A 72,089-nucleotide genomic window follows, 5' to 3' on the forward strand; every position below is an offset into this window, starting at 1 on the left:
GGCAAAGCCAGTTGTTACAATGGGGGGCAACTATGATGAACTTCTATGTCAACCATGCACAGCTCACACCTGTTCAACAAGTCTAGATGTAGAGCTGGCACAGAGCTTGGTTGTGCTCATGCAGATGATCACCCACACACATTTCACATTGAGTGCCCATACAGACACACACACACACACACACACACACACACACACACACACACACACACACATACACATACACATACACACACACACATATAACTGGTACATGAGACATTCATGAGGCTTGCAGATCATTCTGTTCTAGTGGCCATTTGATATTTAGCTACATTTCTGCCTGCCTGTTTTCTTACTCTCACACACTCACTACTTTGGAGTCAGCCTTGGCCTCCTGATGCCCCAAAACCCACCCTGTACAAATGATGATAACTGTGCCATCACCTTGTTTCTATTTTTTTGATTCAGGGATACATATGTATTTTTTTGATGCACAGGGTGCATACTTAACTGAGAGATAAGTATATGTAATGGTAATGTTATTTTGAAACTTTTTCCTATTTCTTGCAGCCTTTTTGCTGTTGTGATTACTACCTTGAAATTGCTGATATGTCAGTGAGGCTTACTGCTCCACTTGTGAGAATGAAGGGATAATTAGACTTGGACTGCCTTTTTCAATTGTGTATATTTTCTATGCATGAGGCATGTTAGCTGATAAATGTCAAAATTCTATCTACACAAGCCAGTCCAGTCACATATTGATGTCCTTTCTGGACAATTCGCACACATTCTACATAGGTACATTTTCAGGTAACAGTATGCAAATATCTGCCAGTAACAATATGCAAATATCTGGCATTCATTTGCATTTTTATCCATTTATTTTCCTGTTCCAGATTCACATTTACCTTCAAAGTCCTGCAGTTGCAACTGCTGTAATTCAGGGCTGACCCTGTCTGATGCTAGCAGTACACAGTCATTACATGGGTAAGTAAAGATTGTGAGCATTGCCTGGCATCAGTTTTACTGTATGTATATGCATAGGATGAAAGTTGTACTTAGGTGGTCAGTATGTGTGTTGTCCATTGCATCTTGGCCAGGGTGAGGCCAAAGTGTGCACGCCTACATCTACCTTGACCCACAGTAGCTGGTGGGTCCCCCTCTAAGTCCTCACCTGTGTCTGGCTATGGTGACCTTGTGGGTGGTAGTAGAATGTGTGCTCCTTCCCTTTGGTGTTCCTTTTGCAGCTGTTGTCTCAAGATACTATTGTGTAGGACAGCACAGACTGTGATAATTTTGTACAAGTACTAGGATCATAATGCAGGTCCCCCCTCAATTTATCTAGGCTCTGAAACCATGAATTCAGCAGACCAGACACATACTTTATATTTCTTGTTTGAGCATGCACCTCACTATAGTCTTCCTAAGTGGGTTTGTGTGCATTTCTTATGGCAGTCATCAGACAAGGTTCGAGTGCATACCCTGCAACTTCCAGTAAATGGCCTTGTGGGTTATCCCCTCTGAAAAACCTCTGGTACAGCTGTGAATTGTTCCAGATATGGAAGTCATGCTAATTGCCAGAGTTGCCAGCACACATATTCAGGATGAGTCCCTTAGCATTACACACAACCTGGCAGTTAATGGAGTGGCAGCCCTTCCTGCTTATTTAGACTGTTCCCTCTTTCCTGGGGGGTACTTTGATCTCAATGTGCAGGTAGTCTATAGCACCCATGATTTCAAGGAATTGTTCTAAGGGGTAAAAATTCTGCATAGTTGTAGCTCTGCCCTCAGGGGTACAGTGAATATATATATATAGCCATTGGCATGTTGTAGCATAGCATGCAGAAATTGATGTAGGATACTGAATGCTGATGGCTGTGAAGCCCCCAGCGTGTCCCCTGTTGATCTCAGGAAGGTTGTTGTAGCTAAAGTTCTCAGTGTTACACATATCTTGGTCTCCACAAATATTGGTTCCCCTTAGTTTGCTCTTGATAACAGCTGAGGAAGAAGGAAGTGGCAGAGTTCCTGGAATGTGTCTCTATGTACCCTGTAGCACTGTACTATTTCCACCTCATTCAGACCATAATGAGTTAAATGTGGTCTAAACACTCTTTTCTTCTTGCTTGAGGTCTTTCAGCAGCAGTAGCTGCATAGACTTGAGCCTGTCACCCATACGCATGCAGAAGAGCAACAGCAGCCACTAATATTCTTTCCCACTTGTGAAGTTTCCGTGGTTGTATTCAAATAGTTTTTGTAATTTTTAGTGAAAATCTACACTAAGTGTACACAATTGCTTTATAGTTTGCTGAAGAGCTCTGCCATTTTGGATTGGTTGATTGGAATAAAAATCAGCTGCTTATCCTGTAATTAGCATGCCACAATTTTTACCTTTTTTGTACAGTTCAACACATCATGTAGATCCACTAACTAAATACACATTGGTGCATTATCATGTCTACATCATGGTATGACATGCACATGCTTTTACTAAGCCATGTAGGGTTTATTGCATCCAGCCCATTATCTTTCGCCAACCACAAGGGGAACAAAAAGCTATATATGTGTTTTGTATGAATACCCCTGCAGGACACAGGCCTTCCTGCTGTGCCTCGAACAACTGTGTGCTGCCCTATTTCATGTATTACTTTCCTTTACTTCCCTCAGTGTTTGTTTTGCATGGTGCATAACTCAATACACTGCATGTGGTACCAATATTTGATGGTGCTTGCTTTGATATGTGGTTTATTTCTGGTAGCCTGGTATTTGCAGTTAACTTTGTTTCTGTATGGACTAATTGTTCAGGTGTGCAGTGCGTTCACTGTTCAATTAACTGACAATTAGTATGACTTCCCCACTCTGGGACAGTAATCAAGGAGCTTCAATCCTCACCACTGGCACTGGACAGGGACATTCACTTGGAACAAAAATGGATACACCCAATATTCCCTGATGCAGCTCTCTACATCAAGCGCAATTTCCCTTAAGAGCAAACTGGGAACACAATCAGTCTTGGGGTAGTTTCTCTTTCATTCTCCAGATCCAGAATAAGACTCCTCACTGGCACAGCTGTAGGGTTGAGTCCTCAGCAGAATGTCCAAGCCAAGTCATCCAGCACTCTCTCTGTGCAACCAGAGCAGCACACACACTCTTTGCGATTTGGTTTGCACACACGCACACACACACACACACACACACACACACACACACACACACACACACACACACACACACCTGGGAAAGGTGGCACAGATTGACTAGCTACCTATGCCACCTTCTGGCCAGAGTATAAGGTAGTTACACCACCATCAGACACTCCAAAGCCAGCTACTTCAAGGCTCTTACAAGGGAACTCAATTATACTGAATGAAATTAATATTAATACCAAGAACATGAAAATACTAAATATTTATTTATTATAGCCACCAGAGTTTCAATCACAGAAAATATTAAAATAACACAGATGAATAGATTCACACAGATAAAGAAAAATAATATTTAACTAATCTCACTATATTTTTAAGACTGATTTAAAGGATTACTATTCCCTGGTTGACTTACTAGAGCAAGGCAAGATGAAGCAGTTGAGGAGTCCTTCCTTATCAGGTTACACAAATAAGCTGCTCTGAGACTTCAGTCTCACCTAGTATTAAACATTATTTTAGTGATGGATTACAGTCGAACATTGCATAAATCTGGTCATCTGACTTCTAGTTTCCATGCAACTCCTCCCTCATTTCTAGAAACTGCCAAGATTAAACACATATGTGTCAATAATACACACACATACAATACGGCTTGCTAAGATCTGATGCAGCTTCTGGAAGTTGGAAAACAATTTCCAACTTCTACTCTTCCAGATTAGCAATTATTCACTGCTAAAGACAATGCAGAAGTCTTCCTAGTACTTGTTTTTCCAGACATTTTTTTCTCTGGCTGCAATCAGAAAGAATAGTTGCATAAAATCTTACCATAACCATAGATGTCATTCTCTTCTATATCCTGCAGTATCCCTAACATGAGGGAGTGTGCCACAGGCTGACTCATATGTCTAGCCAGTGTACAAAAGTCTAAATGTACTGTGAGGTACAGGTGATGCCACACCTCAGCAAACGTATGTCAGCCATAAAGAGATATTGGTTATAAAGTGCACATCAGCACAAACCAACCTCAGAACTGAATGCTGCAAACAGCACCAGCTTAAACTTAGGTGAGAAAAACATGCCACCAGAGATCAGGCTAGCATCAGGGCAAAGCAGGGTGGATGGAGTAATACTACTGCATATAGAAGAGAAGGACATCTATGGTTATGGTAAGACTTTACACAACTGTTCTAAGTCTTTCTGTTCATACGCTGCAGTATCCATAACATGAGGGAGAGTACCAAAGCTCATTCAGAGGAAGAATTGGGCAGAAGCATTCTCCACAAAGCCATGCAAAGTACGTCTGTCAAAACCAACCCTGGAACTCTTAATGACATCTAGTTTATAGTGTTTAGCGAAGGTATGAACAGAAGACCAGGTAGCTGCCTCCAGGATAGAGCAAGTGTCCAACCCTTTAAAGAAAGCTCCAGAGGAAGGCCCTCCCCTAGTGAAATGTACCCTAACCAGAGAGGAAAGATTATTTCCACTGGCACTATAACAGAAGGAGATAGCTTTTGAAATCCAAGAGGAGATAGTCTGCTTGGAAAAAGGCTGGCACAGAAAGTTCAACTGCTGAATCCTACACTAAGGCACTGTACGAGCACATCCACTCATGCATGAATCGTTCCATCCCAAATAGAACCAAAATGCTCTCATCCAAAAAAAGGAAGCCAATCTGGTGGTCCCCTGCCATAAACAAACTTTACAACAAAAGGAAGAAACTTTTGCAGAAAAGAGGAAAATCCCAGGATGCAAAAAACTCCCTTACTAGCCTCAGTAAGAAACTGAGATGCCTCATAAAATCCTCCAAAGCTAGTTATGAAAATAAAATTGCCAAAGATTCCAAAGACAACCACAAAGCATTCTATAACTATGTCAAGAATCTAAATGGCAATGCTCAGATCTGCTCTGAGCTAAAACAGAATGGCATTAAATATACTGATCCAAAGGATATTGCCAATATCCTGGCAGATCGATTCAGTGCCAACGTCACCCCCCTCTCACCCCCTAAATGGCCCATCTCAATACCGGAAGATTGCCAAATTCCAGTAATTACGGCCACACAGGTAAAATGCACTCTCTAAAGCCAAGAATACAGCATCCATGGGACCAGATGACATCCCGGGCTGTGTACTACATGAACTACAATATGAACTGGTACCTCACCTAAGTGTCATGTTTAATCATAGCCTCACCTCAGGTTTCGTGCCCACTGAGTGGCGCAGAGCTACAGTTATCCCAATCCACAAGGGGGGAATCCACCTTGGATCCCGGAAACTACCGTCCCATCAGTCTGACAAGCCTTATCTGCAAGGCCATGGAGCGTATTATCATGGAACTTATAAACAAAGACATTGGCAACCTTCAAACACTGGACCCCACCCAGTTTGGGTTTGTGAAGGGCCAATCTTGTCTCCTGAACCTGGTTGACTTCTTTGAATCAGTCTCCAGAGCCATGGACAAGGGTAAGGTGGTCCACACAGCCTATCTAGACCTTGCCAAGGCCTTTGACACCATCCCCCACTCTGGAATCATAGATAAACTTACTAAGTTGGGCATTAATCCCTATGTCACCCAGTGGATTGCTAAATGGCTTACTGATAGAACCCACACTGTAAAAGTAGCCGATTCCAAATCCAGCTCCAGACAAGTGACAAGTGGAGTACCTCAGGGTTCAGTCCTGGGGCCGCTCTTGTTTGGCATCTACTTCTCTGAAGTACAGGTCAACACTAAGGGACTCTGGCTAACAAAGTTTGCAGATGACTGCAAACTGGGAGCCATTATTGAATCCCCAAATGATGTGGATACTCTACAAAAGGGCCTTACAGAAACAGATGCTTGGTGCCAGAGCCATGGGCTCAAGCTCAATGCCAAGAAATGTATTGTTATCCCCTTTGGGAAAAAACATGTATCCATGAATTACCATATAGGTGGCAGTACACTAAACACAGAAAGTTTGATAAGAGACTTAGGGACACAGGGGGACAGTGGTCTCACCTTCGATAACCACATCGCCACAACAGTCAGGAAATCCTTCTATGTGGCACACCTCATCACGAAGGGCTTTTCATCCAGAAAAAAGGAGGTCATTGTCCCACTGTACTCATCCCTCATTAGACCCATTATAGAATACAACGCCCCATTTGGTATGTACCTCTCAAGACATCTGCAACAACTGGAAAGGCCTCAGAAATACCTCATTAAAAGAATCACAGCTCTAAAGCAGATGCCCTACGCTGACCACCTTAAAAAACTCCAGCTATACTCTGTCGCATATCGTCTACTCAGAGGCGATCTCTGCTTAACATACAAGGCCATGTCAAACCCAGAGCTGTTGGACATGCTACACTTAAAGAAATCCCAATCCCTCAGAGCTACATGCTCCAGGGATCTAAACCTTGTCATCACAATAAACAAAACATGCTGGAGGGATAGGTTCCTGACCCAGAGACTCCCCAGACTCTGGAATAGATTGCCCATACATGTCAAGCAGAGTGCCTCTTTGGACCTCTTCAAGAGGAACCTTGACGATTGGATGGGAGAAAGGAAATTCACCCCAGGGATCACGTCAGTTGCCCTGCTAGACAGGGGTCCAGGAAAGTAAATAATGTGGGAAGAAATAGCCAGGGAATTGTTATGGCTAGGCTTGTATAGGCCATAGGGCTGATAGCCTAGTACCAACCTATGAACCTATGAACCCTTGGGTGATAAGAAACAAATGGGTTTTCAGACTTACAAATAGGTTTGGTTTTGTTCAAATAGTATCTGAGTTGCCTACGCATGTCTAAAATGTGCAGAATCCTCTCACTGGAGAATTTAGGAGAAGGGAAAAAGGTCGGAAGGTTGATAGATTGATTGCGAGATGACTCATTTTCTCCTGTAGGCATAAAAGAGGGAATAGTACTCAAGGAGACCCTATCCCAATGGAAGACTGAAGGGGAAAGAAGACATCAGAGCTTGTAACTTGGATACCCTTCTGGCAGAAGTAATGGCCATGAGAAGAAAGGTTTTTCAGGAGCAGTGTTGCAGGGGAGAGGTACCTGCTTGCTCAGAGGGGCCATGGTAAGTTTCTCTAGCAGAAAATTGAGATACAAAGGAGGAGGAAATGATTTCCTTGGTGGTCTGATATGAAGGATGCATTTTAAGAAGAGCTTTACTTCCAACTTGGAAGCTAAATGGGGAGACATAGGCAGACATGCAGAGATAGCAGAAAGATGGGCTTTAACTGAGGAGTAAGACAGCCCATTCTTCAATAATTCACTCAGATAGGACAAGACCACTGGGGCATCCACTAACAGTGGTTGTAAGTCCTTTTTGAGACACACGATGGAAAACCTCTTTCATTTGGAAATGTAGGATTTCCTCATTGTGGATTTTCTAGCCTCCTGCAGAACTTGAAGCATGTCCGCAGGAAAAAAGTGTCTAAAGGGAATCAAAACCTTATCACCCACAGATCCAGATTTAGAGTTGACATCTTTGGTGTACTAGAGTTCCCTTGTCCTATGTGAGTAGGTCGAATCTGTGGGGTAACGTGATTGCCCTTGACTAAATGCAGGATGAGGGGGAACCAATGCTGTCTTTGCCAAAAGGGAGCCACCAGCAAGATTTTTGGTTGCTCTCACTGACTTTCAGCAGAACCTTTTGGAGAAGTGGGAAGGGGGAATGCATACAGAAACATCTCCTTCCAAGAGAAAGTATCCACCTTCCATGTAATGGGATGTGGGACCCTTGCACAAAATTTGGGAAGTTGTCTTTTCATGGGGGGAAGCAAAGAGATCTATCTGAGGTATACCCCATCAAAGGACCATGTCCAGAAACACATCCCTGTGTAACATCTATTCATGGGATTGAGTCATGGCCCTACTGAGTGTGTCCCCCACAACATTATGAGTTGAGGGAATGTAGACAGCCTGAATGGAGATCTGACTCTGCAAAGCAAACTCACAGCCCTGCAACTCCAGTCTGCATAGGAGGTATGACTATGTCCCTTCCTGTTTGTTGACATATCAGAGGACCATGGTATTTCTGTGAACCACCTTAGGACCTCTAGCAAAAGCATAGACTTGAAGATTTAGAGGGCAAAAATCATGACCCTCATCTCTTTTATATTGATGTGCATCCTTGTATGGCCTGGAGACCAGACATGTCTAACCTTCTAGGATTTGAGTGCTGCTCCCCATCCTAACTCAGAAGCACCCATGTACAGCTCCTTATTGGGGAGAGGTGGTTGCAAGGGTAGACCTGGGTTCCTTGCAACCTGAAGTATCCACCAGTTTAACTCTTTTTTCAAGCAAGGTAGGAATTGGATAATAAAGTCCAGAGAACATGAGTGTTGCATCCAAACTGTCTACAGGAAGCACTGGAATTTTCTCATGTGTAACTTGGCTAAAGGGAGTATGGGGATTATGGAGCCCATGAGCCCCAGGAGAAATAGAAACTCCCTGGCAGTCAATGATTGGAGGAGTAAGAGGTCCTGGAAGAAGGAAGTTAGGGACAGGACCTTTTCTGGATGTAAGGAGGCTAGTATGCTATCTGTTTGAATCCTGCACCCCAGGAAAATGTGGTCTCAGGAAGGGATCTGGGCAGAGTTTTGACAGTTGATTATGAACCCTAAATTCTCCAGGAGACTGTGAAGGGGAAATTCTTCTGAATGGTCTCTGAAGAGGGGGCCTGAAGGAGTAGATCATCTAGGTAAGGGAAGATCTGTATGCCTTGTAGTCTGCAGTAGGCTATGACAGGAGCTAAGCATTTTTTGAAGACTCTTGGAGCCATAGACAGTCCAAAGGGCAAAGCACAGAACTGCAAATGTGAGGAAGCAATAGAAAAGCAAGGAAAATTCTTGAAGCAAAGGTGAGTGGGGATATAAAGGTAGGCATCTTTGATGTCTAATGATACCATAAAGAGCTGGGAAAGAATGAGAGGAAGAAGGGTGAATAATGTTAGCATCCGAAAGGTGGGTACCTTCAGAAAGGTATTTAGGTGGAAAAGATCTAGAAAGGGCCTCCGAAGGCCATCCTTCCTGGGAACCTGGAACATCCTGGAGTAAAATCCTTTTCTAGCTTGGCATGGTGGGACTTCCTGAATTGTGCCTTGAGAAAGCAGGCTGGAAATTACCTGGAGGAAATATTCCAATTGTTCTTTTTGGAGGTTGTGGGATGCACTTGAAGGAGTGACGAGTTTTTCACACCATGAACTATCATTCTTTGATGACAGACAGGACCCAAGAGTCCTGGGTTTTCTGATTCCAAGCAGGGAGAGAAAAAGAGAGGTGAATAGCAAAGGAGTTAATGGGCCTGGAGGTGGGTAGTCACAGACTACCTGGCTTTGCACAAAAGGGTTGTTTTTGAGTGGTGTTAGTAGAGGCAGATTTCAATGGTAGTTATTTCCCAGGATATCTCTTACCTTTGGAAGGCTGTGGCCTGGTGGGTTTCCTGACAAAGGTGGTGTTGGTAGGATAATTTCTCTGACACCTGAGGGCAGGGGAAACAAAGATATGTTTTAGATCTTGCAGCTTCTTGCCCTAAAAAGTTCTGTAGCTGAGGTACAAAACAAGGCCTTGTTGTCCAGATGGGCATCCGTGACTTTTCTTTAATATCATCAGCAAAGATTGGAGCCTGAGCCATGAATACCTCCTTAGGACAGATCCAGATGCAGCTGCCCTTGCTGAGGCCTCCACAGCATCATAACTGCACTTAATGTAGCGCCTGGTAACCTGGGCTGAGAAATTAAGAATAGAGGAGAGCTAAGCCTTGATGGGAGAATTAGGGAGCTCAGACAGAAGCTTTCCAGTGTCTGATAAAAGGGCTAATGAATATTTGGCCATATGAGTTTGATAATTAATTTCCCTAAATGTCAGAGTAGAAGAGTTATGTACCTTTTTACATAACCTTTCCATGACTTTGCTATCCTTATTTGAGGGAGGCAATGAGGTAGAAGGCAGCAATTTGGATGTCTTGTCTGCAGACACTGAAATGGTAGCATGGTCTGCAGAAGGGCATTTGAAGAGGAATTTGGAGTCCTCAGGCACCTTATAAAATCTATGTGAGTACATGGTTGTTGGAGGTTGGGAATCAGGCACTTTGAAGCAGCTGCAAAGCATCTAAGAAGGCCAGCAGAACAGAGGGTATGGCAGATGGAGAGGGGAATTCATCTGTAAGAGTTCTTAGTACCTTTTTTGGATATCAGATACCTGGCAAAGTCCCACATGAAGAGACCTCCCATTTTCATGATAGTTTCCCCAAAGGAAATATCCTCCCCAGGGGAATCCATGCCATTGGATTCCTCTTCTGGTGAGGCATAACCCCAAAGCGAAGAGAGTTGGTGCTTAATACGGCAAGGATTCATCTGATGATTTCTCCTCATCTGAGGAAGTCTCCTCAGAGGTCCTCTTTAAAGGATTAAAGGGAGGAAAAGCATGAGAAGGGAGAAAGGGAGCCAAGATCTGTTGTAGAGCCATAAAAGCATTGAATAGACCTCAGGAGAAGGCCTGCCAACCCAGTGTTTCTTCCTAGGGAGTAGGAGAATCATGTTTAATCTTAAGATTTTTCTTTTTTGGAACCTCCATGTAGTGGAAAGTGGATGGGCCAGACACTGACCTGCATCCACAGTGTCGGTAGGAACATCCTCCCACATGGTGATCTGGGTGACACCAAGCAGGCCTTCTGTAATAAAAAAACATGATTCCCCCTGCACCCAAATTGGATGCCTGGGTTTCCCTCACAGATGTACTGGTAGGGTCCTTCATGGCCTCCACTATGATACCTGTCAAAGGAATGTCTACCAATACAGGGATGGCATCCAGGTCCACATTGGCCTCAGGAAAGTTGTCTGGATCCAAGGGAGCAGCAGGTACATCTGGCCATGGCTTCTTGGCCTTTTTTGGTTCCGGCTCATCTGAAGAGCCCAATGCTACCTCTATATCATGCATGAGATGCATAAGGTATTGATTCTCAAGATATAATTTCAGGGAATCTAAATGGCTGAGAAGGGTTTTGGATATAAAGGCCTTACAGATAGCATAGGTGGTATGGTCATGGTCTGGGCCTAGGTAAAACAAGCAAAGGCCATGAGCATCCTTATGTGTAATCTGCCTTCCACACTGACACTTGCCCTTCCCAGAAGACATATAATCACAGCCAAATACAGTAACCAAAAAATTAAAGAAAAAAACAATTGGGTACTTATCTGAAACAAAGTCCGCAACTTCACTGATAAGCGATGGACAGAGCAGGCGATTAAACAGGAGGCACAAAAGTTCTGAGGTTAGTATGTGCTGATGTCTGCTTTATACTTAACATCTCTTTTTGGCCATCATATGTTTGCTGATGTGTGGCATTGCACATACCTCAGAGTAGCTTTAGACTTTTGTATAAAGGCTGGACATATGAGTCAGCTGGTGGCACTCTTTCATGTTATGGATACTGCAGCATACAAATAGAAAGATATCTGTAAGATACAATCTTTATGGCCTAGGCCCAGTAATTTAATTTCAGAACATTTTTCAAAGTTAGCACAGCTGGACTGTGATTATCCTTTTCTCTTCCAGTATCCTCTGTTAACACATATACATTTATTTCAGTTTCAATACAGTCAGGATCCACTGTTGGTACACTTTTAACACAAGCAACTTTACAAATACATTTTCAACACAAACATCTGCACAAATCAGTTTGATATACAAGTGACATAATTATTTACAAAATTCCAGCTAGCTGTGCTGGTATCTGTTACACATCCACTGCCCTAATTCTCCTGGCATAGTTGGCAATGCCTCACATCATCACAACTAGCAGATACTTGTATCACTGCATGCATATTCTCAGTTGATCCACCATCTATGTGTAATACCCACATGTTATAAGACATGCCGTTACTGCTACATTTTTCATATATACTATTAGACTAAATAATGCTTTCTTCAGCCTGTAGACCCTATCTAATTTGTTCAGTTGCTGAATTGTGCAATCCTGTTGTGTCTGATCTTCAGTTTTTTTTTACTTTTGTCTGATTGATAATCACATGCAGCTGTTAGCTACTAGATGGTATATTTGTGTTGTTTATTGTCTGTCATTTCTGGCATGATGGGTTTTACATTATTGATCTGCAGTTAATCCAAACATAGTGTTTGATAATATTGTCATATTATCTGATAAGGATAGACATTATGATATGCAATAAACATGGTGACATTAGAGATGAGCTGTACTTACTGATTCTTTGGTTTTTATCATGGCTTCTGTCATTTTCCTCAGCTACATTAATCCTTTTTCACCTGATGATTACTTTTCTATACGTTGGGCTTCAGCTGTGTAGTGAATTCTTGTAACCCTGTAGAAATCCATCTTTATAGATGCTGCCTTAAACACTGCCCTATTGTCTAGAAATGTGGCCAAAGATATGTGGCAGGATGATTGGCAAATCTAAATTTTCCATGTCTGTGTGCAATCTGTGTGTATGCCTGTGATATGAAAGAAGATGTGGTAACATATTTCTAGTCTCTGCTTGTGAGGTAAACTCTACAGAAGGTGTCACCAGTTTATGGGTCTGTTACAGAAGTCAAATTTAACTAGACAGCTATGTCACAAACAAATCATGTGCACTAAATTTACCTGTTCAGGAAACAGTGACATGATAAGTAACAACATAATGGGTGATGACATCAGGAAAACAGTACTTGTTTTCCGTCGTCAAAATGCATGCAGAGATATACTGCAACAGATCTCATAGTTTCAGCTTATTCTCTAAGACAGTGCTTCTCAACGTGAGCTCCACAACCAACTGGTGAGCCATGGGGATTTCCTGGTGGGCCCTCTTCACTGTCTGTTTTTTTTTTTTTGTTTTGTTTTTTTGTTACTAATTAAATGGCTTTATCTGGTGTCTGGATGTTTTGCTGCCATGAGTCCCTACTTTCATGAAGCTGATTAGTTAATCTTCTGCAACTGCAAACTGAGAAAACCAATCAGCACAGATTCAGCAGTACACTAGAAACCGAAGGGGGAACCCTAAAAATAATAATTCCATCTGTGCTGTGCCGCGCACAGGAAGTCTGTTATTTGAAGCCAGCATTTCACTGAGAGTGCATGCTTGTTAGGTATGTGTCGCTTGGGCAAACATTTCATTTTGGCACTTGTGCATACATTGACATTATACCGAAGGGGTCGCTTGGATGAATGTTTCATTTTGGTGCTTGTACTTTCATTATTGAAGGGGTCGCTTGGGCAAACATTTATTTTGGTGCTTGGGCATCCTTCAACATTTTAATGAAGGGGTTGCTTGGGTGAATGTTTCATTTTGGTGCTTGAAATTATGTTACTGAAGGGGTCATTTGTGTGAATGTTTCATTTTAATGCTTGTAGTTATGTTTTTGAAGGGGTCACTTGGGCAAATGTTTCATTTTGGTACTTGGGCATACCTCACCATTTTACTCAAAGAGTCACTTGAGTGAATGTTCATTTTGGTGCTTGTACTTATGTCATTGAAGGGGGTCACTTGGGTGAATGTTTCATTTCATGCTTGCAGTTATGTTATTGAAGGGGTCGCTTGGGTAAATGTTTCATTTTGGTGCTTGTACACACCTCAGCATTTTACTGAAGGGGTTGCTTGGTTGAATGTTTCATTTTGGTGTGTGTACATATGTTATTGAAGGAGTCATGTGAGCAAATGGTTCATTTTGGTGCTTCTACATAATGTATCTGGACATTTTACTTAAGCAGCCTTTTTGGGAAATGTTTCATTTTGGTGCTTGTGTATACCTGGACATAGTAATGAAGATGTTGCATGGGGAAATACTTCCCTGATGCACAAATGAATTGCTTGTGCCTACATGGTCAGACTGCTGAAGACCATAGGTTCATAGGTTCAAAGGGTGGTACTAGGCAATCGGCCCTAGGGCCTATACAAGCTTAAACATAGAATTGCCTGGCTATTTCGTCCCACACTATTTACTTCCCTGGACCCCTGTCTAGCAGGGTTGTGCAGTAACTCAAAGCAAATCTGGGTATTGCCATGGAGATTCTTTACATAACTATGGAAGGCCTTGTTGTTGTCTTCACCGTCTGCTGCAATTCTGTTTTCAGTCCACTGGGCTAAATAATTTATTGTGTCATTTCAGTGCTTGTGAATACACAATACAAACTACTGAAGGGGTTACTGGGGAAAATGATACATTACTGTGTCAGTTTTTGGGAAATGTTTCATTTTGGTTCATGTGTATACCTTGACATAGTAATGAAGATTTTGCTTGGGGAAATAATTCATTTGTGTATCAGAGAACTGATTGTGCATAAGTGTCAGATTGCCGAAGTGACGACTAGGCAAAATAATTTATTGTGTCATTTCAGTGCTTGTGCATTCACAATACAAACTACTGAAGGGGTTACTGGGGAAAAGTATTCATTACTGTGCTAGTCTTTGGGAAATGTTTCATTTTGGTGCTTGTGTATGCCTGGATATAGTAATGAAGATTTTGCTTGAGGAAATAATTAATTCGAGCATCAAAGAACTGCTTGTGCATATGTGGTCAGACTGCTAAAGTGACCGCTAGGCAAAATAATTTATTGTGTCATTTCAGTGCTTGGGCATACACAATACAAACTAATGAAGGGGTTACTGGGAAAAATGATTCACTGAGTCAGTCTTTGTTTAATGTTTCATTATTATTATTATTATTATTATAATTATTCACAGTATATCCCAGCTTCCAATTTTCATTCAAAATATGACCTATCTTTAAATCATGTGATTTATGGAAGGGGTTAGTGGGACACTGAGTTATGTGTTTTGTCCAAGTGGGCAATGATCAGTGTAAAGAGAAAGCATTCATGTTTATTGCATCAAGGTATGGTATCCAAATTATTTCAGATTAATGCAATTAAATATGTGACGCGCATCTGGAGCATTTCTACCCGGGCCTCCACCTAAAATTCACTCATTCCAAGTTGGACTTTCCCAGTAAACAAATGTTAAATAAATAAATAAATATTGCTGTACTAATGTAAAATATTAGTGTATGTGCTCAGGCAATATGAATCAGTGTATCGTGTAATTTCATTTACTAAAGAACATTGTGTTGCCATCTTGAAATACCACAAGGCTTTCTTGAAAAAAGTAAACCACAGAACATAAACCGAGACACGGGAAGTCACAAAAATCAGTTAAACATTGTTCTAATGACACAAACATCAAAATATATTTCTACATCATTCACATTTGTCACACATGACCAAAACGAATGCACAAAAGTCCTGTGGTTTTCTTCATGTGGTAAACATTGCCATATGTTGTGTGTGTTAAAAAGATTTTGTTATGATCATCCTTATGGTATTATTAAATAATGATGATGTGCTGGGAAATTAATACAGCAGCTACAGAAAGAAAGAAGAAAGAAAAAATGCATTTCTTAGCTTATGCAAGTGTGTGTGTGTGTGTGTGTGTGTGTGTGTGTGTGTGTGTGTGTGTGTGTGTGTGTGTGTGTGTGTGTGTGTGTGTGCGCGCACACGCACATGTGGGTGTGTCTGTCTGACTCTCTGTACACATCAGGCATATATTCTTACTATAGATCTCAAAGGAGGTATTATCAATGAAATTGCTATAAACTAGCAGACTGAAAGTGTAGCACCCTTTAAAAGTAACAAATTAACCCTGTGGGATCATTTTAAATAAAGTAATGCATCTAATGTGAGACTCAGGAATAGTCTGTCTCTCACTCTTCTGGGGCCCACTGCAGATCTAAGGAGGAACAAAAACAAAAAAATCAGGTCCAATACTCTAACCTCCTCTCCTCATCTCTTAAAACACATCTGAAGTAAATAGTTTTCCACAAGTTACACTAACACAAAATTCTGAAGCAAGCTCTTTCCTTCACTCCTAACTACAAAAGAATAATTTTAGTATTTCTGTACAAGAAATCCTGGTATGGAAATTAATGTCGGACCGTACTGACCAATGGTCATCTGCAGATCAACATGAAACATTCACTAATACCTTGCACCAGAGTGGCTGTTCGCTTCGCACACCTGGTTTCTAGATCTAAAACATATTTTAAAACCATATAAAGCAAAATGATAAACAAATTGATTCTTAAAATATATAGATAGATTGATACAGATATATAGTTATAGCTATAGACAAAGAATGTGATACAATTCTTCAGATAGCTTGTTCATTCATTTTCTAATTAATCCAATTCAGTGTCATAGTGATGTTAAGGGTTTTCCTAGCACTTTTGGGATACTAAGCACTGTAGCTAACTTTCAATAGGTCTATATTATATATTCGAAGTTTCAAAACTTCAAACCTCATATGTTCGACAACAAATGAGCGAAGTTTGCAACATTGAAAATATAATAAAAAATTACAAAAAACCTTACCTCAACGCTCTGCCCTGCACCCCCCCCCGCACTCCCCCTACCTAAATATACCAACTCCGAGATTGTACTTCAGTGCAGAAAAGGGAAATATTCCCATTCTGCGCTGTACAGAGCCATTGCTTTTCAGCTTCGAACTTTTAAAAGTTCGATCATATGGTGTTGACAATATGACATTCGAACTTTAAAAAGTTTGAATATTTAATAGGGACCCCTCTCAACAGGACACCATCGCATCACAGGATACGAACACTCAACTTTGCATAGCACAGCACACTGACCTACAGATAGTTAGAAATTACTTACATACAGTGTGGACATACAGACTACACAGGAAGCAACCTAGCCAAGAAGAGACTTGGAGAAGCGATCGTAGTACAGCAACAATGCATTATAACTGTGGCATCAGCAAGCAGGCTTTAATATGTGAAAATGCAATTGTTTCACTTCACTTCACTTTTGGTAGTCCTTATAAATGTTTTCAGTGCTCTGTGCCTAGTTTCTTGCTATTTACAATATTTGTAACTAAAATACTTGCTAAGAAAGCCAAATCATCACTGATGTACAAAAAATCTTTAATAAAAATAAAATATATTTATATATATATATATATATATATATATATATATATATATATATATATATATATGGGTCTTCTTTTAAATCCCATATTACCAGTAGACTGAACGGCAGAAGACCGAACCATAAACTGAAAAAATCAGTTTCCTGAAAGTTTACAAGATCAACTCCCATAATATCGAATACTGTAAAGCAAACTGTTAACTCCTACCCTCCATCGATGCTAAACTTCAACTATTTTTTAAGTACAACACTTTTGCAGAGGGGCTGTGCCCCATACTCCCCCCATGTTGGGGGCTGCGACCCTAAACCCCCACACAAATTAAATATGCCAACTTCGAGATTGCACTACATTGAAGAAAAGGGTAAACTATGAATGTGCTGTTAATCCAATGTTATTATGAGCAGGGAACTTTTTTAACTGCTCACCACTTGTCAAACATACATTGACAGCTTTACCTCTGTGTCTGCCACCACATATGTACTCACAACAACAACATGTTATCACTTAAATGGTCCAGTCTAAATTAAATACATACCTTTCAATTATTAGCACGTTTTACTTTCTTATTTGTATTTTTTTGTTTGTTTTTTTTGGGGGGGTGGGGGTCTTTTCAGCTGTGACCCAGAATGACAATAATGGTGTGGATATGGCATAAACAGGAACATTAATGTAGTCTTAATTGATTTTTATAAAGCAATCAAGTTAACTCAAAACAAGTAAAATTATTTTGCTGGTGCTAACAACTGGGAATATCATGTGAAGATTCTGATCAATGTACAAGTTTAACATGGATCAGTCTAGGGCAGCTCAAACCTGGATTGCATTGTAGTTTCCTTACAGAACATTTCTTCAGCTAACTGTATTCAACTTAAATATGTGAATGATTTGGGGCCTTTTACTTACCTTGTAATTAATTCTATAGACAAAACAGCTTACATATAGCTTAGACTCCATTGCCCTGGGATTGTCAGGTGAACCCGGAATTAGCTTATCAAGGAAGGCACCAGCAAGACCTTGCAGGAAAAAATGACAAGGTCCTGAGTGCATATTACCACTCAGGCCTCTTTCTCAAAAGATATAGTGAAGGGAATAGGCATGTGTCTCAGCAATAATCACTTCACCTGCGGTAGAAAAAGAATTTAATTAAAAGGCTTGAATTAGTTCAAAGTCTGTTTTAGTGCAGTAGAAGGTAAAGGCATACAAAGCATGTAGGTAAAGTACTCAAGTTTCTTGTGAATATTGAAGATTTCAGCATGTTTAATGGGTATTATACCCATCTTAAATTTATGTTTTCATTGTAGAATTTTGTCAGATTTATACAGCATGATATTTGTAAGGTCACAGTATTTAGGCCTATGGATATGAAAAACAGGTAGTACAAGAGGCAATTAAAAAATGAACATATAATAACAATATGTAATAAAAATGAAGAAAGCTGGAGTAAAAATGTTAAATGGACATCTTGGTAGGCGTATCTAATTTTGGTAAGATATGCAAAGTTGTTTGAAAATTTAGTCATTAATTGCTCTTTGGTCTTTTGCATCTAAGAGTCAGCTTGGCTCTCTTCTGCTCTCTTTATTCTCTTCCTGCTAATGAGGTTTGTGATATTGTTTGCATAAATCCTATGGCTATCAGCTAGGTTTTATAAAGAGAGAACCATTTTTCAGTTGTTCACTGTTACTAGACATATAAGCATAACAGATGATATAGGGTATATCAGTGGTGGCAGTGACCATGTCTTCTTGAGTTTTTCTTTTGTTGTTGATGAACTTGAGGGAAATCACAGAAATGGACCCTCCCTTCCTGCTGTTCAGTGTATGCTGACTTGGATCTTGGTTCAAAAATATTACAATTAGATGCAATTTAAGCTTGAGAATGGTTTGGGGGAGGGTGGACATTATAAGTTTTTTTTTCAGCTTCTGGGTCTTTTTATGGCCTTTAGGGTGGTGGAAGCACCTCGTCCCTCACCTCTAATAGCAGCAGGCATTTGTTTGGATCTCATTTTGAAAATATTATAATTAGAAGAAATGGCCCATGAATCATGGGGTTAAAGGGGGTGCTTCCCAGATAATAAAAACACTTCTCTTTATTCCTTCCTTAGTGTCAGACAGCTAAGTAAACAGTATTGCAATGTTGCAGCTGCTTCAGCTGATAAAGCAGATGCAATAGCACAAACTTCAATTGCCCCAGGACAGTGGACCATGAATTCAAGATAGACTGTCAACAATTGGCACTGGCTCTAGGTTATGATTGTTTTGGGGAAGACACTTTTGAATGTAAGAATGAATATATCAATTCACTTCTTGACTCACTGGGGCAATAATGTGTGGAAAGGCTAAAATCAAAGGTGCATGGAGGGCAACTGTGTGGGATACTGGAATGTTGCAGGCCTAGACAGTGTCAGGTAAAGATCCTACATCACTTGCCATTGAGATGGACACCTGGTCTAATTCCTTCAGATTTTCCAATTGGGTCTCTGCAGGTCTCAGCTGAGGGGTCTATTACAGCATCTTGAAGTAGGGGGGCAGAGTAAGTAGTGCTATGGAGAAACAGGCTACTGTTTAAATAATAATCATAGACAGGGAGAAGGCACACAGAGAAGAATCTATAGAGATATTTGATTTACTGGACCAGGATATGGTTTAGAGGAATGTGAATCATGTTGAGCAAGTAAGTGAAGAAATTATAGTGACTCTTGCAACACATGAGAATTGCAGACTGTAAGGTAGATACTGTCACCAGAGCACTCCAAAGCCAGCTACTCCTAAGGTTCTTGCTACTCTAAGGCTCTTACAAGGGTACCCAATTATACTGAGTAAAATTAATGCTAATATAAATAGTAGTGTTTGACCAATGAAGCAAGGTTTTCAGGAGCGGCTACAGTGCACCAAATAAATATAATTACTCTAAAAGGTTATAATATTCTCTAAAAGACCAGACACAATGAAAAACTTAAATATGTTTAGTAATAAAGAATAAAAGAACATGAACATACTAAATATCTATTTATAATAAACACCAGAGTTTCAATCATAAGAAATATTAAAAATAACACTGATTAAAGATTCACACAGATACAAGAAAACAATACTTAACTAATCTCACTATATTTTCCTGACATATTTAAAGAATTACTGTCCCTTAGTTCACTTACTAGGGCAAGTCAAGATGAAGTGGGTGAGTGGTCCTTTGCAGGTTTCAAAAACAGACTTCTCTGAGACTCATTTAGTATTAAAACATCATTTCAGTGCTGGATTACAGAATGACATCACATATTTCTCATCATCTGACTTTTGGGTCACACAATTCCCCTTTTACTAGAAACTGAACCAGAATCTAGCATATACATGTCATAATACCCATATAGGGCTTTGCTAAGATGTGTTACAATGTCTAGAAGCTATAAATCCTTTTCAAAAACATCCACTTTTTCAGGGTAGCAATCAGTTCACTGCTAAGGGAAATACAGTAAGATTCCTAGTCCTGGTTTACACAGACATTTTGTCTCTGGCTGCAATCAGAACTGTGAGATACAATATTTAAGGCCTAATCCAGGTAATTTAAATTCAGACTATTTTTCAAAGTTAGCTGGACTGAGATTAACCTCCTCTTTTCCAGTATCTTCTGTTAAATCCTATTAATTTCAACAGTTACAATTCAGTCTGATATACAGGTGTATTTCTTTTCTATCCAGCGGGACCCACTGTTGGTACATTTTTAACACAGCTTTACAAATACATTTTCAACACAAGCACCTGTACAAATCATTTTGATATACAAATGACACATGATTCTTTACAAAACTCCAGCTAGCTATGCTGGCATATGTTACACATCCACTGCCCACTTCTCCTGGTATAGATGGCAGTGCCTCACATCATCACAGTGCCATTAACAACAGGTAACATAGAATGGGGAGACAGAAGATTCATATTCCTAGCTTGAAAGCTGTCATTCAGGAATTTAAGGTACTGATTGAAAAGCTCAAGAATTTGAATGCAGACTTACTTTATTATGAAAAAGCGAAGAAAAGCAACAGATGAAAATATTACATCAGTCTTTGGCCTCTCCAACTTTGTATATCTCACACTGACACAAATGTTCTACAGGAGGGGCTGACACAGACAAACAACTGGTGTCAGAGCCATGGACTAAAACTAAATGCCTAGAAATGCATAATAGTATCTTTGGGAAGTTATCCATCCCTGGGAACTATCATATTGATAACACACCCCTTAGAGATGATCCAGTAGTCAGGGACTTAGGGACACCCATCGATAGTAATCTAGCCTTTGATCATTACATGTCTACAGCAGTGCAGAAATCATTTTATGTTGCACAACTTATAAACAGAGGTATGGCATCTAATTCCAAGAAGTCATTGTTCCACTGTATTCAGCATTCATCAGACCTATCATTGGGTGCAATGCCCCCTTTGGCATTTACCTAACCAGGCATATCCAACAATTGGAACATCCACAGAGGTTCCTCACTAAAAGAGTACAGGGCATAAGTAATATGTCCTATGCAGACCATCTGAAGGCCCCATCCCTGTATTCTGTCTCCTGCAGGCTTTTGAGGGGAGATCTACACCTGACATACAGGGCATTGTCAGACCCCACTCTGATGTACCTCCTGCATATCCACAAAACAAACAGCACCAGAATTATCCATTCTAAAGACTTAATCCTTGCATGTGATATAAATAGGACCTGCTGGAGAGATAGGTATGTATCCCAGAGACTACCTTGTCTATGGAACAGGCTCCCCATTCATGTGAAGCAGAGTTCCTCCCTAACCCAATTCAAGTGAAACTTAGACAATTGGATGGGAAACCACAAATTCATCACTGAATTGTTACATATGTCTCTAATGAACACAGGTAACCTGTAAATGGTTCATCTCCCAGGTCCATGTTTACACTTATCAAGGGTATCAAAATCTGTCAGAGATTTGTGATGCATGACTAGGCTTAAAAATGCCCTTATGATCATTACCTAGTAAACACCTATGAACCTATGGTCACAGGATATAGGCTTCAGGACAGATTTTTAAAAGAATTTTGACAAATTAGACAAAGGGATGATACTAGCGACACTAAAGGATTAGAATTTCCAAGCAAGTGAAGTAGGAATTCCTCACATAAGTGGATTTCTTAATGGAATATAATTGAGTGTCCTTTTGACTTCAGGACTGGTTTGAGAACAATGATATAGATCTTGATACAGGTGACTCAGGGGCTATAGGTAGGGGTGTCTATTAATTAAATAAATTATTTGTTTGTCCCTAGACACAGTACAATATATTACTTTTGTGGAACTCATTTCTTTTTTGGGTGAAGAGTATTGAGCAGATAAATAAGAATAAAGTATAATTTAGATACTCTAATAGCAATATCTGCTGGTATTAGGATGGCCTCCATGTTAGGTACAGTGTAGTTTATTTCAATATTGTCTTTCATCTACGCATTTGATTTCAACCTAGTGGGGGTAGACACTCTTCAAACAATTCCACAATGGGGGGGGGGGGCTGAGAGTGCATGCAGGAAGAAGATAATAGAGTCTTGGGCTCACACCTCCTGGATGTCCTGTAACAGAGCTTAAATAGCTTTTAGTGCTTTTATAGGCCTGCTACAGCAGCGGAAGATGTGGTTATGACAGAGGATAGTTTAAGATACCCAGCATTCAGATGGTAGGAAGGGGTGTGGTCAAGGGCAATTAGTGTACATTTTAAACTGCTTAGTATTGGTTTTAAAGTGCAAGGATTGGTGGATTATAACACTCTCTTAGAAGGAAAAATAAATATTTTAATAAAACTGATCACTTTGATTTCACAGCTAATGCTAAGACTTCTTCATAATAAAACAGTTAATACCTGAGACTGTTAGATTGTTAACATGGAGAAATGTGGTATCTCAAGTGAACAAGTCATATTATGAGTAGGGCATCCAAGACAGATCAGATAATGAAAGGTCACTAAGTTCATAAGTTCATAGGTATGTACTAGGCTTGCTGCCCTTGACGGCCATTTTACACCTAGACAATTTTCCTGTTTGTGCTTGAAATAACCTATGCATGGTGGGTAAAGCATTTAGTAGCTGCCTCTGTTAGTAGTACTATAGCATGCAGTCTTGGGGTAAATTTTATGTTTCCCATCCATAAGTCTATGTTGTGCTTGAATATGGATAGGAATGAACTTTGATTTATGTGGATGGGGAGTCTGTTCTAGAGCAGTGATATCCTCTGTCAAATATAACTGTTTCTCCACACATTCCATTTTTTTACTCAAAAAATATCATTGTTCTTTTTTATAAATATATTACCAATATAAAGATAAATAAATAATGAAATTGCAAATAAGAAACACACTTTAACTATGTAACTATGTGCATTATATACAAAGGCCTGAAAACAACAAACAATGAGGTTATACTTCAGGTTATACCTCCAAAAAAGATCAACACGGACACACACACACACACACACACACACACACACACACACACACACACACACACACACACACACACACAAATATTTTATAAAGTTTAGTAATTAAATTATCAGTTTTCAAGTTGTTATATATAATTGCATAGAGGAAATGAATTCATTTGGGATTTTCTTTAAAGTGTGAGTGACAGAGAGACCAACATAGATCCTGAGTATATGTTTTAACAGTTTGTAATAAAAGTCAATCCTGGGGCATTCAGTAAAATTCTATAATATGTTGTTGAATATCTTTAGCTTTCAAATCTTTATAACAATGTTGCCAGCAAACAAAAGTCTTGTTTTTTCATACAACAAATATGTGACTATGCATTTTATTAAAACGTGCTTATTAATAGTAAAATAAATAATAGATTTAAACCAAATTGTAATATCTATGTTAATGAGAAATATGTTTTTAAAAGAGTTTATTATAAGATTTAAATAACTGGAATTTGAAGGGGGAGAAGCTTTATACTGTATAAAGTTACAAAGAAATGCCAAAAGAAAAGTGTATGAATTAGTTGAAATGTTATTAACTATTATATTGAACTTATTCTTAATAAGAGTTAAATATAATGTTTTCCAGTCTGAGTTATAATTAGTATCTATCCAATTTAATATAATTTAAAAAAATGATGAATTAATACAAGTATCAATATCTGGAAAATTAATTCCTCCAAAAATCCAAGGTCTAATGTTATGAAAATAAAAGCTATTCTAGATTTATTAGGAAACCAAAGACATTTTAATAGTTAATTGTTTATTTTACTGATGTCTTCTTTATTTAGAAAAAGAGACAGGGCTTGCATTATATACAATATTGTGGGCAAAATAATTTTCTTTATTAACCAAAGTCTATTTTCAAATGAAATAAATACTTATTCCATTTGAAAATGAGGTTATCTATTATATTTGTGATATTATCATAATTGACATTTACTATCTTATCTAGAGATAATAGTAAGGTAATACCTAAGTATTCAATAACATATATATATATATATATATATATAGAGAGAGAGAGAGAGAGCTTTGTTTCTGATTTTTTCTTATCTAATACTATGAATTTAGATTAATTAAAGTAAAGACGAGAGACAAACTGAAATAATTTTATAGTAGATTCAGGTTCGAAAAAAGTTGATCTTGAATTTGAGAGTGTCAGCAATATATCACCTGCAAATAACAGAATTTTAGAAGAATACAGATTAAAATATCTATGCTACTATTATTTGTGTTTCTACAAATTAAAATGGCAAAAATATCTATGGAAAATAGCATTGGGGAGGGTGGACAACCTTGTTTAGTACTTTTAGTCAAAGATATGTACTCTGAAGCAAAGGGGCATTTTAACACATGCAATGATACTTTTATAAATATTCATTAAAAGTGAAATAAAGCTATTAGTGAAATTAAAGAAGACTAAAATTTTAAATAAATAGTTCCAATTCAAAGGCTTTTTCAATATCTAAACAAATATTTATTTTACATTTGTTGACCGGGAGTGTCTGACTCATCAAACGCATATAAGTACATAAAAGTGCAACTAGTAAGACAGTCAATGCTTGTTAGAAACAGTAGTAGGCCTATGTACATTTTACAGTATGAGTAGAGTGAGGATAAGCAAATGTCCATGATATTTTGAGACAAGCTATGTCACAGAGCAGTTGATGAATAAGTTATTTACAAATTGAACCATATCAGAATCAAGCAATTGAAAAACAATAATCCATAAACAGAGAATTTTTTATAAGGTACTCAGTACAGAGTCAGCATCAGATAGTTGAAGAAAAATTGGCAAAGGACTGCATTAGTATAGTGTAGGTAAGCAATGTCAGTGTTGTTAGAGATTGGCTAGGAGTTACAGTTACAAGTTGAGATACTAAGTAGATATTGTTTTAGATCCTTTTTGAATTCATGTGTTGTAGTTAATAAAACATTTTCATTGTTTCTGTTAAAAAGTCTATATAAGAGCTAATCTGTTTCTCATATTATCATGGGTTTGTCTTTGATATATAAAACCTGTTTGGTCAGATGGTTCTTTTATTCTATGAGTAATAATAGACATGGAACATTTTATAATCATTATTTATAAGTGAAATAGGTCTATAGAAAGAGCAAAGTTGTACACTTTTATTTTCTTTTAATAAAAGAGGAATTAATTAATGTTTCCAGGAAGGTGAAAGCTTTTCTTGAGAATGAATCTCAATAAGAGTTTTGTGAAAAAAAAGATACAACGTGGGAAGGAAAAGCTTATAGATTTCTATTATCCAATCCATGCCTGGAGCTTTATTAGATTTTGAATTTTGAATTTTATTAACAATTTATTTGTAGGAAATTTGTTTTTGTAAATCATCTTTTAATTTAATGGGATTTCCTTGATATTACGATTATCAAGACTCAGTATTGAAGTTACATTTTCAGAATTAGAATCTATATTTAGAGATGTAAAGTGAAATCTAAAAGCATCAAGAATGTCCCCAGCATCTGTAGTATTTTTTACTTCCTTCATGTCTAACTTCTAAAATACTACTGAATTTTTATTGTAACTTAACTCTTCTTGATAGATTATACATATGTTTTGTTGATAAAGAGTTCTGATTCCCATTCCTTTTGCCAATTTTGCCAACAATGTAAGCATTTAATGAGTTCCATATCAAAGCTGTATCGATATCAGATGAATTACTGAATTCCAAAAAAGAATTTAGTTCAGCGATTAACCAGTGTTTAAATTCCTTAAGTTTAATTATATATGCAGGAATTCTAATCAGAAAGGATAATCTTTTGAAGTTAATTTGGAATTTTGGAATTTTAGAATAAGAGCATCATGATCAGACACTGGATAAAGAATACTAACATTTGAAATTTTAGAAATTATATCCTGAGAGACCAGAATTCTATCTATTCTAGTCTGTGTGCCATATTTATAATCCTGATAGGCAAAGAGCAAAGAACAGGGATCTTTCATGTTGAATATATCATTTAAGTTAAGAGAATCTTTCCATTTTATGAGTGTTTTGGCAGTAGAGGTCAACTTTAGTTTCCATCTATTATAGTATCAGTATCTTCCAATATGCCATTGAAATTTCCATCTATGATTAAAACGCCTTTATAATTATCAACAATAGTCTCTAAATGATTTTCGGTAAGATTCTGTTGCATACCAGGAAACCAATAAAGATTTACAAGAGTAAATAGTTATCCTATTACTAAACTTAAATATGACAAACGTAAGGAGGTCTTCTTGATCTTCATATTTATGCATAATATGCAGGAAATCTATGCTTATCTTCCAGAGAATTGTGACTCATCTCCTCTTAGTTTTAAAAGAAGATTGAGCTAGAATTATATATTTACCAGGGTTCCAAATATCTTTTTTCCATTCATTTAATATTAGTTTCTTGAAGTAACACTAGTTAAGCCTTATTTGTATTTAGATAATGCATCAAGTTTGATATTTTCCTTGGATTATTTACATTATTGACATTTAAAGATAGCAATGACAAATCCATCTATGTAACAAATTGGATTATTTTGTTTCTTTACAACAACAGCAACAACAACTAATTTTAACAAAGGAAAACAATGCAGCATAGTAAGTAACAGAATACTTCTTTCAGTTGTAGCATGTAAAAGTTAACATCTCAGGCCAAAAGAAACAAGGAATACATTTTAAATAGAAAAATTGATAAAGTATAAATAGCAGATATAACTACAAATGTTGAATTATTAAAATTCCTAGCCCGGTAGAAAGAAAAAAGGGACCTGTCAGACTATCCAACTCTTTCCTACTAATCTAAAGTGAAAGAGTTAGGAAGAACAAAACCTATCTGGTTGAGCATTGCAGTGAATATATATTTTATGGAAACATTATAATTTTGATAAGAGCAGAAATAAGACATTGTAATATTCAAAGGCAAATATTAAATGTGTAGAATGCATGGTAGACTATTGAATAAAAGTAATCAGTTGCTTCATTTCTTTCATCTTTTTCTAATTTCAACTTTCCCTCTCCAACTCCATCCACCTCACCTTCAACTTCTCCCTTCTTTACCTTTTTCTACCTCTTATAAAAAATGAGAAGACAGAAAAACTATTTTAATATATAAAAGTAATGTGTTCAACATCAAAAAAAGTAATGAACTCTTCAATATTTGTAGTTGCATTTAATTTATTTTCCTGTTTCTTCCCTCTTCTCTTCTCCATTCATTTTATCCTAATTTCATATTTCTCTTTACAGAAGATTAGACATCTGCAAATCAATTATATATTATTATAATATTGCCACCTTACTATTAGTAGATGAATTCATTACTTTGTAGGTAATATAAGGAACATTTCCATAAATATATCAGTACAATTTTTAACAGAACTATTTAAACTTTCAAACAATGAGAAAGTAGATCTAATGATGATATAAAGTATTAGAATTATAAAACATGTGAATATGGAGGCTTACAAATAGGACTGCTGTATCATTCAAAACTGTCACCTACAGTGATGGTTATTATTGGATGGACCTACAAATATGGTTATTATAGAATGGAAGGGCCCTACAGTTATGGTTATTATAGGATGGAAGGGCCCTGCAGTGATGGTTATTATAGGGTAGAAGGGCCTTACAGTGATGGTTATTATAGGATAGAAGGGCAGGATTTTCAGCAATACACATGTTTGGAGAAACCAGCAAATCAGAATTTTCAGAGAGGACATCAGAACACAGACAGGATGACATACCACGGGAGGGGCCAATTTTACCCAGAGAGAGAGAGGTACAGGAATTAGTCTCTTACCACAATTCCATCATGTACACTTTTGATGGATTTACTATTCACAATTATACAACAAGAACATTACTAATTAATATTTTACATTATTTCTAAAGGGATTCAAATTTGTGCCCACAAGAAAGATTGATATAGGTGACAGTTTGATTGAACTTAAACTGTATATAAGAAAGCTTACTCTCAACATTTTATTTTCTGATGTGAACAAACATAGGGACAAGAATTCCTCTCTCAATGGCCACAACACTAGGAAAAGAAATAATTTTAACCCCTCCGCTTGCATCCTTTAGTCAACATATTTGAGAAGGCAGTTATAGAGAACATTTATAGGGTGTATTTAGAAAAAAAAAAATTTTGGACCAATTTCTCTAAGGATGAGGTCAGTTTATTGAAAAAACTTAGGACTGATCCTATTATTCATATCATGAAGCCAAACAAGGGAGGTAGTACAGTTATTTTTAACAACGGAGATTACTCTGATGTTATGCAAAACATTCTATTTGATGTTAACACCTATGCTCCAGTCTCTAAGAATCAGATTAATATAGCCTATAATAGGATCAATTGCTTTTTGGAAGAATATTAGTTAAATCAGTGCATTTCTCTGGATGTATGAGTTTTTAATGAATACTAACCCTGTCATTCCCTCTATATTTGGAATTTCCAGGATCCACAAGAACATTTCAAATCCACCTTTTAGGCCTATAGTTTCAGCCAGTGGTTCTAAAACTCATTCTGTGGCTGTTCTTGTGGATAAATGGGTAAAACATGTGGTTGACAATGTAGCCCATCTACTTAAAGATGCTTGGGAATTTTTAGGGCACCTCAAGAAACAAATTTGCTATAGAGAGCGTATTTTTATGACAATAGATGTGAAGGACTTATTTTCAGTTATACCTAAAGATACTGATTTGGAATTTTTTGAAGAGTTGTTTTTTCACATTCTTCATTACCTATTGAGCAAATCACTCTTTTGTTGGAATTAATGGAGTTTCTTTTAGAAAATGTTTTTGTTCTTTGAGGGAGAATATTTTCAACAGATTAAAGGAGTTGCCATGGGTGCAGCATATGCTCCTGTTTACGCCAACCTTGTTCTTTTAGGATGAGAACATAAATAGGTCTTTAATAATTGTTTTAAAGAAAATTTACATTTATATCTGCAATACCTAGGTTATATTTTTATTTTGTGGAAAGGTACGAGTAAAAAGTTGGATGATTTTGTGAAATATATTAACAGTAGTATGGATTATTTTAAATTCACCTATCACAGTTATTCCTCACAGATTAATTACTAAGATACTTTGGTTTTCTACAACATAGATTACTTTAATTCTATTGTAAGGACACTTGTTTGCAATTAATATTTATATTGCATTAATTGTCATCCCTACATACACAAGAAAAGCTTGATCAAGAGACAAGCTATTCATGCGGCTAGGATGACTTCTCAACATCATGATGTTTTTTCTGAATTGGTAACACTAGCTAATATGTTTTATGCCGGGGCTACCCTAAAAACTTAGTGGATAGTATTATTGGGGTAGTGTACAATGGCTGGAACAACAAATATACACTCCTTTTGGGCACAGGATTGGGATGCAGGAGCAGTTCAAGTACTAAATCCAAATTTGAAAAGGTGTTTGTTGTACAATGCAACCTACATTCCAATGATATTAAGGATGCAATCAGGAAAAACTGTTGTATTTTTAAAACCAACCCTGATATTTATAACTTGCAGAGAGTTGAGCCAATTTTTGTATTTAAAACTGGGGCCAATGTTAAGAAACTCCTTGGGAGCAAGTATGGGCATAGTAAGATGAAGCAGGGCACCTTCCCATGAGGCAATTGTATACAATGTTCCTTTATTTCAAAAGAAACTGAGATTATTCTAAATTATAACATGATATCTAAGACTGTGTTTTTAAGGTGCAACTGCAACACCCATAAAATAGTATACTTGGCCAAGTGTGAGAGCTGTTTTAGTTTTTATATAGGCCAAACAGAGTGTATGTTTAAGACCAGAATCTACAAACACATTAATGATATCAAAAATGGAAAGGAGACAAATGCACTTTATAAACATTCCATTAAATGTTCTGATTTCACAAAGTTCACATTTGGTATTATTGACCAGGTAACTGTGGACCCTAGAAGGGGAGACTGGAAGAATGCATTAAATAACAAGGAACTTTCCTGGCAGCTCAGGTTAGCTGACATTTTACCCCCAGGGCTCAATGATTTAATTTATATTGCTTCAACTTTAAAGTACAGGGTTAGCAAGCTATAGACTTATAATATTTTATCCTATTTTATCTATTTGTTCTAACTTACTGTATTATCTTTTTAAATGAGATTCACCTCATAGTTGGGCACAGAGTATCACCTTAATTATTTTACTATTATTATGTACTATTTCTTACCTAGGAATTTGATTTACTGTTTTTTTTTTAATACCTTCATTGGAACAAGTTTGTTGTGTAATAACTTGATTAACTAACAGGACAGTGTATTTAAGTTATGTTGGGTGTGCACAAATTTTGTATTCTGATGAAGTCCCTGCTTGGTGTGGGATGAAAGCACTTAATACTTTGTTCGTTTTTGTCATTTAAGATACTTCTTTTATCCATTGGGACACTCTTCTTCAGTGCATTTTTCATTTGGTTTACTGGTGTCTTTTGTGCACTGCACCTTTTGGAGTTTGTTTGGAGTTCATTCAAAACTATCACTGTTTTGAAGAACATGTTTTAAGTCATCATGGCTAGTCTTAGTTCATCCTATTTGTGATAATAAATGTGATAATAAAGCTATGCATTAGCTGATAAAAGACAAGCTATCATCCAAACATCAAAGCCTGCATTTTTGAAACAGCTTTATCAATAAAAAAAAACATTTAACATATTAAGCCAATATCTTTCTGTTTTGACACCAATAGAAGTTATTACAATGAGAATACGTTTTAAATATGCAGGGAATTACTGAACTGACTAACAGTAAAATCATCTGTGATTATACCAAAGAAATATAAGTATGTACAGTTTTGGAAGTAAGAGTCTCATTTCAAAGAGTGTGCATGTCAATAATAAACATGAGTCTGTTCTAACTCTGATAGTTCAGTTGTATATAAAAGCATTCAAACACATGTCATCATCAAATGATCAGAAATTAGATTTAGCATATGTGATAATCAATCAGAAAAGCTGATAATAAATTAAATGATTTCCCTCTCATATTTCAACAAATGTCAATATGTTAAATTAAAATTAAAATCAGTGTGTTCCACACGTAGGAAGTAATGTAACAGAAACACCAATGATTTCAGAATGAAAATATAATTCATCAGAATGTAACACATGAGCTAAAAGTGTTTGACTAGTGCAAATCAAAGAAGCAAGTTTATAAGTTATAACTCAAGATAATTGAATGAAGAATCTGCATATAATATGCAAGAAAAATATAAAAAAAAGCAAATGGTAATCTAAAGAAACTTCCATCCAAGCAAATCACACCGAAATACAAAAGAAAATCTCCCAAGTCATTCAAACATAGTAAATCAAAAGAGAAACATATCTCCCTTTCACAACAGCAATTATATTATGTCCAATGTAAAACATCACAATACATCCCCAAACCCCACTCCAAATAAAATGAAGTAAAGGCAAAAAAAAAAAAAAGTAAAAGAAAAAAAATAGGGAAAGCAGATACATCCAGACCAAATAAGAAACAGAAGTAAGTAAGGCAAAGACAGGCGGTCCCATCAAATGATCTCTTTTCCCCATTCCAGCAAACCCAGACATGTTAAATCAAAATGTGATTCTCCTAGGATATCATCTTCCAATAAGACTGAATAGATTACATGTCATTATGTGATATTGTTTGATCTTAAAGATGTCACAATTATTGGTTTCACTTTATGCTCGAGTTCAATGCTGGAGTTAAAACATTACATAATAACACTTATGAATATGCATACATATACACAGACACATATATAGATATACAAATACATACATCCACGTACATGCACATGCATGCAAACACACACACACACACACACACACACACACACACACACACACATGCACACATACACTTACACTCAGTGCCTCATATGAGAGTTTCTAGTACAATAAAAAAATGAGAAAACAACTTCCATAAAAAGATCTTTATTCTATAACAAAGTTTAAGTTTGAATGCAAGTTTTTCTAACTCTGCTGTAAGAGTGTAAAAGGCACTGCAATAATGACAAGAGGCAGACTTTAGAGGGGATATTGTTTGATAAACTTAGGCATGCTTAAAATTATTGACCATATTCATTTTTAAACTCTTTAAGTTTTTGAACTTCATTCTGGTGTTAGCAAATATTACAGAATGACAGATCACTTGCAAAGCAAACTTTTATTATTTAGCATAAGTTTTACTAGTCTGCAATTATGAACAATATTGCTCTACATTTTTATGTCCTTGCATTTTAGTACAGCACTATTGACAGCATTTTTTAAAAGCTGTACTTAGCAGTTAGAACAATTGCAATACATCCTATTGAATCATCTCACTTACTCTCTAAACAGATCTAGTTCAATGAATTATCTCACATCAAGTGGTCTTTACAACACAATATTTTTACTGAATTACTTTTAATACTATGCAATTCTTTTTCTGTATAGAGACTAGTGTGAGTTTAACATCACTATACAGGTTCTGGACAAAGTATCAAAGCACCATTTTACTCCTCACATAAAAACTTTTTTCTTGCAGTAGCCCCTGAGGCCACATCCCCTTTGTATCATCACCCTATAAGAATCAGACAATAATAAATATGTTTACTAAGATAACAAGGCTAGTAGTTCTCCACCCTGCTTGATTCAGTAATAAGATAATTTAAAGTATTAACAAAAATAAATAACAGAATCAACCTAGTGGTGCAACAAACCTTAGTGCCTTTTGTTGATTGGTAAACACGTTCATCTCCAGTCAAACTTCATAAGCCTTTAACAAAAACTGATGATAGATCTTGAATTTAAACCTTCCAATTTATCATAAGAAAGGAAACCACTTAACAGATAACTTGATCAATGCAAACTGCATAAACAATATAAAATATAAAAAAAAACAAACAGCAGGAAGGCATAGTTCCAAGTCCAGCAATGGGGCAGAAACTGTAATATTCTGACAGGAAGTAACACAATGGAAGCACAAAAGACCTCTGTGAAAAACATCATTGCAGGAAAACCATCCGACAAACTAAGAGTGCCAGGCTGCCATAAATCAAGAAAACAACCTCATGAGACATAGCTCAAGGTAAGACAAGAAAGACTCTATTAAAAAAAACAGAATCTGAAGAAGCTTCTATAGATATAAAAGGTGCCAAAAAAAAAATAAAAAAATAAAGAAAAGACCCTTCCAAGAAATTCAAACCTGCAAGACCAATGAATAAACATTCCCCCTTCCATAAGTGCAGTCACATATCATTTGAGTTAAGAAAATAAAGTTACACAATAAATACAGTCAATTCATGTGTTAATGTGACTAGTAAAGAATATTTTAATGGGTTAAACAAAGATTTATATGAAAAAGGTTACCTGTGAGAAGACAATAATATTTAATTGACATGTGAAAAGTGAGATATCCCATTTGAATCCAGAAAATGACAGAGGTATACATTTGTCAACAGTATGCATCCCAGCAGAGTATGTCCTAGATTATAACTTTGATTTCAGATATTTTCAATAGAAATTAAAGATTTATTAAGTATTATTAACTGAAATAAGGAATAATTATGGAATAAAAAATTATTCATAAGAAACAGTCACTTTGTGAGTGAAGATTTCGAGACTGTTAATAGAAGATGAAATAGGATCTGTTTTTTGCTTTTTTTATATGGAAAAGTTCTATTATTATAAAATTCTTATCTTACAAAGACAGAGAACTAGTACTTAAAACAGCTTACTAGATCTTTGTCTATGTAAGACAGGAATTTTATAACAATAGTTCTTGCAGTCATTACTAAATGCCATACTGAGTATTGACTAGCGTATCTATAGTATTACATTGGGATGAAATGGCTAGGCTTGAAATGACCTCTGGATCGATAGCCTAGTAAACTCCTCTGATTCTATGACCCATATCTCCAGGTTAGTAGTGCAGCATGATGCCCCAGAGATCATCCATGCACAACTATCAGCAGGCAAAACCCCATTTCAAGTTGTAGCCGGTTATAGATTGCCCACCATGTCCCAAGATGCTCACTCTGCATTCCTTGAGACATTGGAAAATATAAAGGTCCTACCCAACACCATAATCTTGGGTGATTTCAACTAACCTGGTATAGACTGGGCGAACTACCAATGTTCCAACTTCTATGCTCAGCGATTCATAGAATTTATAAATTCAAATGCCCTTGAACAACTAGTATGTTCCCCCACTAGAGTGGACAACATATTGGATGTAATCATCACAAATATGGGCACCCATTGTACCACACCCATTATCACTCCCTCTTTGTTCAGATCTGACCATAAACTGATAACCCTGGACATCCTCACCCCTCCACCACCCCCAGTCAGAGAAACCATAGTCAAAAACCTTTCCAAAACAAACGTCAAACTACTTGCATCCAAAGTGGAAAGCTTTGCTATTCCCTTGCAGAAGGATAATGATATCAGGGATTCAGAATCCTACACAAAGGCACTCTATATGCATCTTCAGGATTGCATGGACCATGCTATCCCAAATAAAACCACGACTCCTTCCTCAAGCAAGAAGAAACCAGTCTGGTGGACCCCGGCCATAAGCAAACTTTACAATAAAAGGAGGAGACTTATACAAAAAAGGTCAAATCTCAAGTAGAAAAATCATCCCTGATCATCATTAGTAAGAAATTGAGGGCCCTCATCAAGTCAATCAAGTCAATTAAAGCTAATTTTGAAAAGAAAGTTGCCAAAGATGCCAAGGATAACCATAAGGCCTTCTATGGCTACGTCAAAAACCTAAATGGCAACACTCAGGTCTGTTCTGAGCTAGTACAAAATGGAACAAAATACACTGACCCTTCTGACATTGCCAACATCTTGGCTGACAGGTTCAGTGCAAACCCCCCCCCCCACCACCTACAGGGCCTAATACCATTCCAGGGGATTGTGTAAGTCCAATTATTACTGATACATTGGTTAACAAGGCTCTATCTAAAGCTAAAAACACTGCCTTCATGGGACCAGATGGTGTTCCAGGCTGTGTCATATGCAAGCTCCAAAAGGAATTAAACCCGCATCTTAATACCCTGTTCAGTCTCAGCCTCTCCACAGGATATGTGCCCATAGAATGGCACACGCAACGGTGGTCCCGCTACACAAGGGTGGGGCCACAACTGACCCTGGGAACTACTGACCAGTAAGCCTGACCAGTCTGATCTGTAAGGCTATGGAGCAAATCATTATGGAACTCATAAATGGAGAGATTGGGAACCTCCAGTCGCTGGACCCCACACAGTTTGGCTTCGCCAAGGGCAGATCATGCCTCCTGAACCAGGTGGATTTCTTTGAGACAGTTACTCAGGCTATAGATAAGGGAAAGGAGGTACACACGGCTTACCTTGACCTTGCTAAAGCATTTGACACCATTCCCCATTCAGGTATTAATGATAAGCTCACCAGCCTGGGCATAAACCCTTACATCACAAGATGGATCGCAAACTGGCTCTCAGACAGATCCCATAAAGTAAGAGTAGTGGGATCTATGTCTGAATCCAGACCAGTAATGAGTAGTGTGCCTCAGGGCTCTGTCCTGGGGCCCCTCCTGTTCGGCATATACTTCTCAGAAGTACAGGCAAGCATGGAAGGGCTGTGGCTGACTAAGTTTGCGGATGACTGCAAACTGGGTGCTATAATAGAGTCTCCGGCTGACATGGAGATCCTCCAGAAGGGCCTAAATGAGACTGATGCATGGTGTCAAAGCCATGGTCTCAAGCTAAATGTAAAAAACTGCGTAGTAATCCCCTTTGGAAAAAAACAGAGTACCTGCAAACTACAACATAGGAGGTAATCCCGTGAAATCTGAAGAAGAAATAAGGGATTTAGGGACCCAAGTAGATAGTCAGCTTTCCTTTGATAACCATGTTGCCAAAGTGGTTAGAAAATCCTTCTATGTGACCCATCTGTTCACAAAAGGGTTCGCATCAAGATCTAAGGATGTAATGGTGCCCCTCTACTCTTCCCTCATTAGTCCCAATATTGAGTACAATGCACCAATTGGAATGTACCTGGCTAGACATCTCCAGCAGCTGGAGAGAGCACAGAGGTACCTAACCAAGAGGATTACTGGCCTCAAACAGTTGCTCTATGCAGGATGATTGAAAAACTAAGACTGTTCTCTGTTGCATACTGCTTTCTCAGAGGCGATCTCTGTCTAACGTACAGAGCCATGTCCAACCCAGAATTGTTGAACATGATCCATCTTACCAAAACCAAATCTACTGGAGCTACACACTCTAGGGATATAAACCTCAACACAACAATGAATAGAACATGCTGGAGGGATAGATTCCCTTTGCAGAGACTTCCCTTACTATGGAACAGGGTCCTGAACTACATAAGACAGAGCCCCTCACTATCACTCTTCAAGAGGAACCTTGATGAGTGGATGGGTAACAGAAAGTTCACACTGGGGATCACACCAACAGCACTACTAGATAGGGGCCAAGGGTACTAGCTGCTAGTACAAGGGTCTAGGGAACTACTAAAGGGGTGTTGAATACCGCACAACATGGCTGGGCTAATATATGCCTTCGTGCAGATAGCCCAGTACCAACCTATGAACCTATGAACCTATATCAGTCCATGTATTTTTGTCTGAGGATTTTTTCATAGTAGCAGATGACCAATCCATATCTTCTGTTGTAGGTGAAAGGTTATTTTTGACAAATGCAGAGACTTCCTCTAAGTTATTAAATATTATCATTCCATTTGACAGATGCATTTTTATTTTTGCTGGAAATATTATCTGAGATTTGAAGCCAGTTGTCTATGGGTTTTCACAAGGGGCCAGCAGCTCTTTGCATTATTTTAGAAGAACAGACATTATCAAATCTGATTGTGTTTTGTTTATATTTCGAAGAACCTTCCTCCACACTGTTTTAAGTACTAGTCCTTTGTATATGTAAGATAGGAATTTATAACAATTTATAACAATTGATCTTGGAGAAGACTCTGAAGAAGAGGGAATAGATTTGCCTATAGCTCTATGAGCTCTCTTAATACCATACAAAAATCTTTCCTGCATTTTTAATATTTCAGGAATCCAAGTTTTCAGGAAAGAAATTAAGTATTCACCTTCAGATTTTTCAGGGAGACCAAAAATCTTTATGGGGCATCTCTTTTCTCCATTTACCAAATCATCTCTTTTGTTTACAAGCCAAGTGTTTTGTTCCAGTAAAAAGTTGGTTTGTGATTCTTCTTCTTTCAGTCTGTCGTCTATATCATTCAGTGCATTTTTTATGTCAACATTTTTTGTTTGTTGGTGTTGTAACATTTTTTTAAAGGCATCAGTTTTTTAAGACAGTTTTCTTTTAGATATTCTAAGTTCTCCTGGGACCCATCCATTTTCAAAGATAATTCCTGAAGAGCAGATGTTACTAATTGTAAGTCCTTTCTCACTGAAGTGTCAGGATAAGAGTGCTTAGAATTTTTCATTTTCATTCAGCAGATCAGTCTCCAAGAAAAAGTGACAGGAAAATGTTTTAGAACTTCACAACATTCAGAAAATGAGTAGTCAGAGTTGTTACCAATTAGACTGCATTAATGGACACATGTTGATCAACAGTTAGGTCACTGACTACATACGTTCCAAAATCATGGATAATTGTGCGAACTGTTAAGTGCATATTGTCAATGTGGTAGTTCCCTGGAGTAGATAACTTCTCAAACAATACCATAATGCATTTTTTTGGTATTTAGTTTCAGCCCATGATTTTGGCACTTGTTATTTATCTAGGATGTACCTTTTTGCAGGATGTCTAAGTAATTTGGGGATTGGATTAAATGATGCCTCCTAGCTTCCAGCCATCTGCAAACTTGGTCAGTCATAACCCATTGGTATTGGCTATTATTTCTGAAAAGCAGATGCCAAACAGAAGAGGTCCCAGCATGGATTTTTTTTTTTTTATTTCAGCACATGTACGCAGTATTAATCTGTACAATAAAATGAGAGCCCATGCAGTACAAGCTTAATGGTAAGCCAGGCTGTGACAATTTTATGTCTATGTCAGCCAAAGGGGAGGTGAAACAGGTTCAGCAGTTTGAAGCAGCCCTGACGTGAGTGTTATAGCAATCATGTATCAGCTTGAGTGCTATAGCACTCACGTACCAACCTGACACATTTCTTGGGTCATTTGTTTAAGATTTGGTGTGCTTCAGACTTGGCCTAGGAATGAATATCAGTAGGTTATATAAAAAGAAAACAATTAAATAGGAAATATAGGATACTCCTTCATTATATCAGATATAAAGAAGGGGGAGGGGAAGCATTAGAGATTGTGAATATGGAGCAGACAGTAATATGCAAGGCTGCCAGAAAGTGAACATGACATGGTTATTAAAGTTAATAACAGTCACCAAACTTTATGTTTTTGCCTTAGAAATTGCAAACAGTTATTGCTCATTTACCACTCCTTCATTTACTTTGTAATGCAAACAGCCGAAGTTTGAGCAATCAGATGACAACTGGGTCAAACTTGAGAAGAATTGATAACAATGGGAGGAATTCAAAGACTGCACTGATTTCAGCTCTTTAGAGTCATCATTGAAATAACCAGACAGCTTGGAAACCCGAATGCACTACCGCTGAATTTGAGGGTGAGGGCAATAATTTGTGTTCTATAGCTAAGAAAGACTTATGGAAGCTTGATGAGGAAAGATATCGCAATGCTCTAAGGTAAGCTTCCATGCACTTGTTTGTTCATAAATAATGCTTAGACTAGTTTCTAAAATAAATTTAAGTTAAAAAGATATGGAGAAAACTCAGGAGCTCATAAATTAAACAATAAGCAGTGAAGCTGAGGCAGTAGGCTTTAAGTATTTAGCCACTATGATTTATAGGACATGACTCTGACGTGGTTGAGAGTAGATAGGTACACCCAGTGAATGTTGGCCTGGATTTTCTTAGAATACACATCCATTTCTAACTCCAGTACTTTATAGGAGATCATAAGTAATGTGATATGAGCAGAGAAGTGTAAATTCTATCTTCAATCAGGATGAAGATAGAAATGGTGAGGTAGGTATACATAAATAAATGAAAAGGGGGAAATAACAAAGGAAAAAGAAGCAAAAATGGAGGAGGAAGTTCAGTGGGGTTTTCAAATTAGTAGTTAGGTAGTAACTGCAGAAGCAGGCCCTGAAGAAAAAAGGGAGAACATTCTACAGTTCATCTGAGGTTCAGAATGTGCTTTTGTGGGCAAAGGATTTCTGGTAGAATGTGTAGGTAGGTGGTTTTCATACAGTGGTCTATATGCTTTGTAGTCCATTTAGTAAAATCTGATAGCAGGCTGGGTGAAGGGCTTGTCCTAAACCACCCCTTTGGATAGAAAGTTATCCCATAAGCTTTAACCAACAGGGGATAGATGAGCATGAGGGAAGTGCCACTCATGCCTTTACGATAGTGTACAACATACCTTTCAACTGTACAGAATTTTGTACAATGTCCAGATTTTTGCCTCATATTTTCAGTCTGTCCCCCATGAAATGTGTGAAATTTTTGTCAAATCATTGAGGTTTGAAATCCATAATATTGATGGATATTTGAGATTCAGGCTTCATATCCTTCAAAAAATGCATGTTGATGCAAAACTTTTTATTTTCTCAACTTTCAAAGTTTTTAAGAGCAATATTTAAATTGCCCCTGATTTTGGCCTTTTGTTACACCCCACATTATTTTTGACTTTGTCCAGAATTGATGCACTATTTGGTGCAGAGGTACAGTGTAGAATGACTAAAGACTACAGTGTTTCTAAACCCAGCAATGACTTAGCAGGATAAAGCTGGCACTGGCCGTCCTTAATGAGCAAACAGCATGATGCTCCCTTTTGAATCATCTTAGTAGGGAAAAAAGTGAACACCAAGACTAATTATGGTGATGGAGAAAACAGTCTCTTCTGCTTTTAGATATAATTGATGGATAATCCAGATTGATAGGCAAATGTATGATTGTCAGATGGTTTGGATTATTAGATGATTGGCAAATGTACCAAGTTGCCAGGTTAGAGTAAGAGCCAGGAGAACTACATCCCTCTCATTAACAGATTGCAAGAAGACTGGCAAACAGCTGAACATTAACTGCTGAGTGACTGAAACAAGGAACTAATAATAGCTGAATGCATGGGATTATTGATCTGCAAATAAAGGTCTGAAAGTATAATACTGCTTTAAAAAGACTGAGCACATTTAACATTTTTCTTGTAGGTGCCAAATAGAGTTTTTGTCATAGTGCAAAGCTGTATGACTGTGCATTCTTGGGGATCAGATAGCTCAGGCCAATGGGAGTTTGGAAACTGACTATACTTTTCTGGGCTCCACTCCAAGTTCTGAAAAGTGATTTTCAGGAGTCAGCTGATGCAAGCTAAATGCCATCTAATCAAAAGGTAAAATATAAGACCAAGGCAAGGAAAGGCTTATCCTTTAGCCTCACATAGTGAGGAGGAACTATCCAATAAGCTTTTGGTTACAGGATCAGATAAGCCTCAGGTAAGAGCAATCCATAGCCTGCAAGATGATATGCAATGAAGTCAAGCATTGCCATCACAGAGGTGGTCACAGCTATTAATGTAAATATGCAAAACATATGTGGGGAGTCTGCCCAAAGCAGTGGGTTTACAAGAAGATGCCAGACTAGATTGCTCTTAATAGATAAGCTAAGCAGGTAGATGTTTCCATAGCTAGGCTGATGGTGTCAACACATTATTCAGCTCTTAAATATAAGTGGTAGATAACCACGGCTTATGTAACATACTTGACTGGCAGGTGGTTAAACTCTGTAGATTACTGGTGAATTTTCTCAATGATGAGATTAGAGGAGAAGCGTGGATAACTTCATCCTTTTCATAACTGGATTGCATGAATACTGGTAAATGGCTGAATCTGAAATGAAGATTGTTTGAAACAAGAAGCTAAACATGGCTGAATGTATACACAATTACTGGTGTGCAAACAAAGACCAAGTTGCATTGTATGGTAATGTATGATATGCTATGGTATGCTATGGTATAGTATTGTATGGTATGGTATGGCATGGTATGCTACTGCATGGTATAGCATTGTATGGTATGCTATGCTATGCTTTGGTATGGCATCGTATGGTACTGTATCTGTTTTTTTTTTTATTTCTCCAAATTTTGGGGTTTCTAATACCATGCCAAGAATGGACCCCATTCCTAAGTTAAAGTATGGTTAAAGTTTACGAAATGAGTATTATTTCAATCTTTGATGGTAGCCAGAGGTGTTCTTCACAGCACCCAAAATGAGCCCAGTAATGACACCTTCTGCAATCCGTACAGTTACATGTATTGGTAACATATCCAAATATGACCATAGATTTGTTTTTATAAGACCCATTGCTTAGGGTTGCCACCTTTTCAAATGGCCAAAGTTGGACATTTTTGGTACAAACATCACATTTTACACGCCGACACATACCAACGGTCAGTACAAAGGTTAGAACTTAACTTTTTTGCCTAAATAAAAGCTTATTCTTGTAGCATTTTAGTTGATTATTCTGTTTCTTATAACATTTAGGTATCTTAGATACAGAATAACTGTTTTATGAAACTATTACATAAAATATAGGAAATAATTTTGTCCTAAAATCTCAGGACATTTGCCATTTTTACAATTTTTTTGTCAGGACATAACTGCCCAAAGAGGGACTGTCCCTCGCAAAGTGGGACAGGTGGTAACCCTACCATTGCTCCTACTACTATTTGAACTGTCTGGGTATCTTTCTTCCACATTGCTCTCATTTCTGCCTGCAAATCCTGATCATTTATGGCTGTGTCTCTCTGTACACAAGACACTGTAGTCACTGGGTGTGGCGATTTTAATGATCAATGCTATTTTTGTCTCTTTTCTTGGACCACTATATCCAGTTTTCTAGCATCTGTCTTTTGAACTGTTGGTAATGGGTGATCCCATGTGATGTAGCCTTCATCATTTTCTGTGATGCTTTGTGGCTTATATTTCCAGTGTTTTTCAGCCACTTCAGTACCATAATGGTTGCACAAACCCCAGTGCAGCAGTCATGCCACATTATTATGCCGTTCTGTATATAGTGCTTCTGCCATTAGTATATCATAACCAGCAACAAGGTGTACACAAACCCTACATTTTTCTGTTTCTCCTACATGTTCAATGGATTTTGTAAACCAATGTGTAAGTAGCCCACTATCTTGGGCCGCCAGTATTAACCTTTCATCTCTTGGTTTGAATTCACCTCTCCTTAGCCATTCCTGCATTCATTCCTGATCAATATGAGGTTCTTCCAGAAGTTTTCTACACTTGCAACTATATTTATGCATTTTTCACATTTCTTGCCTTCTCATCTGGTCCTTCACCTTATATTCTTTCTTTTGTTTTTTGGCACATGCAGTTGCTGCCTGATTTTTATCTACTTCTGGTTTGATTTCCATTCCTGGATGATGCAGCTATGCTTCTACGAGACTAAGCAGGGAGGTCATCTTAGATTTATTCTCTTCATGTTTCTGAACTTTCACTATGTTTAGGTCTTGTGATGTCAGCAGATATGTGTGCAGTCCCATGATTCCAGATCTATACGGTAATCAATTTCAAGGAGGCCCATACCTCCTTCAGAACAGGGAATATATAATTTTGGTATGCACTGATTTTTATAAATCATTTGGTGAGCATGAAACATCCTTCTTGTTTTCCTGTCTAATCTAGCCAACATATTTGTGGCCAGTCAATCACTCCAAATCTGTAAGTTAGGACAGAATAAGCAAATTGGTTTATAGCGTGAAGTTTTTTCCTTGATGTCACTGTTTTCAGGATAAATTTAAGTCTTCTAAAGCATTCATTATTAAATTTTATTTGCATTTGTTCATGTTTTATTATTCATCCTTCATCAGTTCCCTAATATTTATATACTGTCTCTTGTCAAGTTCCTTTATATCACATTCTTGTCCCAATCTGATGTTTTCTTGGTGCTGCAGTTTTCCTGCTTTAAATGTTTGTTTTGCACATTTATCAAGACCAAATGACATTCTTATATCATCTGAAAAAGTTTTGACAACTTACAGTTGTACCTTCAGTTTCTCATCTGATGAGCTACACAGTTTTAAATCATTGGCAAATAGAAGATCAGTAGTCTTTATACTTTGTTGTTTTTTTAGTAGCAAATTGTGGTCATGGCCTAAGCTGTTAATTAGACAGATTAATGGGTTAAGGGCAAAACAGAATAACAGCAGTGACAGATATTCACCCTGGAATATCCCCCACTGAAATGTTATCCCTGGAATAATAATTTTCCCTTTATCATGGCTTAATTGTAAAGTGGTCTGTCACTGTTTCATTGTCACTGTAATGTAGTTGATTAGTGTAGGATGTATCTTACATATTTTAAACACTCTTTTATCCATGAATGTGGGATACTATCAAATGCTTTTTTATAGTCAGTTCATGCCATACTTAAATTCTTCCCCTTTTTACAGTTCTCCACTATGACTTTATTTAACACCGAATGATCCATTGTTCCACATAACTTTCTTTATTGCCCTTTTGTTATATTGCCATAATTGAGATTTCTCCTAAATGACTATAAACTCTGTCAGCATCAATTCCAGTGTATAGCTTATATGTCATCGGAAGGCAAGTTATTGGTCTATAATTTTTAGGGTAGCTTGCAGGTTCACTCTTAAGTAGGAGCATTGTTCTTCCTGTTGTTAGCCAGGTTGGTGTCTATTTGTGGTATGCATATAAATAGTTCTTACTCATGGCTAAATCTTTTTGCAAAGATGTTAATACTTTTAACCAGAAGTTAGGTATTACATCTGGACCTGGGGTTTTCAAGTTAGAGTCTTTTCTTAACTTTGTTTCAATCTCTCTGGCTGTTACTTCATCACATTTCATACCCTGTCCCTTTAAACTTCGTATTCTTTCTTTTACTTCTGTCTATTTAACATCTTTGTTACGTTCCACAGGATCTTTATAAACAGTTCTCCAAAATGTATCTATTTCTTCTGTTTTGGTGGTCTTTCAATTCCTTTCACCTTGTTTCACAATTCTCCATCCTTTTTCAGGTCTTCAGTAAATTGCTTATTTTGTACTTTTCCTTTATATTTATCTGCATATCTTCTAAGTTTTTCCGCCTGTACTGAGATTTTTAGTTTGTTATTTGCAATAGTGCATGATAGATCCTGATCTGTTCTAATACTATGCATTGCTTTTATTACATCTATCTTTCTAAGTATTTTTGTTAATCTATTCCCTCTTCTATACTTTTCTAACAGTGACACTTCTTGTCTTAATTGCTTTTTAGTTTTCTCTATTCAATACTTTCATGATGGTATTTGATTTCTCACTTCCCTTTCCCTCACTACCCAATGTTCTTGTGGTAGAACTTTTTCCATTAGTAATTTTGCTGCACAGTAATATATCCTGTTTACTTCTGTTATATCACATGGATCTCTATGGACAGTCCTAATTGCTGTGTTCATTTGTTTTATCAGACGTCTGATTTTTTGGGGATTTATTGTCCTTCTGCAGTCTATTTCTTTCATTGATCGTAATATATCTATCTATCTGTCTGTAATAAAATAAGCAACTCTTGTCCTGGCTCATTTTCTTTTAAACTGAAGACCCCTTTTTGTTTACCATTTCTTGTGGACATTCTGTAGGAAGTTCTATAGCATCATCCTGCATTCTCTTCAATTTCATCCTGTGCCATCGGTTGCTCTGTCATATGGAAACTCACCAGACTATCACTCCTCAATACTGACTGCAACAGAGTTTCCACAGTTTCCTGTTTCTTCCCTTGCTGTCTAGATTCAAGTGAATATTTATACTGGTTTCCTGTGGAAGGCTTCAAAATATGGCACCTGTCCAATTACTTCCCTTTCCACTGGTTTCCTCTTAATTTGGATGTCAATTTCTCTATCCTGTTATCGTGCTTTCTGAATTAGATTTCTCACACTGAATACTTCAATTTGCAGAAACTCTGTAACCTCATTTTCTGTTTCTTTAACTTCTCCATTACTAATCTCCTTTTCTACGTTTCCTCTTTGTCTTATTATTTTTTTTGTATTGCAAAGTTTTCCATGTCTGGATTCCTTTACCTGTATTTCTCTCAAAATAACTTTGGTGCTGCTCTTTTTGCATTGATTAGTTTGCTTTCTCCTTTATATATATATATATATATATATATATATATATATATATATATATATATATATATATATTACACCATATTAAATCTCTTTTTCTTTTCCATGTCCATATTTCTTCTTCAAATGTCTCCTGATCTTTCTGTTTCTTCTTACTTTGGGGACCCATCTGTGATGCCACCTGTATTAGGCCTTCTAAACCAAATCCTTCACTTCAAAGGCACTCCATAATTTCAACTTCATTTTTTTTTAACTTCTACTTTACTAGTATTCTTTAATACATTCTCTCTTTGTGATAATATTTTTTTATCTGTGAAATTTTCCATATCTGGAAGCCTTTGCCTGTATTTCTCTTTGAATATCTTTGGGGCTGCCTTCTTTATATTGATTAATTTGGCTTTCACCTTTGCATAAATATTACACCATATCAAATCTCTCTTTCTTTCCCATGCCCATGTTTCTTCTTTATACTTTTTAAAAATCTCTTGGTTTTGTTGTTTCTGTTTCCACACTTCCTCAGATCCTTCTTTTTCCAAACAGATCAAAGTTTCTTAGTCTATATACTGTTTTTAACAAATCTATTGTATTAATGAACCCACATTTTTATTCAAAGCTTCTTGCATTTGTTCTTGTCAAAGAATTTTTCTTTCCTTGATTTCACTCTTAATCTTTTTGTATATCTTGTGTCTGGAAATTCTGGGCTTTTTGCATAACAGTTTTTTTTGTGTCTTTTGGCTTTTCCCGGTTAGGGTCGCCACAGCAAAACTCCGGTCCGCCAATGATTTGTAGTTGATTTTTACATGCCAAGTTACCAGCCCTGATGTACAACCTTCAACGAAGGTACTCCCATTCATGCATGTCTCCATGCAGAAGACGCTCTAACTGAGAATCGAACCGGAAAGCGTCATACTGTGAGGCGACAACGCTACCGCAGCACCACAGTAACAATACATATTTTTTTTCTTATCCTCAATTGTCCACTCTGTCATCTTTATGGCTCTTCTTTGGCCTATCAGTTTTTGTGATTTTTGTGGATTGCTACTTTCTTCTCCAACAGGGGTGGAGGGTATCCTCTCCCTTGTTCTGGCCTGACCTCATTGTAAGAATATTTCCTTATTTTGAGGATTCTACAGAATAAATTTTTCTGGTCCTGGCACCAGTGAGCCTACCAGGATTGGGCATTTTTTTTATCCTGTGTCTTGTGCTCCCAGCTATCTTTTTTTTAATTTTGACCTACTTCTGTCGATGATATATGCTATATAAATACAGTCTATATAGCAGTGTCATCTCGGTGACATTTTGTGATAAACATGGTCCACTTTGTGAAAATACTAAGACTTGAGGATGACTTCAGTTTCATCAGTGCTACTCTCCTTTACTTGCTAACTTATCATCTCTCCATTTGGACTGCAGGGCATGGTATGCGCTATGGTATGGTATGCTATGTTGTGTTATTGTACGGTATGGTATGATATGGTATTGCATTTATAAGATGGAGTGCATTTTATAATTTGTCTTATACCTGCCAAATAAGTCTTTAGTTATAATGCATAGCTTTATGGATGAGTGCTTCATAGCAGGGGGCTTAAGGCACTTTTTTGTTTGAGGGAAAGGAAGTTGGATATCATTGGTTTAAGAAAAGGGAGTCCCTATAGATATATCTATTAGACATATTTCAAATTCTTGCTTTAAATGAGTTGTCTGTTACTACCGTTAGCTAGAAGATTATGTATAACTCCTTTTTGTCAGTATAAATGTATTTATTATTTATTTGTTTATCAGAAATTTCTTAACCAGGAAAATCCAACCGAGTATGAGCCCATTTTCAGCAGAGGTCAGGGGAGAAAAGCTCCACAGTAAACATAAAGAGAATTAAAAAATTGAACAATGGTTGTAAATATTTAGACAATAATAAATTAGCACAATATATGAAATGCAATAAAAGAAAAACAAGCAAAATATAATGGCAAGCAATAAAGTGACCATGCATTATATACAAGGTAATAAGCAAAATATAAATGAAAGCAATAAAGCTGACTGTACATTATATACAAGGTTGAAGTGTTCCTAATGTGCATGTCTCTGTTTTGAAAAGCATTGCCGTATGAACCTATGCTCAGTTACTTCATTGTCAATGACTCACCATGTAGCATAATCTCCTTTGATACTGTCAGCATTAGAAGATTATGAATCTGTCAACCCCCACAAAGTTTCCTGTTCCAGTAATAGCACTGTGGTACATTATAAAGAGATCTTTACTCCTGACTTACCATCCTTCATTTGAGACTTGAAACTGAGAACCTATCTACCTAAGATAGTGTAGCTCCAGGGAATATAAAAGACTCCATAGCACCTATCAGAAGACCTGATGTCCTGACCAAATTATCCACAGTCACTGCAAATTTCACTCTGGTTCTGTCCTGAAAAATAGGCAGTGCTGAGTGGGAATAACTCATCAATAAATGTAAAGAAAATACATACCTATATGCAAAGAGTTAAATTAATGGACGAATATAAGAAAAAATAAATAAACACATTCTGCTCTGATGTACAATATGCTTTACAATGATGCATTCTAACATTATTATTCCAAGAATATATGAGGCTAATGCATGTATTTAATGATTTTCTTTTTTTAGGCAACATATTAATTCTTTAATTAACAAAGAAATTGTTATTACCATCTGGATATAACTTAAAAGTGGTCACAACACTGAGTACTTTGAGCATTAGGATTCTTTATGCATTGAAATCACTTGATCTTGACAGAGGTTTGTCATATTGTTCATAGGTTCATAGGTAGGTACTAGGCTATTGGCCCTAGGGCCTATATAAGCCTAGCCAATGGTACCCTGGCTTTCGCCACCCAAGAAAAGTATTTTCCTGTGCCACTGCCGAGCAGAGCCACAGAAGTGATCCCCGGGGTGAATTTCCTATCTCCCATCCAATCATCAAGATTTTTCTTGAACAGTGCTAATGAGGAGCTTGTTAGTTTACATTTAACAAAAAGTTGTGGCCCATGCACTGCTAGTTCGCATGACTTGTCTGTTTCTCATAAAATTTGAGGGTTCTGGCAAATTAATGAGGATTGAAGTCTCAAAGTAATGGCATACATTTGAGTTTCAGACTTGAAATACTTCATAAAATGAAAACACAAATCCTGTTATTCTAGCAACTTTCTAAGTTTATAAGAGCACTATTTAAAATCTGCTTCTGTATTTACACCTTTGTCCCTGCCATTATTTTAAGCTTTATCCAGATTTCATGTGCTGAGAGCTTTAGAGGTATAATCATATCTGTAAGCTGATATAAAACATTTATGTATACTTTTTTTCTATAATAGTTAAGTTTTGTGATCTGGTATTTCCAGACTTGGAACAGTAAGTGTGCAATTTTGTAAAGTGTGAACTTTTCTCGGGTCAGAGACTGACAGACTGACCTTCATATTGGCAAATAAAAGTCATGTTATGTTGTTAGATTATTGAAACATTAAATTAATGTATAGAGAGGTATGCTTCCACTGAGGTTTCACTAACATCCATCTACTCATGATGGCAATCTACAAACTGTAATGCAAAAATAAAAGTCCCCAAAATGCAAAATGCAATTATGTTTTGGAAGAGCACTTGACCCTCCCAATGTAGGGGTAAGTCTGCCACACCATTTCATACTCCGCAGTCACATGAATTCAAAAAAGATGGAGATTACTCCAAAAAGGGCAACACTACTGGCACATCTCACCAACAATGATTTCTTCTTAAGGCAGTCAGATAGCATCTTGAGCCTTGGGCAACTGCTGCTTTAGAAATCAGACTTCATCCACCATTAGGGTAGCGAATGGAGAGCGTCTACATTATGTAATCGGACGCAGCACAGAGAACACATGGTTTTGCATTTTATAATTTATTTAAGATAGTAAACTGACAGGGTGGAGATCTGAACAATATTTTAATTATCTGAGTTCTAAAAGTAGCAGAATAAACTGAATGCTCATAGAGCTCAAAATGCATAGATCTGCTGTGGCTGAGCATGCTCAGTGCTTTATTACACTTTGTTTAGGATTTGCAAGTCACAACTGAGGATATATTCCATTCCATGCAGTAGTAACCTGCTGTGGATTGTAACATTTATATACTATAATAATCTTACACAGAAAATGAAGCAGAACTCAGGAACTCATACGAAAAGACTCTAATAATAGTATAAATGATCAGGTGGCCGAGGTAGCCCAAAACTCAAAGTGAAATTTACAAAAACATGAAATGAAAACTAAAAATCAAACTCCATACCTCTTGAATATTTATGCAAATACATCCACAGATGCTGTCCAATACATTACTAGAACTACAAAGACCAATCCTGTACTGGAAAAAGAAAAGTTGACCAATAAAAACAAACAATAAGAAAGTCCTACTCTGGAAAAATGTTCTTTACACTCGTATTGCCCAGTTTTTCAACTCGCTAACAATTGAAATGGAATCATTGAGTCCTGGTGGCATAGTGCCATTTAATTTTGATAGTGAATTGAAAAGCAGAGCAACAAGAGAAAAAACTTTTTTCAGAGTATGTTTGTTTTTATTGGAGTTTGATTTTCAATTTTCATTGGATGGCTTTGTAAGGTACCAGACTGGAAGTTTTCCATGCTCCTCATTTTACTATTGGACAGAATTGAAGAGGGTGAGCATGCCTATGTGTTTTTATTCAAAGTCTGCATAGTACAAGTTATTCAATGGTTCTGAGGATGTCAGTAGATGAAGAAAGTACTTAACCATAATTTTTAACTTTGGCAATAAAGGTTCACTGCAACTTTTGGGCTACCTGGTAATTTTTACTACAATAATCTGTGTATGAGAAATCAGATAACTAATTAAGTGTCCCCTCTTGTTAACAGACTATAAATGGGACCATTCTCAAATTAGTGGGAGAGATCATAATTCTTTTCAAAAAAGGTATACAATTTTCTTGCATTGAACTGGAGCAAAATGCCAAAGTTTTTAATGTTATTGCATTAGTGTTCCTACTTAAATAAGTTTCCATAATTTTAAATTAATTTTGTGTTCTCCTTGAGACATTACTACTTGGCCTATAATACTTTGACAAAATATATAAACAAATAGATCTTAATATAACATTTTACGCCCTTTCTAATTTCCATTCTATTGTCTACTTGCTCACTATATTCCTTGAAGTTAGGTTTTGTGACTGCAAAATATAGCGGGTGTCTGCCTAAAAGTGTCATCTCAATGTCTACAGTTCTGTTTCTCTTTGAGATTTGAAGATAATTATTTTTCTGTATTGCTTTATGATCTTATGTAATTTAGTGCCTTTAAATGTAACACCATGTAAGTTTTGGTGAGGATCTCAGAATTTCCTATTCTTTGTTTGTAGTGAGTATTATATTTGGTTCAGCAGAACATGCAGCATGCTGGAATAACTGTTGCTGTTTTCCTGCAGCTATTGTTTTTTTAAAGCATAAATATAGGTCATAACCTTTCTTGCTGTACAGCCCTTGGTTGAGCTACAAAGGTTCTTAGGATTTTAATTTAATTTAAAGTTTAAACTGTTTTCATTGAATAAATTTTCCACTCATTTGCAGTTATTTGCTGTTGTTTGATGCTTTAAATTGTTTTCATTATAACATGTTTCTACCCTACATAGCTTTGTTTAAAACTGAAATAAGAGTCAGAACTTTAAAGGATAACATATTCCATTTGAAAAAGTTGTCTTGTCCTTATGATTAGGGAGTTTGTTGTTACTGCCTAAAACTCACCTACCCTAAAGTGTGCTCAACAGAATCTCCAACAGTTTAGGAGATTCACTGCTTCTTCACTAACAGTTTGGTTTATTTATCCTTTGTTAATTGATTAAGTCTCACTAGTTTAGTGATTACTTTACAGCGGAGACCTGAGAAGGTATTTGTACTAGTAAGGGAAATTTGATCAAGACAGTGGGAAACTTCTTGTACTGTTGGAGCTGTTAGATGGAGTAAGAGGGCTCCTACATCAGCAATGTTGTGGCCTAAGAGAAGCAGTAGCATGGAGGAGGAAAGAAAAGCTATAGAACGTTTGGAGGTGGAAAATGAAAAAATAGGAGAAAGAATTTGTCTGGTATGGAGTATCAGAATGCAGATAAAAATTCCTGTGTTTTGTATGATACAAATGAGCATCGTTTATCTACCTCAATGGAGAATGAAGTAAGGAAGTCCACTGGAGTGGTGCAGATAACAGAAATGGCATCAGGAGGGCTTGCAGCTGATGTTCAGTTGAAAATAATCGAGAAGGATGATCTAGGTGTCAATTCTGCTGTTTCATGGGGTGAGCTGACTGATAATTTTGGATGGTATGGTGGAGAAGGAATCTATTTATGCTGCAGTAACAGAAAATGAAAGAGGAAAGAAGTAACAAGCTGATGAGACTGGTTTTGTGACAGCAGAGAATGCAGTTGTTAAAACATATGCAGAAATGGCAGCAAATAAAAAAAGGAGGGCAGCAATTATATTGTAATACAGACATACTATGTAGGGGATAATTTGATAACTGTACTGAGGTTTAAAGCTCAAGAAATGCAGTATTTTATATATCTAGGGACAGACTTTGTGTGACTTAATCCATAAAACTAAGGAACTGTTGATACGTTTCTGGAGCTGTGTAAAAAGAAGGAAATGTATCCCTGGAATAATTATTTGGTTTCTGCTAGTAACTTAAGCATTAACAAATGTTACTTTGCAGCTTAGAAGCGATGCACTGGAAGAAGATAAAAATGCATGGTTTGTTTGAAATTGTTGATAACATTATGAAAGTTGGAAATGAAAGAGCCTTTTGAAAGAGAACGTGGAATTTGGAGGCTATTTTGAAATTTGAAAAAAGAATCATGGCAAACACTCACCATGTATTATTTTTGTGGCTCATCGCAGACGGACATTAAGATATGTTGACCACACTAAATCATGCTTCTTTCTGGGGGACTTATGTCATTTAATTAATGACTGTGACAAGATGCAGTATAACCAGGGTGATGAGAAAGGACATACATCAGGAATGTATGTGGCTGAATGCAGGTTGTATAAAAATGCAACACTTTTGGGTGGACTGTCAAAAGCAAATGGTAAATAGTGAAACAGAAAGGAAAAGGGAAGAAAACATACATGAGGAAGAATGAGATACTGACTAAGAGGGTAAACAAGGTAAACAAACTGTAGAAGAAGAAAAACATATGGAAGAGAAAAAGGAAGAGAGAGTTTGCCTTCAAGAAGAGAGGTCAGGAGAAGGTATTGACACTAAGAATTGGTTTAAGTCCTGGCCAGTGAACACGAAACTGATTCTAATGATCAAGGATTATTTGTACATGGTCCCAGGAAAAATGTTTAGTAGGAGAAAGAGTAAAAATAAGAAAACAAAAATTAAAAAATCATTTCTCCTAAATGTAAGAAGGAAGAAAAGCAACACTTTAAGAGTACATTCAGTAAATGTAAACAGTATTCATACTAAAGAAAAATAGGGGTACCGGAATGGTGTGATAAATGTGTTGTGGATATCGTTATATTAGAGGATGTTACGATTTCTGACAAGTGAAGAAAGATTACAACCAGAAAAAACGTGGTGTTGAATTTTAATATGGAACTTGGGAAGTGAAACTAATTTTTTAGTGGCTGTGTTGAGTAAAAAAACAGTGAAAATACTAGACGTAATGTTGCGAGGATGGGAAGGTAAAATGTTGCAGATGTGAAGAGAAGAGGACATGTTTATAGAATTATAGCATTGTGTGCATATATTACTAGCAAGCAAAGACTGAGAATCTCTTTAATCAAATATTAGGCTATGTGGTTGTTAACATGAAAATTATATTTGCAGAGTACTTTGTGATTAAGGGAAACAAAAGGCAATGGATTCACAGAAGGGAGCACTCAGATCTTAAATTATATTGTATTATGGAAAGTCATATTGGAAGCAGAAGTTGATACAGTTGTAAAGTTGTTTTTTCAGCAACTTAGCAGTATGCATGGAGATGATGGAAGAAAGTGAGTATATTAAAATAGAAAGGGAATAAAAAGAATAGATACAAAATTATGGGTGGAACTAGAGTGAGAGAAATATTGCAGTTATGGAAGTATCATATAACCCTGGAAAATTTCTACAAAAACTGGTTTTAGTGCTGGACTGGATTTAAAATGAAGTATAAAAAGTGTATCTTCTTTCAGGGGCAAGCTAGTGTAAGAAAAGTAGAGAAAGTGAATTATGGGAAAATTTATAGAAATAAATTACAGATTTCAGAATTTCAGACAATAATGCAAGACAGTATTATGATATGAAAAAATAAATATATAAAAGAAATTGTGAGAAAATTAGGCATTGCTTTTTAGGTAGAGATATTATTAACAAAAAAGAAGAAGGGGAAGGTATCTGCATGTTTGGGTAAAATAGTAAAGGAAAATATTTGTATAATGAGATAAATGAAAAATGTAAAATGGTAGGTAAAAAAAAAAAAAACAAGAGTAAATTATGACTATTGCAGTACAAAATGTGGAAAATAAGAGAGAATGAACAATAAAGCAGTTTCCAGAATGAGTTAAGGAAGTATAGGAAACATAAATTATTATTAGTGAATTGGATGAAGTACTTAAGAAAATAAATGTTTATTCAGTATCAGTTTCAGATGATATAGCTTCTGATATGTACAAATAATTACTGGACTGGTAAAGAGGGTCTTTTGTAAATGTACTGAATGAATGGCTGAAGGAAGGTTATGTTTACGAAGAGTTATGTTGTGGAATATTAAAATTTAAATTGAAGATAGATGAGAAGAATAAAATAAAAAAATGGAGACCCATCACACTAAGTAAGATGGATTATAATGTTTATATGTGAGTAATATAGAAGGCAATGGAAGGAAGACTGAGGAATATTACAGAAGGAAATAAATATGGTATAAAAGGGAAGGGATATGAAAAATTGTTATTGATTGTGAGAGAAATTGTGGGCGATGTTATAAGTGAAAGTGTGGATGTGAAACTTATGGTGAATAATATTAGCAAGGCATTTCATACTGTAAGACATGGTGCCTTGTGGGATGTCATGGAGAAATATAGAACAGGTAATAGTTTATGAGTGTGTATGTCAGCATATCAGAATAATAAGAGTGAGAGGATTAATGAATGTGTGGCTGAGTAAAGAAATATTCATGAAGTGTGGTATAAGACAAGGGTGTCCCATAAGTAGAATATTGTTTGCATTAATGATGAATATGATAATGAATGGAATAATTTATACAATGAAAGATGTTAGATATGTGACAGAAAAGCAGGTGGTGATACCAGTGCTTCTGACATGCACAGAAAATACTGTCGTAGTTGCTAAGAACAAAATATGGATGAGGGAAGTGTTACTTTGTCTGGATGGATGTTAGAAGGATAAGGGAATGACTGAATAAAGATAAAAGTAAAAATTTGTGTGATGTGGTTAAAATAGGGATGTGTATTTTTTAATAAAGTACCTTTGCTGGGAATAAAATTTGGTAAAAAGTAACTTATGACCCAGTGGGAAAACGGATAAAATAAATGAAAGAAATATGTCTTCTGTGAAGATCATGTAAATTAGAGTTCAGGAAAAAGGTTTATCTGATGAGTTCAGTATCAATGGGAAAGATATCATATATGTCAAATGTTATATGATCATAGTAAAATAAGAAAAGAAAATTGTGCAATTTGCATTTTCTGTCATATGGGGTTCAAGATTAAACCCAATTAAAAGTGTGTCAAGTGAATATGAGGGGGTGGGCTTTCTAAATCCAGTTGTTTATTGTGCTTCCTTACATTTGTATAGATTATTAAAGTGGGCAAATGAGGAGAATGAGAATTTAATAGTGCAACATTTTAAACAATAAGTACAAAAAGTTTTGGGAGATGATGGCTTGGCCTTGGCAGCTTTCCACTTTGCATAAAGTAAGTGTTTCTACACTATATAACCATATCTGCTAGAGAATCATAACTTTAGGCACTGCAGCAATTGGAGTGCATGAATAAACTCTCTGTCAATCTGGCAGTCTACTGCACCTGACTTAAGAAATCATTTCTTCACAGCAAACTCACAGTACAAAGGAATTCTTTATTCTGTGGCAACTACTGAAAAGGATAGTTCGCTCCTCGCTCAACTGGTGTGAACCACTAACCGGGACATTGACTGTCTTGGCAGATAACCTGCATTCCTTAATTGCTCCATATAGGGCCCTAGTTCATGCAAGGTGTCAGGGGTTATTTTTTCATTTCATTATTCAGTCCTGTTGGTGTGAATTTAAATCTCATTCCTTTGATGTTTACTACTAATTTGCCATATCACCATGAATTTCTACTTTGTATTTTAATAACACTTTTTAAGCATTAACATTTAATTGAGTAACTGTCTTTGTTACTGGAACAGTTGGACAGTGGTTTTATTTCTTATTTTGTTTTAATAAGTTTATGCCCATTCATTGAATTGACTTTATTGTGTTATTGTTTTATTCACTCTATTTAGTTATATTATGTCTAAGTTTACTTTTACTGCATTTTTACAGCATAAGAAGTCTCTACAAGTTGATTTACAAACATTTGTCACAACTCTTCTACCCTTATCAATGTTCTGTCTTTGCAGGTAAATAAATAGTTTACAGACAGTGTTGTGGCCAACATTTGTTGGCCTTTTTGGGCGATTCTGCACCCATCTGTGTGGTTGGCCACAGGTTATACTGCTTCTTCTCTAAGGTGAAACATCAAAGCCCATGTTTATAACGGTACCTGGGGTCACATTTGTCCATCAGCTGCTGGTATTGTTGGCCTATCCTCTTAGAGCACTCTAGAGTAACTCAAGGGTGATCAAGAATAGAACTGGGACTAGTTTTGATTTTTGTGGGATGGAGACCTTGTCTTTATTATTGAGACATAACTGGATGACAGTATCGGACATTACATGGCTGTAGCCATTGTACCCCACCTCTCAGTGATTTATTACTCAAGGAGAAGTAGGACTGGAAAGGAGTTGCAGTATGCATTTGCCAATCGACAGACCAACTCCTTTGAATATGCCTTTGTTGCAGGAATAAAGTGCAGATTTCTCAAAATCTACCATCCACCAAGTTGCACAAGGAGTTTACAGATTTTCTTCTTGACTCACTGGTTGTTCACCCATCCTTACTTGTTCTTGATGGCTTTAATATCTGGGTAGATAAAGAGTTAGTTACTCTTGATAAAGAATTTAGTTTGCCAAGGCAATACCTCTGAAATAGATGAATTGGACATACTGTAATCCTGATCTTCTTATTGATTGCGAGGAGACCTTACTGTTACCTTTGTGATCTGCTTATGTCAGTCTTACTGGCCATCTGTGTTACAAGTTTACTTACTCCTTCTAATCTACCCCTGGACTTACTTACTCCCATAGGCTGATGCTGAAATGGAAATTAAGGGCATCCTGGGGGCTTGTGCTGATCACACTACTTCAGTCCGGGGGGGGGGTTAATTTTTATGCCCTAACCTCACCTCCATTCCTACCTATCCTATAGTTTCTTGCTTAAATCCTAAGTACAGGCATGTAATAGAGATGTGCTGACTTATTGCCCTGCCCCCACAATAGCTCAGGTAATGTCACCACTCACTTTTGTGGGCTATACCACCCTGTCATCATCCCCATCCTCCACCAGGGATTTCTATGTAGGGTATGCCTTCAAGACTACTCTCCTTCCCAGGATGGTAACAGCTATTCTTCCCTACTGCTTTGTCAATCGCTCAAGACATTAACTGGACCTGAGTCAGCTGGGCTGTATGGAGGCCTTTATCTCTCTGTGTGACAGAATGGCTATGAGATTGATAGTAGAACCAGTCTGTTGGTCATATCGCTTCCTAGTTCACATCTGAATTGAGCTGCTGCATCACAGTTTCTCCATCATGGTCTGAAGGTAATTTCTACTAATAGCAGTATAATTTAGGAACAGTTATCCTCTCATAGTGCTTCAGTTCCTTTCAGAGGATGGCACTGATTTTCTAGATGCAATAATCACTGGCCCAAAGTAATGTTTTCTCACTCTCAGCTTGGAGATATGAGCCCTGGTTTGACCATGCTCTTCACATCCTACAATGAGATGGACACAGGTTGATTTGTTGTTAACATTTTGCTGGTCTATTTATTGAAAACTTCAATCTGGATAAGCACTATGTTATCTGCCAGGCTGAGATTTCCCATAAAAAGCAGAATTCCTGAATAGAGACAGATCTCATCAGCAGCTAACCGACTGGCAGTAATCTTCTGGCCCAACATGTTTCACTTCTAAAAGAGATTTAGACCCTCCTGAATGTGAATCATCTGCTCTTTTGTTTTTCTTTTGCTATAAAGATTATCACCAGCAGATATACCCTTTCAATACCTGACCTCATGGGCCCCAGCCTCCTTATTCATAGTCATATGAGTGAAGTACATTATTTGTGATTAGGATGAGTGCATTGCTGTTCTCGCAGGTATGTGTCTGAAGATTTGCACTTTGGATCCATGCCCATTGAGACTTAATGTTCTAGGATCAGTACTAATAATTTGTGTCGTTAAGATGTGGGGGGTGGGGGGTTCCATCAGCCCTGAAAGAGGCTGGTGTTATCCATATTTTTAAGAAAACACCTTTGATCCCTAACAGTTTTGGCAATTACTGCCTGAAGAAAACAACTTTGATCCCTAACAGTTTTGACAATTACTGCCTGAAATCTAACTTTCTTTTTTTTTGCAAACATTTATTAAGAATGTCATCTATAAATAGCTTGAGATTTAGCTCATAGTTAATGGGATCATGAATTCCTTCCATTCCAGGTTTTGCACTTGTCATAGATTTGAGACTTTTTTATGGCTACAGAGAGACAGTACTATCAGTACTTGTCCTCTTAGATGTATTAACACTACTTCATGCCATTAATCATAACATTTTGATAGTGGGCTTATAGTGATATTTCTTTCACAGTATTTTAAATAGCTCATATCATATCATATCATATCATATCTCTCTGGCCATTTTTAAAAAAAAAATATATGTACTGGGATTAATTAGAAGGGAGAATGAGAATGCCACAAAACTACACCTTGGCTCTTTAGATAACAGCTCCCTCAGGCTGGCTCAAGTACAAGTAGGGCACCCGGCCAGCATCAATGAGTGGGTTCAAGATCTATGTGGGGGGGTCTTACAGGTCAACAAACACAGGGGTGAGAAAGAACCTGTTTCAAAAAGTATATGCAATGGTAATATTTAGTGAATCATCTGTGACCCTTCACTCATATATCAATTGTATCTAATTCTACAGACTTGTAGAGTGGAGAGTAGAGTTTTATGACACTTCTGAAGATTAAAAAAGTAGTCATTCCACTCCATGAGTTTCTTATTGCATCTCTTTGATTTGATTGTATTTAAACATTTCAGGCATTGCTGAGCAGTCTTAAGGTTTGCATCTCATAGTGAAGCAATCTGTGGCTCAGAAGTACCATGTTTATCACTTTGACTTTGCCGTGAAGAATGGTGTTGGATTTTGTAGACCCCCATACACAGGTTATGCATTTGTATGCTACGTTTATATGCTACTTACGTAGGAAGTTAAATATTGTCCTGCCTACCTGTGAAATCAATTTAAAGTAAATATTGTATTAATTCTAAAGCTCTTGATAGCTGTGTGGAGTTGTGAGATTAATATCTACTTCATTCTAAAAGCCCTTGGTCCCTGGGGTATGGTTTCCATTTTTTTGCTCCACCACAAACTGAATGATGGGGAGATCTACCTGAAAGCATTTGAACAAGTCTTCTGGGGTGTGAAAAAACTGATAAGTGAGTTTACAAGTATGTATTTTCAAATTTTTAGTAAAACTTTTGGTGACAAATTCAGCTCAGACATTCCTGGAGTTTGCCTTGTCCATTGAGACCTCTAAAGTCTAAGATCATCTTCCACGTGGAGCAGAGACCTTTTTGTTTAAAAGCTGAGTATGCATGTAAGACCTTAACTGATAAGATAGCAAGCCTTTGGAGAAAGATATCTCATGCATTTTATATGCTAGAAGGGCCACACCCACCCATGAGTACTTAGGATTTTGTTTTCCTACATGGCAACCTAAATTATTTACTTCAGTGCATAAAAAGAGCTAATAATCTGACCTAGACAACACCTGTCCCATTCTTGAGGTACTTCATATATCTGAAGATATTACAAAAAAGGCCTTCATTTTGAAATACAAGACTGAGAATAATTCAGTTTTGGGGAATTCCTGTAGCTTCCTCAGGGCTAATCTCAATGGTAATATTTAAAAGTTCTCATGAAAAGGCTATTATGCATTTACTTCATTCCAAGAGCTCATGTAGCAATAAGAAGGAAGACACTATAGAAGACCATGAGGACCAATGGCATAACTTAGCCACTCAGATATATATTTTGTGTCACAGTGGCTATTAAGATGTCATTGTGTAACCAGGAGTAGAGACTTTTGGGGAATCTTGGCTAGAAACCGTGACTATAAGATGCTATGGATTCTCAAAGAATGTCAAAGATCTACTTTTTGATGTACCAGGAAATATAAGGCAGGTTTCCTTAACTTAATTAAACAAAAAAATACAAGAAAAAAAAAACAAGTCTGTGGGCTTTAAAGCATTTTTCCTATTTCATTTGAAAAAGCTTTAAAAATAACCTGAATGTAAACTGTAAGTAACCAGTCTCACAAGAATATTAAGTGAAAAATATGAACATTTATTGTTGGAAAATATTTCTAAATGTTGCCTCTTCATTATAAATTCACCATACTTGAATACATAACAGTGTCTCCAGTGTCTACTATATATTACAATACCTACATCTGTGGGGGTCTATATTATGATGTCATAAGACGAGTTCATAGGTTCATGGTTTAGTACGAAGCTAACTGCCCTTCTGAGCCATTTTAAGCCTAGCCAATTATCCCTTGTGAGACTCAAACCCTGCACCTTGTGTTTGTAAGGCAAACACATTAGCCATTAAGCCACCCTACCAACTGAACGCGTCTTTATCACCGTGTAAATAACCACCTTTTTAAATGCTGAATGGCCACTTCAGTGAATTTTATTCCAGGGGGAAAAATATTGCTCGGCCATACACAACCAAACTTGCAAACCCTACATAGTGGGGGCTTCACCCCCCACACACCCCTCCTAACTAAATATACCAACTCCAAGATCGCACTACAGTGGGGAAAAGGGCAAATCCCCAATGACAGCCAAGCGATTATTTTCCCCTGGGAAAAAATTTCACTGAAGCAGCCATTCAGCATTTCAAAAGGTTGATATTTACGTGTCGATAAAGACATGTTAGGTGAACTCGTCTTTCGACATCTTAATATAGACCCCATCTGTGATACCAAGCACACTTGTCTTTCTACCTTCCTAGTAGACAGATGTAGCCATTTACCGCTTGTTAGACTACTGGATAAAACTAATAAACCTGAATATTAAGATAATTTAAGTTCTTGTAGGCTGGCCTGCCATAACTTCTGTCGAGTATAAAACTTTGTGAAATATAGTCATATTGATGGCAAAGGTAGTTTCAGTAATAACTTCTGTCAATTAAATTATTCATCTGTTGAATTAAGCCTTATATCATAATTCAATGCAATGGAGATATGTAGAAAAAGGGTGAGATTTACTTAATAACTTCCTTAATATGATATAAAAGGAGTTTTATTACATGTGTCGAAAGATCGCTGAGGTCTAGCATGGAGTAACCTATTGCTGGGAATTTAATTTTATCTTTGTTTAAACTATAGGCTGATATCAGTGAGACATCCTAGAGAATTTCCAGCAAAATATCAGCATATTATTCAGGGTTTACTTCAATTTCCATGGGATTATCCAGAAAGCGTTTCACCATATGCATTAACTGCCCTATCATAATTCTTTTTTTTTGTTCTCCTCTACTGTCTGAGGGTTTAAGTGAGAGGTTCCCTGGTGAATCCAAAGTCAAGAACCTGAAGACAATGAGACAATCTATATTGGTGGATAGGAACCTTTGTAGAGTTCATAAGTTATTTAAATTTGTGGAGGAAGTAAATCAAAATGATGCTCGATATCAAATTGCTTCTCTTACTGGAGGCCTATCAAAATTTTTTTTCTACATCATTGCTTGAGAAGATATAAAGTAAATACAAACTTACAGTGTGCATAATCAGTGATAATGCCCAGCATCTGTTATCCTGAGCTCTTCTTCACTGAATGAAACCATATTGGTCCGCATTCATTAATTTAACTAAGCATATCTACAAATGTAAGCCTAAATGTTTATTTAAAGTTTGTACTCCATACTTAGCAAGGATAATGGTGTACAAGATGACATTTTTAACACTGATTATATATATTTAATTAGTGCTTTTTTTGGCTGCTTGTTTCTTTAAATTTGTGACAATTTCACTTTCCTATCCAATGGCTATCACTAATTTAAAATCTAGTAGCATGCTGTCTCCCATATATGTTTATAAAGCTCCATTTGGATCCTATCCATCCCTGTTGACTTTCCTGTCTTCATCCTACCAATTGTAATGTGAATCTCCACATCCTGATTAGACCCAGGCAGTACCTCTATCACTGTTTTCAAATAGTTTAGTGAGATTAAGTACAGTCAGCCAACCCTAAACTCTAAACAGAAACCTCTGTTTTTATATGCAACATATTTGGGATTATTATTATTATTATTATTATTATTATTATTATTTAATATTGAAAAAAATCTCTTCCTCCTGATTTGCTTCCTTGTTGCTGTATGAATAAGGTTTTAAGCTAGTTATGCAAGTATAATGACTTTCTATCCCAAATGTGAAGTTACTCTTTAGTATGTTATTCTAAGTAGTTATGTAGGGGATCATAAAATACTGTATACTGTTTGGGGAAGCTGGAAGGGATGACCACACTTTCTTTCCCTAGTTATGAAAATAATTCTTTAAGCTGCAGATAATTAGACAACACGAGGCTCACCTTCTGCAATGAGGGTGGATGTGGATCACATGGGAACAGTTGTACTACAAATGATATATATCTAGAATAGAAAGGGGAGGCTGCATCAAATTCATTAACGGTCCCTGTATACCTGATTGAATAACCCATACATAAACTGCTGTTTTCTGCTTCTGTGCAGAAATAATAAGAAAATAAAGGGAAGTTTCATTTTTCAAATTCAAACCTTCATCCATTAAATCAAGTATCATGTGTCACACCACTAAGATTAGTATAGTAACAAAGATTTAGAATCAGAATCTATATTATTAATGCTGGTTAAATAGCTGAAATTGCCTGTCAATCTTTACCATATTTAGTATCTGCTGATCCTTTGGTAACCACGTCCTTGCCCTCACTGTCATGTCATATGTCAACTGCCTCAAAAACTACTGACATCCTTGCAATTATGGCTACTGCCTACATTTTACCTGATTCATGAAATGGTGCTGCCGAAATGTTTACAAATGTATCAGTTTAGTTTCTCATGACTGGTATTGTGAAGGCACATTTCCTGAAGTAAACCTGTATTTAGCCTTTGTCACTTGAGCCAGGCCAGCACCCTGTTTCACCTACTTTGGTTTATAAGTCCATCCATGTGTATAGCATAACTCCATGCATGGACATCTTACAATGTAACCTTACAACTGGGCAGAGAGTAGCATGGACCTTTGTCCCAAGAAACACATATGTATTAGTCTAGCACTGAGTTAATGTCAGATAGTAGCAACAGTCATGGTGCAGAATACTTATCAAATGTTTTTAAATTATCAGCAATGTGGGAAATATGCATAATTTAGAAAAGACAAATATAAAATAAAATAAAATAAATAAATAAATAATATAAATAAATAAATAAATAAATAAATAAAATAAAATAAGACCGTGCTTTCAATATTGTTAATAAAAATATTCTAAATAACTCTCTCTGTCTGACTTACCTCCAGAGAAGAAATTACAAGCGGCACCATCTGAAAAAGTCAACACCCCCATTTCCAGCAGCTGCAGGACATTTTAATGGCAATATTTCACTGCTGATCAATACTCATTTATAGATTTGAGGTGCTGCAAGAGACCCAAGGGCAGGAAGAATCAGAGTATCAGTTCTGTATGCTAGACCCCACTCCAGAGGACTTAAAAACCCTTGTGTGAGTTTCTAATCCATCAACATCTACTAAGGGCATGAAAGTTACACGGAAAATCCCTTCAGTGTGTAAAGACACTTTAGAGAGTGATGCCATCTTCCTAAGTTTGTACAGTCATCACCGCTAACCTGTATGGTATTTAGATTATGTGAAGTTTTTGCTGCATGGCATTAGTATGGTTCCTCACTTAAGTTATGTATTGCAGTTGGACTAGGGTCTATGAGTTCTCACTTGCTTTAAATAGTTGCCAGCCATTACTTGGAGGACAAGCCATTCTTTTTTCTTTTGAGAAAGTTCTGGATGTCCCAGGAGGCAGAGGGCATCTGTAAAAGGTTCATATGAGAAGACTCCTTTACAAAAACACACAGGCCATGGTCCACAGTGTGTTGTTTCCTCTTCTTACTTCTTTTTGTATTTCCTACTAGGCAGTAGTATCTAATTTAGCATGCAGAACTAAAGCCAACAAAGATGCTCATAGTGCCAGACAACTATTTAAAAAGGAAGTAAAGCTTTTAATTGCCTTCCTTAATGTTGTCTTATGGAAAGCCAGGGGGGATATCTGCAAATTATAAGCTATCTGCTTGTCTTTCTTTTTGCAGAAGAAATAATCCACGTGTGATTTTTTTCTGCAAGACACTATGTTAAAACAGAATGTAGTAAAGAAAATGGTTAAAGTGTGGGGAGCTGGGGGAAAGTAAGTTGTGCCAAAAGAGGGGTCATCACCTTGATTCATTCTTCTTTTAGCAGTTCTTTGGTAGACAACTATAAAGGTACAGAAGGCAGATGGCTAATGCTTAGAGTAAACACAAACTATGGCCCATTGCTCTTGGCTATCTTCTGTGGCCCAATTATTAGACAATCTTGGCTTCCTCAATGACTTTAGTGGAACAATAGACCAGGCAAACCAAAGATGCAGAGAGTATGTATATGTGGGATTTTAACACAGCCCTAGACCTCTACATAGTCAGAATCCCAGTGGCTAAATGATTCCACACTTAACACAAGCAGTTAATAACTTCATAATAGGTCAGGGGCTGGTAGATTCATGGAGAACCACCACCCAGGAACACAAGTCTACACTTTTCTAGCCAATAAAGTAGGAAGTGTTAACCAGTTGCCTATATATTTTATAAATGCACATTGACTACAAGGTGTTATGACATGTAGATTTATTACTACATCCCTATCTGATCCCAACACCATTTTGCCAGAGATTCAGGGAGTAGGAATTCTTCCCATTGGTAAGTGGAGGCTTGTCCCTTTGTTTCTGAAGGATCATGGGATAGGTCACCACATTAAAACCTTTTGGGAACATGTTAACAACCAGGAGGGAAACAAACAACAAGACTGGAAAAAGGGTAATCTGTTAATTAAATATAGAGCACAGAAAATATTGAGGGAAAAGAGGAGGGCTAGAGATAAATTAAGGGAACAGATGGAAAATTCCTTCAGGTTGAAGGAAAAAACACAAATGGTATGCAGATCAAGTCTCTAAGGAGAGAAACTGAGCAGTGTAGCAGAGATTAAATGCATATCAGAATGGCAAAGAAAGCAGATACATGGGAGAGATGTAGGACATAAGAGTAGGCAAAAACTTAACTTTGCTGAAATTCCTGACAACGAGACTTAAAGAAAGAAAGAATGAATTTGATATTACTGCACTCTGTGACACTTAGGGGATCCTTCAACACAAAATATATATATATATATATATATATATTTTATATATATATATATATATATATATATATATATATATATATATATATATATATATATATATATATATATATATATATATATATATATATATATATTTATATATTAAATTAACATTATAATGGCCACCAACTACAGCGATTTTTATTGGTTGGACACCCAATCCAATAAGAAACAGTGCCAAGAATTTCTCCGGAACATTGTACTGCTCCAAGTACTGGGTCAGGATTGAAAACACAAGAATCCTCCAATTACACTGGAGAGGAGATGGGTAAAGTAATCAAGTCTTTGCCAAAAAGAAAAGCTCATGGGTGGAACAGCATTCCACTAAATCTCTTCTAATTCATCATTTCAGTGGTACCAGTACAAGAGTAACAGCCATTTTTTTCAGTATGTGGTGGTGGACAGAGGAACATTTCCACTACACTTGCATTTAGTTTCAATTATTTTTCTACCAAAGGCTAGACAGGACCAGCAAACACCCATGGGATACTGCCCAATGTCTATTTTTTAGGCAGAGACAAATATATATGTGAATATAATGGCAAAAGGCTTGAAGAAATATTACCCAAACTCATTCATACTTCACAACAGGAGGTTGGTAAAGGTAGACTTGGAGGACCAGAATTGCCAAGATTATAGATTAATATTGTGCAATACAGCAAGATTCGGGAAGCATGCTTGGGAGAATACTATTTTTTAGATTTTAGAAAGGCTTTTAACTCTCTATAATGAGAATTTCTATGGAAAGTATTAGAAGCTTATGGAATCTAGACTGGGTTCTCATAGTCTGTGGGGTAATCCAATCCCAGTAGAAACAAAAGCATGCCGGGGTCTATGTATACTGGCCTCTGTGACAATTCAGGGTCATATGAGAGATAGTTGGAGTGTTCCTGCTGCTAGTCGCATTCTAACACAGTTCCTGGTAGCAATGTGCACCAAGGTGGATGAATATATCCACTTCCCCATAGCAGCCATGGATTGCAAAAATGTCATGCAACAGCTCTATGAGATAGCCAATGTCTCCTGTGTCCTTCCTGCAACAGACTGACCAGTGTCCCATCAAATCCCCATCTGTACCTGATGCTGAATGGTACATTAATAGAAATGGGTGGTCATTGCTTAATGTTTTGGTGGTGTGCTGTGCAGTTGGCCTCATTACCAATATCACAGCAACACACATCTGTAGTGCATATGATGCAGCAATATGGAGGGAAAGTGCACTGAGGTCTGCTTTCCAACATGGTAAAATATCAGGAGGGTCCTATAGGTAAGTACATGACTACTGTTATATGGTAAGCAGCAGCCAGACATTGTCGCAGGAAGCAAGATGATTATATATTCCTTCTCATTCCCCTGAAAACAAATGACTGTGGTTATCCCCTGGACCCTTGGCTAATGACATCATACAGAGTTTCCTTAACCCCTCCCAAGGATGCTTGTAACAATGCACACACCATGACAAGAACCACCAATGAGAGTGTGTTTGGCATACTGAAACAAGAGTCAGAATCTGGACACATCTAGGGGTGCACTGCAATACACACTAGAAAAAGCATCCCAGATCATCATCATGTGTGCCATGCTACACAACATGATAATAACAAAATCTGGTGGCTTGCCATCCACAGGTGTGTATGACCCACCTAAGAACCTCAGATATCTGATCTTGAGTTATCAGAGCTATCACAGGATGAACAGGTGGACACAGAGGTGAGAATAAATAGACATGGGTCATGAATAATGCAACTTTAAGTCCTAGATCTGGCAACATTGCAGTGTTACTCTAACTTAGCTAGGGTACCTACTCTGATGGCTCACACTGTGGTGCTGGCTGCCCTGACACATACAGAAACATTTGAGCCATGTTGCTGTACTGAGGAGCTGATGTGGTGACACTAGCATTTTGGGAGACAGTGTGGGTAACAATAGTAGTGTGATGTGTCTGTATGAACATGACTGCTGGGCTCTCAGATGAGTAACCAATAGCAGATGTGCATGCATGTGGCAGCCCAGACATTGGTGTCTGAGGGCCATGTGTGTGTCTAATGAGAGGGGTCTACCTCTTCCATCTGGAGGTAATGTGCTCAGTACAGTTAGGGCATGTAATGCCTGGTCTTACTACAGCACTACCCTAGCACCTCTGTAACAGAGCTTTTAACAGAATGTGCCACACTGTCATGCTGTGCAGTTAAGTCTGCCATGACATCCCCATGTCTGCACTCCTGATCTTCATGTAACACATACAGCTGGTATGCTACATGATCACTTGCACAGGCAAGTGCACACAGGTCAGAGCCATGACATCATCGTGAATGTTCATTTTCTTGTAATAGTTAGCAGACACCTTCTGACATACATCCATGGCACATCAGCAACACTCCCATGTGTAGTACAGTGGACAGAATTGGTCCACCATGGGGAACAGTCACCATCATTACCAGACTAACCAGACTATACATGGGACAGCAGGTCACAGCTATATTCATTCAGGTATGACTGTCACAGAGTTTGCAACATCTCAGCAATGAGTTGTGCTTTTGTCCATATGTATTTTTGCATTTCATCATGTCTGGTATGCATCCCTACCCTGTTTGTCAGTTTTCCTTCACCTGTGTTGTGTGGTCTATATATGTGCTGTCTGTGTACCTTACCTGTCCTTTATGTGCATCCCTCTTCTGTCTTGTCTTGTTATATTTGCTATATGGTTGCAACTTCTCTTTTGTCTATCTCCTCTTCCATGTCTTTTCCATCCCTTCTAGTCTCAAAAAAAAATATATGGACTATTTCAACTAAAAAAATGAAATGAAATAAAATAAAATATAATATAAAGTTTCCCTTGGCCCTCTGACTCTCCCTTTGACCTTCCTATTCTGTCATACCTTTTATGTGTTCCTCTTCTTCACCCTCACCTCACATCTGCTTGTATATCATCCTATTGCTTTGGAAGGGTGTAATACTTATATCCCCCCCACATGTACCCCACCCATTGTTTGCTACTGTTACCCATAGTGAAATGGCTGTGACTGCCCTTCACATTACTTATTTTTTTTTATTAGAAATTTTGTGGATTACATGAGATTCTGCATCTCGTGATGAGTATATTTATATATGTCCATCTACAGATTACAATGATATCAGTGTTTGTAGATATTTTTCATTTTTCAGACATAATGGCTGACACACATAAGCCTTCATTTATTACTGTCTGCGTAGTAATGTAATTTCTGTTGTGGCTTGTATCACTTCTGTAGATGTAAATTGGTAACACACATATGTATACTACCTCCTGAACAACTTCTCCTGGAATACATATTTGACATGACTGTAGTTTAGCTGGTGTCACTGGTTATGTAGTCTTGCGCTGAGGTATTCTCAATAGACTGGGGTATATTTCTATGTTACTTGGTTATTCACTGAGTTCGCTTAACTTTATTGAATCTGACCAATTAAGCTTGCACACAGAGTGACAAAGTTATAAAAGGGCATGCAGCATTAGCTGACTGTACACATGCTTACAGTATTAATTCTACATGTCACCTAAAGAATATATTTCAATTACTTGTGGATTTTTTTGAAGTTTTTGTACAATATTTTTACATGTGTAGATCACACTCTTACATTGTTCTGTCTGCAAATAATAAAAAGCTTTTTAGGAAAAGAAAAAATATTCTAAATCACATGAAAACTTGCGGTTACAAGCATGCATTAAAAACAGAGCAAGAAAAACACACAAAAAATTATGTAAAGATACCTGCAGACCTACCAATGAGTTGCCAATGGAAGAGTTGACATATCAGTAGAATGTAAACATGGACCATTTCCCTAAGTGTTATAAGAAAAAGAGAAAATGCAGGTAACCGATGTTCTAAGCCACCATGCATTAAAGGGATGAGATAGGTGCAAGAGTTAAAATAAATACTAATGTCATTGTTGGATTTTTGTGCAATAGATAACTGCATATGAAGATCTGACATCTAAACTCAGAACAAAGAGAATAGGAATATATTGTAAGAAGAGTCAGTAAAAAATAACAGAACTCTGTTCTGACTACATACTTCAATCTTCCATTATTTTTAATCCCTTTCATTATGTTAATGAAGCTACTGTTTTATCATCAATTAACATAATAGCCTCCAAGTGAGAGAGCCATATCTGTACATTGAACTCAAGGAGATCTAAATTCTTACTTGGCCAAATATCCATCACCAAAGACTGTGACAGGATTTCCTGTACAAGCAAACTGGACAAACTGGCTGCCAGTTTTTTATAAATTCAATCTGTGTCCTCGCTTTTTTAAGAATTTTAGAAAGGATGCAACTAGAATTGGAAACCTTGCCAGTAGAAATGTGAGATAAACACTTTTGAGATTCCCTACATACTAATTGCAAATGGTAATGCCTAGAAACATTTAAAACTGTCTAATACCACCAGTGCGACAACCTCTGCTTATGAGGTGCTAGCCTCTATTACCTCCGCTCTTAAAATTAGTGAATTAGCTGATACAATGATCTATGCAGCCATGTGACTTTGGACAAACTCACACACGCAGCCCAAGATACCTTCAAAGTTGATCATCCATTTTAAATGAGTGTAAGAAAACCAAGTTGACTACAATTAATTGAAGTCAAAGTAAGTTAGGAGCCAAAAGAGAAAAAAAAATGCATGTAATACTGTTATTTTAACCATAAATGGCAATTGTAAAAGCAATGTGCAACGCATTATTTAGTAGTGAGCCAACTACTTCATATTTCAGTCATTAGCAGTTTCAGCTGGAAAGAGTCACTGATCATAAAAGCAAGTTGAAGGATGATGTTTCTTATTCCATCATGCTGGGAATGTTTTAGCCTTTGCGTTATTGTTTTCTTTGAAGATCGATATAGTCAAGTGTCTCCAGACTTGAAGCTGCCATTGATAGTCACATCAGTTTCTACATAGCTAATTCCCAGTTCTGTTAACCTGCCACAGGTTTGTGCAGGGTCAAGAATTCCCATTGGCCCATTTAAGGAACAACACTCAAGTTACAAGAAACATAAAGAACCTTTTCTTCATGACAATAACAATGAAGAGAATGACCTCCTGAATTCTCTTGCCCATAAGGAAAAATTATTATCCAGTAATAGTCTATTATCTTTATACAATCAAGGAGTCTTAGACCATTTGCTGCCTCAAATTTTCTATTTTCCTCTTTCTAGAGATAAGATACAAAATGAATTACACCAGGTCTAAGGAGAACAGTAAGGAGCTATGGGTTCAGCTTTAATCATTATTATAACCTTTCTATCTATACCTATTTAGACACCTGTCAGAAATACAGGAATATTTTGTCATTCGATCTGTTCAGGCACTCAAAACCTATCTACACGAGAACAGCTGTTGCAGCTACCCACAACATCCACTTTTAATAAAGGGATGGCTCTGTTATGAAACAAAGTCTAGTTTCATTTCGATTCTCTTGATGCATCATGCTTCCAGGCATGAAGTCAATACTTATATGTTGTTCAGTTTGTAGGTTCACCGCTATTTTACATTCTTCATATAGCAGGACTGACTTACCTTTGGAGTAACAAAATCACTGTCTGGCAGATGTTGTGTAATGTGTTGCAGCAACTCAACAATTAATGTGACTTTCACTGGCAAGGGCTTAGGAGTCATGATTCATCTGAAGTCCCTTAGGTAATGACATTTACAGTAAACATTTATGTTTTAATTCTCCTAATGAGTGGATCCAAGTTTACAAGCCATTATGTGACTTATAGGTCTGGTTAGGAATCAGTAAACTATCAACAATGAAGCTTAACTGTAGAACTCAGAAGACGAGCTCATTTCACCTATTATCGATGAATGTCCATGAATATACATTTTAATTTATATCTATGCATATTTGTACATGACTGGTTTTCTTGAAAAACTATTTCTTACCTAAGAATATGGAAGGAAAATATTCTTGAAACTTAAACAAAGAGATATTAACAATGCCTTGACTGTTCTTCTTTTAAAGCTTGCTGGTTATTGTCAAATTGTTAAAGGCAACTAAGAGTGGGGTAAAATAAATCACCTAAGTGAAGCTTTTTTAGAAGAAATGGGAAGTAAATGGAGTGAAAGAGAGAGAGAGAGAGAGAGAGAGAAAGAGAGAGAGAGAGTCATTTACCTACTGTTTGATGGAATGGAAAGTGGTCATCAGAAAGGTGTTGAGGTAAAGTTGGGAATTTTTACTGAAAATGCTGTTACACAGAAGAAGGATTCAAGACAGCTGTCAAGTAGCAGCTCCTCTTAGATGCTCTGTAGATGTCTTCAAAATCTGACAGGAAAATTCCAATATGAGCATTTCTTGTTTGCATTTAGTCTATTTATATCTGTAAAAAATGTTGTTTAATGTCTCTGATCTTGTGCTAGCCATAAAAATAACTCATGTTCATGTTAAAATGCAAGTTCTGTGCTCATGACTTGTTCTGGAGCTTGTGAGACACTTTGTCTTCATGAGACGTCACTGCCTGAGTCCTCTATAT

The sequence above is a fragment of the Protopterus annectens genome, chromosome 1.part0, assembly GCF_019279795.1.
Source record: "Protopterus annectens isolate FY-2018-M chromosome 1.part0, PAN1.0, whole genome shotgun sequence".
Lineage (NCBI taxonomy): Eukaryota > Metazoa > Chordata > Ceratodontiformes > Protopteridae > Protopterus > Protopterus annectens.